Genomic DNA, 72089 nt, shown 5'->3' with positions numbered 1-72089 from the left:
GTTGAATATGATCGGCCAATTTTAAATGTGTTCTTGATTGTTTCAGGCAGATCAGACCTATAAGAACAAAGTGAATCTTAGAAACTGTTCATAAAATTAAAACTAAAAACTAAAAGTACTGAGTACAACTTCTGCATAAATAAAAATTATGTGCAGGAAGAGGCGAGGCAAAAAACAAAAACAAAACAGTGTCGGTGTAATCCCTCATTTGTCCAGGAGTGTTCCAGCATAGAAAAATCTTATGTCTGAAAAATGAAGTCACATGTTATCCAAAGTAAACGACCCATTTTCTTTCATTTTTTGTCAATTTTCAAGTTCAGTGCCTAGTTTTTTTATTTTGCTTATGTCAATATAATAATGTCAGTCCAGTCCTTGTGATCATTATGTGCAGTTTGTGTCTTCTATTTCTTCCCCGCTGCCAAAAGTACACTCCAAAGGTATCCATTTCTTATGTCCATGGCAGGAGTTTTAAGACCCAAAAAGTTCTGAAATCAAATGGGATGGCAAAATTAAATGACATTTCCATTTGCTAGATAAGAAAATGCGCTTTACACACAAAGAATATTAATTTTGATAAATAAATGAGCAAAAGCTGTCAGTGGCTTAGAATGAGTTGTAGCCTAGTGGTGGCTTTGAACACGGCTGTGCGCTCCAGTCCCAGTGCTCCAGTCTAGAGTCACAGCACTGGGTCTGTGTGTAGCTCTCTGACCCACATAGCGGGCGCTCTTCTCTTCTGGGGGTAGTCCCTGCTCTGCCCCATCTGGGAGCTAATACTCTTATATAACTCCAAATGAGCTGGCTGTGATCAGTTGCATAAGCCTGTTAAAGGATCATGAAGTCATTTGGAGCTCACCGCGCTGCGCTCCATGTTGTGTTCTCATTACGGGATAGTATTTAGGAAACTGCACTGGATGACATCACTGTGTTCAGCATCAGCATATACAGTACACACTCGTCCTGGGAGAGCTGCGACACATGGCAACCTCCCATGGTACAAACAAGCCGAATGGAGGAACTGAACTGTGAAAGCAGGTAATGGGCAACCCCAGTGATCTTCATTAGACACCGAACAGATACACCTGTGGAAAGTAACCAAGTACAAATAAAAAAGTACTTTCATATTATGCTGGATCAACTTTAATGAGCGTTTCCTGCGTGTTTGTGTAATCCTGTATTATCCTTCAAATTCCTGTTTTCACCTACCCCCTATCCCCGCCCAAATCCCTGTACTTAGTTGTGATTATGAGGGGGAAATCTGATATGTAGAGTTCTAAAATGTCACATAGCCACTTACAGTAAATGTATGTAAATGATAATCTGCAGCTCGTTACAGTGACGTCACTATGAAGAGGCGGGGCTTATCAGCTCTGCAGTTCTGAACAGGAAGTCACTGGACATATTTCTATTACTAAGCTGTTTTAGATCAATAGTGTGGTTTACAATGAACAGCCTACTAATGTTATAGTTCAATAATAAATGAAAAAAATATGTCTCCTCAAAGTAAAATGTTTAGGTATATGTACTTTACTTTTACCTTTCTATATCCAAGAGCAGGTACTGTACTTTCCACTCCACTACATTTTTGAACTGGACAGAAAAGATAGCCATTTTCTATGTGGTTTTAGGGTTTATTATTAGTAAGTTTACGGTGTCACGCGGCTAAATGAACACGCCCCCACCAAGCAAAACAAGAGTTACATATATAACTACGGTTCTATGAATCCTGGCTGACTGTCCGAAGGTGGCACTGAATACATGGATACTTCAGGCCTCATAGTGGAATGGACTGATAATGGAAATTGCATGATGATTAAAAGTGTTATGATGGTAATTAATTACAAAGAAAATTAGGCTTAGTCACAGAAACGAGACACGTCTGTCATTCTATATTAGGTCTGGAGATTAACCCAACCCCCAACCCACTTACAATGCTATTTCCATAATACTACAGTGGGTTGGTTGAGTGTATATATTATTTGTGTTTGTTGGTGTACAAATAACCGTCAAACACTCTCTAATTCATAATATGCCATTTGTTTTTGCAGTTTCTTGTTAATAGATGTTTGAATGTGACAGTAGCATCTTTAGGACTACAACATCCAACGACTATTTTTATTCTTCCACAGTATGAAGCCTCTTTCTACGACTATTTACTGATCCAGGGGCAGATTCTCTACCACCCCACCAGCCAAGTCATGCGTATTCAGGATGAGTGAAGTTTCTGGTTTAACCCTATTGGTCCGCACAAGACTGCCGGGCGTTTTTTCTACGGTCTCATTGGACACTCCAACTCTCAACGACCATCAAGACGAGCCGCAGCTAAACGCGAACGCGCCTACTACTTCAGAAAGGCCACGTGGTATGGGTGGATCCGACGTTGTCACACGGGGGACCTGGACACGGGGGACCCTTCAAAGGACAATGGAGCGGTGGCCCAAATGGTGTCATGCCCTCTGGTGTTCACAAATGGAGTTGTAATTGTTTTTGATTCATTTCTGCACCTTTCTGACCATGCAAACATTTGGAATGGTGTGTTGGTGGTGTGTTTGTAAGTGTGAATAGAACTTTTTGTGTATAAGTGTAGATCTCCAAACATATATCTGCATTTGTAATTTTTAAAGAGTTTGTTTTTGTGTTGTACAAAAATCATGATTTGGCGTGTCCACAATTTTGACTTGCCACAAAGTCACGTTAACATATAAGATGGTTATCAAGATGGTGTTTGTCACAATCACACCCATAACTTATGATAATGTCAGCTAAAAAATCAGAAAGTAAGTCACCAACTTAGTAATTAACAATACAATACAATGTATATTTTTTCATATTCTAGATGGGGCTTGTAAACACACTTTTATCTATATTATTTTTACTTAATTTTACCCATTTTTGTTACACTTTAAATGCATAGGAAAAAAAACCCTGAAGGATTTATTGGATCAGTTTGATGACAATATATATTTAAACAGTGGCATTTTAGTTGCCTTCTCAGGTCCAATATTAATACATACAATTAAAACATATTATATCTGAGATGGCAAAATGTGTTTTTAGAAGGTAACGTTCACGTTTGTAGCGTGTGGTCGCCGAGTTTCCCGAGCGTGCTTTTATTCTGAAGTCCTCGTGCCTTTCTTCCTGCGCGCTCGTGATCGTATCAGACTTGACGGCTGCTGTGGGGCAGTGACCGCACCGCAGAGAAGTGAAGTTGAGCATCCTTGCAGGTAACGTAACATATTTTTTTTTTTTTTAAATCCACCACGCAACCGTAGCCATTTGCTCCCCACCTCACCACGCGCACGCATTTGCCTCATCCCCGCGTAACGTCCACGCTTTCTTTACGCACACGTGTGAATATTCCGCCTTTTCCCACCCTGCCTTGTATTATTGCTCATTACACTGCTGAATTGGCGATTTCGCGTCCGAACGGAGCGCGTGAACTGGTGGAGACGTTTCGGTTCCGCGGAGGTTTTCGGTCGTACGCACGAGTGTCTGTTCGTCCACATGGTCCGGTCCGAGGGCTTGACCGTCTCCAAAGCGGGTTTCATTCATTGTCCTGGTGGAAGAGGAAGAGGAGGAGGAGGCTGAGGAGGCGGGGAGCTGCAGCAAGTGCGCCACGTTTGGATGAGCTCCGACGGGAAGCGAGCGAGCGCAAGACGCGGCGGTGCTTCCAAAAAACGATCGGGATTGTGACGTCACGCATCGTAGAATTTTCAGTTGAACGAATGATTAAACTGAACGTTCATTGAAAACTGTTTGAGCACTGTAGGTAAATAGATACATGTAGCTTTTTATTGCCTGTTTTGTTAACTTTTGTTGTTTTGGCTGATGTATCTCTATAGACCAGGCATGGCCAAACAAGGGCCCGGGGGCCAAATGCGGCCCTCAGACCAATTTTTGTTGGCCCTCCAGCTTCCTGCTATGTCTGCCCAAACGACAAAAAGTAGTCCTTTTTACTGTGAAATTGGATAAATTCAGGCATATTGATGTTATACCAACCTAATATTAATGTTCTAGGTCTAATTAAAGGTGTGGAGGCTCATCGCAATTACATCAAATGCAGAATTTCGAATGATTCACTTTGTCATTCAACAAATTCGACATTGTCAAGTTGTTTGTGGCCCTGTGTGTGCCCCATTTAAGTTTCAAAATGCAGCCCTTGGTGAAAAAAAGTTTGGACACCCCTGCTATAGACGTTTAGTGCACAGCAAACAGGGCGGGTTTTCTAATAATGTGTAATAATAATAGTAATGGACTTTTTTTTTGACGTTTCATGGTGTTGTGGGTTAGAGTTTTTTTTAAGAAATCACACCATTCTTTGGACTGAATTGGACTTGAATGTGGGACTTGTTGTGTCGTAATTTATTTACCGTATATCTTGTCATATTTTTGTCATATCTTGTCAATTTAATTTAATTTTGTCTTGTTTTGTTTTATCTTGCTTTGGTTGTGTTTTTTGTTCTGTGTTCATATATATATTTCGAAATTTTATACAATATTCTACATTTTAGCAGTAAGTGGTACAGTTGTTGAGTGAATGAACATTTCTCCCGTAAGATCTCAAAACACATATAAAATGTGAAAGAGCTCCTACAGTCTAACAACTTATATAAAAGATTACAACTCTAAATATTTCGTTTGGACATCTAAAAGAATAAAATAAAGCCAATAGCAGAACGCAGATGAGTTACACAGCACTGGCAACGCTCACACTTCTCACTGATACAGACTTTGGGACCGCACAAAGTTGAACAAATTACCCTTTTCTCCTTTAATGACATGTTTCTGATATTTCGGAGTCTGTGTGTTGAGGCAAATGTATTGTTGTGGGTAAGTGTAAGCCGTTAGCAAACAAGCTAGCGGAATTCGGAGCGGCACTAAATGTTTTTTGATTGATTTTTTGTCCGTGGAACTTTTTCTACACTCAAATTAACTGTGCAGAGATGATCTATGTTATTAGCTACTGACAGGGGGAGATAAAGGATATTTCAACTCAACACAACAATTAATTTCCTCGACCAACGTGCTATTTAAGGAGAAAAAGTATGCAGTTTTATCTGTTCTTCATTTCTACTGTTTAGCCAACTTGATTTTTCTTTATTTAGATCTCAGTTAAGATAAGATAAGATAATCCTTTATTGTCCCACATGGGGAAATTTCATTGGTGCAACGCAGGTAGATACAGAGGTAGATACAGAAGAACAGATCACTTATAGGAAGTCTGAAAAACACTTTCAGTAGAAGATCTCCTAATAAATAAATAAAAACTCCCATAGACAAATAAATAAATACCATTGCATGTGATCCCGACAGTAATTGCACATGAATATGTGTCACGACAGCACATAGATTGCACATGAATTTCACAGTAATTGCACATATGACAGAATTGCACATCAGTATTAGGTTAGGTCAGTATTGCGACGGGATAACGTGACGATCTCCGGGTAAGACGACTGTTCTCTGCAGTTTCATTAGTTCCTCCTTTGTGGAAACGCGGTACGGCGCCGGCCGGGGGGCGGGGCCGGAGCCGGGGGACTCAGAGCCAAGACACATCGCCACGACACGACGAAAACACTCAATCCAGCCGAATAAAGTCAAAACAAGTTAATTTAAAGCGATTCCAGTGCGTGTCCCGATCGTTCGTGAAGTTCCTCTTTCATATAAACGTGTATATAAACGTGTACCGACGACACGCCGTACTTTAGCGTGGCCGGAGGGCGCGGGGGGGGCTGGTGGGCTCGCTCGGAGCTAGCTCACGTCACAACAACACAACGAACGCAACGAAAAACGCTCAAATCCAGCCCGAAAAAAGTCAAAAACAGTTGAATTAAAAAACTATTCCAGCGCGTGTCCCTATCGTACAGTAAAATAGAAAAAATATACTAACTATATTTACAAAATATAGGAGATAAAGCACAATAAGTGTGAGAAAGAAGAGAGAGCGTTTACACCGGGCTGCCAGCTGTACCAGCGCCTTACACCAAATAATTATCAGAATTGTAGACTTTAATCTTTTATTGTAGCAGCTCTTTCACATTTGACAGTGTTTGGGTTTTTAGGGGGTAGGTTTGGCCACCCCTGTGCCACCCCTATGAAAAAAGTGTGGACACGCCCCTGCACTCACTCAGATGACATCCAAATGCTGTGATGTCATCTGCTTAACCTCTGTTTGTAACGCGGGTGCAATTTGATCAGCTGTAGGTGACGTTCTTGTTTTTAGGGTCTGAAGTTGGAAAAATGAAAGGGCAAAGCAGGAAGTGGGTGATGACAACAACGAGAACTTCACTGACTTTAAAATATGTACATGGTTAGGTCCGGGGCACTGTTTGAGCTGGAAGATTAACTGAATCAGAATGTTTGGTTTGGCCTTAGCGTGTCTTTATTGTTGAAATAAATTGCTTTAAATAGCTTAATTACGAGTAGCTATAGCCTCAACTGCCCTTACAGTGTCACCTCAGGTCTTGGAGATACAGTAGTTTGCTTTACTGATGTGAATATTGTTTTACGTTATTGTGCGCAGGTTTGAACATTTTAAAGACATTTTCATTCAGAAATCCATATTTCCATTATTTAGACCAGAGAATGGCCACATTGTGACTATGTAGACTTTGCCAGTTTGTTTTGTCACTTTTTCGCCAGATTATTTTACATTTGTGTAAATAATTACCCAGTTTTGGCACCTTTGGGCACATCAGAAATATTATACCCACATTTATAAACTGCAACTAATGATTATTTTAGTTGTCGTCTAGTCAGCTTTTAAAAAAAATGAATAGACCACGCGATTATTTCTAGAAACGATCGGTAGGAGTTTTTTCATGGCCGATGCCCAGAGATTGTTTGGAATCCAAAGAAACCAATGGCCAATAAACTGCCAATGTGCTTGGACTGATTTCAAATGGAGATTTTGATAATTTTCCACAAATTAGGTAATCAACCACAAACCTTTTACCACAAATCTAAGGGTGCAGTGTATTCCGGTTTTGTGCTGCTCCCAGTTCGCACTTGAGTGTTCAAATAAAGCTTTAGGCATCATTGCAGCTCTACTATTAACACAGAACTGAAACTCACTTGATAATCACATCCAAAGGCTGCGCTCGACTGAGGTCCATAGACATGACGAACACAAGTGTGCAACACAAACCAAAGGCAGTGCTGCGTGTGTAACTCCTTCCCGATGCTCGCACGCTCTGCACGCGCTCGCAGGGAATTCAACATGACATCATGCTTGTTTTTGTTGCGGCCACGGGGTCAGATCGGTCACAATATTACATAATCACTCCTGAGCTTTTAAATTGGTGGCTTGATTTGGAGTCACAGCTCTGTGGCCAAAAGGATAAGCCTCAGCGTCCCATGCTACAGTGGATTTTGGTTTCCTTTTTATTAAATGTCGAAGCAGAAAGACAAGGAGATGACCTCTTGTGCTAAACAGTCCCGTGTGTTGCTGTGACGGATCGCAGGGCATCTGAGGACAGCTGTGGCTCCGCAATTGCTTCAACAACAGCCGCTTTTTTCAGGCAGACTCGAGTAAAGCAAGAGCTGGAGCTTCAGCCACTGATTGTGTACATATGTAAAGTGCCATTAAACCAAAATGTGTTCACACGCCTTTTACATTCGGACATATTTGAAATCCAAAGATCTGAACAGCTCTTACAGTTCTCCTCAAACACTCCGTGTGGGCTGTTGTTAAGAGAAGCCTGTGTCTCTGGACTGATTTTACTGTTCTCCTTCATCTCATTCAATGCTACCAGACTAGATGTAATATTCCGCAGTTATTACAGCAAAAATCATGAGTTATGGTTTAATTTGTTTTCATGATATTAAGTATGCATTAGTCTCCAGTCTTCTATAGTCTGTCAGTTCATTTACCAAGACAAATGCTCCTGAACAGAGCAGTAATGTGATCATTGTCAGTATCAAATTATACTTCTACCAGCATTGTTTGTTTAGGTTATTGACAGCTCTATATCACCACACCCTCCTGTAACTTAATCATATTTTAGAAGGGAAGGGGAAAAACATTATTTAATACTTTTAAACATTATTTATTTAAGTGTAATTTTCATTCTTTTTTAAAACATTTACCAAATAATTTAAAGGAAACATATGCTTTTTTCAGGTACGTAGTATCAAACTATAACGTAATTTTTTAAATATTTTGTTCATTGCAAATGTCAATATTGCTCTAAAACATTAGTAATAGGAACAGGTAGTAATAGGAAAAGGTCTATTGACTTAGGGATGGTACAGAAATAGCTTTGTTTCCCAGATAAATACATGTTACTGATATTTTTTAAGTTACTATAATTGATATTATTATAAATGATCTGAGCACTGGAGCCTCAGTTGCAGGACAAAACAGGATTAACTGAAACATGCAGGAAGCAATCAAATACAATAAAACTTTGAGTAAACTAATAATAATAAACTAATATGAGGAAAACACTGTTGTAACAAGATTAAATGCTCATTAAAGCTGATAAATATATACATTTATTAAATTTGATATATTACCCTTTTTAGGATTTTTTTTTTATTGTATTAAAGACCTTCAAAAAGAGTAGTTGGAGGTTTATCACCTTATTCAATCACACCTCTATTTTACATTTGGCTAGAGTTTACGTTACATTTTGCTTGTCAGCGCTTTCAATTCCAAAAATGACTCAATTTAAGTATACGTTTGGAAATACCTGTTATAGCCTTAAACATTGCGATTTTGATAAAGTACAACAGTAGCAATTCCAATACAATCCTGTGAATTGTATGTGTATATTTGTGTTTGCTCAAAACTGGGGCTTGCCCTCAAAACCTTTATGTAGGATGAAAAGTTGACTTAAGTAACATCTTTAGTAATCTGTACTTTACCAAAGTACAGCGCTTTTACTTTGTTCTTTTGTTACTTTCCACCACTGCTAGGTTTATTATACATACAGTAATCACCAGTGTACTTGGACATCATGGTTATTGTTTCCTTAGTTCTCATGATGATTGTATTGTGACCTGAATAATCGCAATTAACAAAATAATCTTGACATCCCTAAAGGCAATTTTCCTCATTTTCCTCTTTTTTCCCTTTTACCCTATTTTATTAATTATAAGTCGCTCCGGAGTATGAGTCGCACCAGCTAAAAAATGCATAATAAAGAAGAAAAAACATATATAAGTCGCTCCGGAGTATAAGTCACCCCAGCCAAACTATGAAAATACGGTAGTTGTGATAGATCTAGTACCGTTGAGTGACTTTAGTCCGGGACTTGAGACTGCTTTTTGAGATGAAGTGTAGCGTTCACCTCAGAGCTGGCAGAGGAGAGCGTCACAGTGGCATTCATCGAAAAGGTCGGTGTAAAGTCTCTCCTCGCTGTTGTCAGTCCTGGAGGCGTCCTTGAAAGCAGCATGTGAGGCAGGCTCATCATCATCAGGGAGAAGTCAAAAGGTCATACTTTTGGTGGCGCTTTTGAATTTAGGCTTATTGGAGAGAATTTAACATTTCATTTTTTGTTTTGTTTTATTGGTTTGTTGCACTGCTGGTGGTTATGAAGGTTTATGTTGGTTTGTGATTACTCAAGCCAAAGTATAATAGACTAAAAATACAAATTGTGAGAATCATAGGCAATCATTTCAATTCAGTCTACACTCAAAAATAGTCAAATTACATGTAAAACGTCCTTTTATCTGATCTAAATTTTGGAGTATGGAGGGGTTGGCGCTTGGCGGTTGCGTCTGAGCTCTGACCAGCTGACCACTGCAGTGTGTCTTCAGCCAGACAGTTCATCCACCTTGCTCGTGAGAATTTGATGAGAAACAAGATTCAATCGTTTCTGCATCGGTCTGCATCTAATCCTCTGTAGTAAAAGCTTGTGATTATAGAGCAGAGTTTAGGCTGTTGAAGAAGTAATTGTGGGGTTGTTCCAATACAGATTCTGGTATCGGCAAAACCTCAGTGTTTTTTACTATATGTCACACAGAGAACTCTGACTGCCCTTGACAACCTGCTAATAAAAATAGCTATAATCATGCGTAACCAGACAGTTGACAAATATACATAAGAGACATCTCATTTATTATACTTTCACTTTAACACAGCGGACCAAAACATAGCCACGTCAGTCCACGATGGATAGACGTAGTTCATCTCTGCTGATCTGAGGTCGTTTTTGCGCTGCCACTTGTTAGCTTTTCGCTCCGGGTCCGATTGTGTGCGCCAGTCGCATTTTGGTGCAAGGCAAGTGTGGTGTGAAAGAGGCCGACCTCGAGCCGATTTGACCTACTTTCACTGCGCATGTCCACGGTGAGAGCAAAAGCACTTGGAATTGGCTCAAAAAGAGCTTGGGTCACATGTCTGCATGAACGGGCACTGCAGAGCAGCCGTTTCCGACCTGCGTCTGACGAGGCGAATCGGATCACCTTTACATCAGACACTTCTGACTCCGCCATCGGCACACGCCCACAGGTGAAATGAGACCAGCACGTACAGCACCAGGGAACTGAGTGTGTGCGTGAAGCCCGTTGTCATGGAGATAAGTGTGGCAGTCAGTTGATGCCTCCTTATGTGGCTCATGGTGTGGCGTTTGGGAGAACGAGGAGCGGTGCATGTGAACAGGAAGTTAACAGAACTAAATCAGGTGTTTACTGGGGCCGCGCCAGAGGGCACTCCAACATAAAACCTAAAATCGGTTGCCCAAACCGGTTGCCCTAACCTGGTGCCCAAACCGGGCACCCAAACCTTTTTCCCCGTAGAGCTGGGTTTCGATTCAAATTTCAAGAATTGATTCGATTCCGATTTTTACGTTTCAAAATCGATTTTTTTTCCGATTTTCTCAGATTCCATCCGATTTCGATTCGATCCGGGGGTTAATGTTATTAAAAATGAAAAATGTATTTGAACCGTTTCCTTCACTTCATGACTGTGTAGAGAAGCAACATATTAAAACTAGTATTATATCAATATTAAACAGCAAATCTTACAAGTATTGGTAGTTACTGATGGCTGGAAGACTGATGAAAAGGTTAAGGGTCAATCTACCTTCAAGAAAGATAATTCAGGACAATAAATGGAGGACGACATCTGCAACAGTGGATTCCTACTGGGACACTAACCAGTGCATTATTATTATGCTTGAAAATAATTAAGAATTCACCCAAAAGCGGTTGCTACCAAAAGCATTTTTATTTTAAAACTGCTCACACACTGCCAGTACTGAAACTGGAAGTATAAAATGTAAACGTTGAGCATTTTTCAATTTTTTTTTAAACTAAATAAAAAAAATAATAATAATAAAATATATATATATATATATATATATATATATATATATATATCTATATTTTTTTATTTTTTTATTTTTTTTATTTAGTGAATGTTTGTGAATTCTGTTCATTGGCAATGGCAATAAACCTTTTCTGATTCTGAAACAAAGTACTATTTACTCACGGTTTTGGATTGTGTTCACTTTAGCTCTTTGTGGTGCTGATGTGTGGTGCAGCCCCGTATCACCGGTTATGACATAATGTACATGTGCGGCGGTAGTAAAGGTAGAAGAGTGAATACCGGTATATGGGTATATACGTCAGATGTATTTCACCCACGCTCGTATAATTTCCTGTTTGCATCGCGTTTTGACTCATTGTGATTCGAATCAAAGACACAACAATTTTAATTCTTGAGTTACGTGCATTAAAGAAAAATGATTTAAATTGGACTAGGCCACTTATCCTGTTTTCCTGGCCAGCATTTGAATGAAGTGAGTGTCGTATAGACACTTTTTAAGTATCTTTAAATAAATCAAAATTGAGATTATAGCATTGTGACCATACTATTATTGATGGCTCCTCCCACCTAACACTAGCGGGAATAGGCTTCAGCAATTTTCAAAAGAGAGTAAGCAAAACAGGGAAATATACGTCAATATAATATATCAGAATATGTGTGCTTATTCATTTCAGTTCATCCAAGTTTATAGTATGTTACATGTGTTTCCAGGGGTGCTCCAAAGGCTCAGGAATTAAACCACTGATTGTGAGCCAGCAGTTTCAAATTAGGCGATGACCATTTTCAGTTTCCCACACGGACTACACGGGTCATGGCGCTGAGCTAGCATTGCTCCTACAGGAACACATCTCGCCTCAATGCAATATATCATGGAACTCTTTGTCCTTGTCTGGGACCTGGGAAATACCATTATTTTAACTCTAACTGACTCCAGCAGTAATAAATCATTGATCCTGGTGCAAAAGCTTGTTTATGAGACGTCACTTTCTCTGGGATCTTGGGCTCGCATGGATTCACAAGTCGTTAAACATTTACATAAAAGTACAACATTATATACATCATTTTGCGATCAGAAAAGTGCCCAAATGTAACAAACAGAGCTAATTAATTTTAAATAGAGGTATTCCACGCTTTCTCACAAATGAACAACTTTGAGAGGACAGACCGAGTTTTGCCGTCACAGTAAAGCTAACGGCAACAAGCATGCTAACGGCACACTTCCTGGTTGTTTCGGACACAATGAGCGCACAGTGGTCTCATTTTGACCCTTAGAGCTGCTTCTACAATAATACATTTTGCTCAAATCTGTTACAGTACCTACAAAATTGGAGTCTATTTTGTATATTTTGCAAGATTACATTACCAGAACGACCTTACTATAAAAATACTCAATATTGTAATTTTGTCTGTATTTGTATTGTTATCTTTATATATCTTTTGATATTATGCTGACAAAGATGATAAAACGAGGACAAGCGTTCAATTGGTCTGGCCCGCAGCAAAACAAATAATTTACCATGTTTAAGAATGAAAGAAAGACATTTTGTTTTTTCCTCCCCAAATGTGTTTATTTGCTTTTGTGTCTTTTTTTTTTCTTTTTCTTTTTTGCAAACATATCTCAGAATAACATTGACTCATTATCAATTATCAATAAATGTACAACTTACTACTGCGTGATACATTAGCATGTCAGGGCAACCTAGGTTTGTTCATCTCCCCTTTGTAATTCTCTTTGGGGCCAGTAGATGGAGCTCTCTAACTCAATACCTAACGCAGGAAAACGCCAGACTGAGAAAATGTCATGTGTGCTTTTAGTAGACACATTATTTTAAGTTCTAAGCATTCAACTGCATGAGGTAAGAACCTGCCGCTCGTTTTAGATCTGCAGAGATGACTACGTCCCTCCACCGCCAACTAGCATATGTGCTTTTGTTAAAAGTCAAACTCCCAGAGCTTCGACCGTGTTCATTTCCAGTGCGAAAAGAAAATATCTTGTGAGCAACGCAATTCCTCATGTCTGACAGTCAAATGGTTTTATGCTGTTTTTACTAGTGTTAATGCGCTAAATTACTACCGCCGCCGCCGCTCACACCTTATCAGTTCTTTGACCTGCTGTGGTCTGGGACAAGAGCGGATCGACAGGTTCAGTTGTTCAGCGCACTCCGAGTTCTTTGTCCATGTAAATGACTCGTTTGTGCAAAACTATGGATTGCTAGCAATGTTTATTAGAATTCAAACCCTAAATTAAACACCCCTGCAACTGAAATGTCTGAACTCATTGAACATGATAAAAGCAAAGTGGACCCAACAATGCGACTTTTGGCCCTAGAAACAAAGGCGATCTCCTAAGTCATCCATCAGAAGGACTTCTCTACCAAGAAACAGACGCTTAGTTCTCAGAAAAGGTGTTACGTGAACAGATTTGCTCCCAGGCCGAGACAACAGGAGCGGAAATGATCTCTCATACTTGTTAATGACAGGATATGCAGTCCACTGTGTTGTCCACTGTGTGCTTGGACCTTGTGCCAAAGATCCATGCGTTTGCCCATATGCACTGGAAAATGTGTTTGCTCAGACTGAAGTAGGATTTGAGAGTGTCATGGATGAGCTGTGGTGTGAAATGGCTTTGGTTTGCCTTTTGGAACACAATATAAATGATATGCTTTTGCATTAATGGCTGTTATTATTTAGGGATTTGTTGCCTATGATTACGATATCGACTCATCATTCAATAGATGAGAGATTTATCCCATGTAATTTTTTTCTTTGCAGTAGTGAGGAGAGTTTTGTTTATTTCTTTTGTATAATATAATTTTATTGAATATTGTTCAATATAGTTGACCCTAACGTTTGTCTTTCCGTGGGTGTCTGAGCCTGAGGTGAATGAGCCTTTGATTTAAACTGTAAATAATCTAAGTATACTATCTTTTTGAATGGTGAAAGATCCTCCAGGTGCAGAGAGAACACACAAACTCCACATACAAAGTCCCCATTGCTACTTCTTGCATGATTATGTTAGTAGGTAGTTCTTGGTTCCTTGTTGGAAAGACTAGGACGGCGTCAGTGAGCCTGGAGGTGAGCTGAGCGAAGTGCATGGGCTCCTGCTTCACGAGGCCCCTGTGGAGAGAGCAGCCTGTCAAACAGAAGGCCTGTCAGCTGCACCTCTCATTCACAAATCCTCCTTTTACCTCCACACACACGCTGCTCCTCTGTATACATGAAACACTATAATGCACTATAGTAATTGATGGCAATGACATTTGGGGGTGAATATCTTTATTACCATGCTTTATCACAAAAAACAGTCGATCCATGCAATCATCCAGAAACCCATCGAAACCTCCTATTGTTGTAGTTCTCTCTGTTGAAAGTGCATTATAACCTTTCTGCCTCCACCTGCTTGTCTCTGTGGGCAAATTTTATAAAAGTGAAATAGTGTTTTAAAGCAAAATATCATTAAAACAAGGAAATGTATTGTTAATATCCAACAATCTACTATACTTTTGTTTCCTCATCTAAAATCAAAAGTATCTAGTAATCAATGCTAAATCTGGTATTCTAGATAACCTTTTTTTGAATAATCTTGAGCTTTATCAGAACTATTAAAAGGAAAACTACAGTCTACATCATTGCGGTATCTAAATTGGTACCAAGTAATAACCTGTACCCACTAATCCTGATTGAAATTAACCCGCCAATTACGATGAATCCCTCGGAATTGGTGTAGGCTTGCAAAAAACTCTCCCTCGGTTGGGCCCTAATAATAGTATCTGCATGCACACAAATAGGCTTTTGTCATCGTTGTTGACAGATGTTCCTCCAAAAATCTCCAAAACCTTACCACCATCTGCTTTACAATTGGAACCAACTGCCCTTGTTATGCGGCGTGCCCACTCTGCATCGGTCCAGCCATGTTGACATTGCTGAAGGTCATTTAGTGTGCCACTGAACCACATGCTTTATATTACGTAACAGTAATGGAGTCTGGGGTTTGGTAGTATCGGTGCATGGACACGTATAGGTTTACAGTAGAAGAGTAGACGGTTCGAACACGATGCCCAGGTCTCATATGTTACATACAGAGGCCATTGATTAAATGTCTGTGCTGTATAGGGGAAGTAGGAGGGAGGGGTGTTACTGGTCATTGAAGGAATCCTGATGTACTCTGATGTTTTACGGTAATGAGATGATTATGGTGAACACATTTTCAGTGTTGTTCCCTCATCAAAAACATACCTGGAGTTGTATTTAGCTTCATTCACACTTCGTTTGTTGGATCCTGTTTAGTAAGTCCTTTTATAAATTAGTCGTTCTGAGCATTTCCGTCAAATTGTGTTCATTACAACTGTGTGCTTATACTGTATATTAGCATTAGCAACTTTTTAATCTAGCTGTTTTTGTCACAATTTGTCTTCCCGAATGTATAATTTCATAAAGCCGCTCACAAACTGAAGGAACAGTTACATGTTAGACCACTGGAATGAAAGAAAATTAAAGATTTCACTGTTGTTTGGTCACTGTCTCAATAATCATGAATAATAGTTGTTTTTCCTCACAATAATCGTAACACTAAAATATTATATCGTGACATCTTTAGTGTAAAGTGTGAGTTTAGTAAATACATTATTTTAAATTTTAAAACATGAGATGCCAATTAAAACAGATTTTTGGTCAACAGTAGGAATTCAAATCAATGTAAATTCATAAGCTGCAGGGGAAGTTCTATTGTCAAAGTGAACTAGTTCTGCTTTAAATGAACCGTACCGGCCCGTTTAAGAGGTCTAGTTTCCAAAGCGATCCAGCACGAGATGATTTGAGCTGAATTGATTGCGTGATACACCACTATATTTCCACGAATGCTAACTTACAGTATGCATTTAGTTTCAGTTTATTCATTTTTTGAGACTGGGCCAGTGCACAATATACATTGACCTTAACAGAAGAGATAATTTGTACCGGGTTGTAGCTCAAGTGCTAATTTCCACCTGACATCCCTTGGCAGGTCCCACTGAGGAGAGGAGCCTGTTGTACATGTGTTTAGTGGTAGGTGAAACCAGACAGAACCACCTAAGAATCTCTCTCTGTGAAGCGAGAGTGCTAACCGTTGCGCTACCGTACCGCCCGAATTTCAGCCAACATGCTGAGCAACATGCTCAGCTGTCTCCTGTTTAATGATGCACGGCCCTGGCGTCAAGAGCCAAAATATTATCTTTCCAGTGCATAATGCATCAAGCATCCAAACCCAAAGCATAACATAAAGAGAGATCAAAAGGCAGTGTAGAGGCTTTGCAGAGAAGTCAAATAAATGCAGGAAAAAACTGACAAAGCAGAAGTAGTTTCCTGTTTACTCTAGCTTTAGTCACATCTCACCGCGACACAAATTTGGAATTACTACACGTTTTTTTGTGAATTGCTGAGATCGACCTCAAGATTAAAAAGTATAATTCATGTTCAATTTAGATTTGGCAGGTTTTTACATCAGATGCTCTTACCAACCAGCCATTACTGAAAGTGAAGTAGGTAGTGTGTCTTACTCTGGGACACAACACCACCATCATGCATTCCAGTAAGTAAAAAAAAAAACATCGATGTATTACTATTACATTCTTTCAGTGGCGTCCGGTGACATTTATGGATGGGCAAATAGACCTGGGGTGAAGGGCGAACACCCAATTTACTGAGCTAAACTCGCATACCTTTTATGTGTGCTAAACGGATAAATAAGCTGATTTCATTGACTAATTAATTTGCAGCATTCTGTTGTTAAATGACTACCTTTATTTCTAAGTAAGATCTAATCATTAGAAATATGAACAGAGCCTTAGCTACAAACAAAAGATAGATTTTAAGTCTGTTTGTTGAAACTTGGCGCTGCTGTTGCTTCTCTTCTCCTCTGCACATGCTAAGTAAGGGCAAAACCTGCAAACATCCTTGATTCCCCCACAGGTTTATTCAGCGTGGTTTGAGCATAGATCCATCCATAGTTTGTCCTCAGCACATGTGCAGAGCTCTAAAAGAAGCTGCTGTCTGCTCTGGTTCTAAACGGGCCTCTGAACACGGCCGAAGACTGAGCCGCTGCGGAAGAAGAAGAACCATGCTTCCTGCAGCACTGCCCAGTGGCCTGTAGAAGCCAGTAAAATACACTGTGACCTCAGCCAAGCTTCAGCAGCAGAACAGAGAGTAAAACTGGCTATTTTTTATATATTTTAGAACAATTATATTGTTGAGACACATGCTATTTTTTGATTTTATTGGCCAATCACTGATTGCCTTGATTGCCCTGACACCACACCACTGTATTATTAACATATTCATTATTGGTATTTCCATTAAATTGGTCCAATCTTCACTAATATGGTTGCTTCTTGTTGCTTCTACATAAGATTTGAATTCCAGTGTTGTGTTATCATGTTGGCGCTGCAAGTATTTGAACAGGGAGCGCGTGGTGCCTGCCCAGAGTAACAGGAGTAACAGCAGCCTAGTTCGAGTATAGATTCGCAGGCTTTGGGACGGGCGCAGGCTTTTGGATAGGCGCAGGCTTTGGGACAGACGCAGGCTTTGGGACGGGCGCAGGCTTTGGGACGGGCGCAGGCTTTGGGACGGGCGCAGGCTTTGGGACGGGCGCAGGCTTTGGGACGGGCGCAGGCTTTGGGACGGGCGCAGGCTTTTGGATGGGCGCAGGCTTTGGGACGGGCGCAGGCTTTGGGACGGGCGCAGGCTTTGGGACGGGCGCAGGCTTTGGGACGGGCGCAGGCTTTGGGACGGGCGCAGGCTTTTGGATGGGCGCAGGCTTTGGGACAGACGCAGGCTTTGGGACAGACGCAGGCTTTGGGACAGACGCAGGCTTTGGGACAGACGCAGGCTTTGGGACAGACGCAGGCTTTGGGACAGACGCAGGCTTTGGGACAGACGCAGGCTTTGGGACAGACGGGCGCAGACTTTGGGACGGGCGCAGACTTTGGGACGGGGGCAGGCTTTGGCACAGGCCCATGCTCTGTCCTGTCTGTTGATCACTGTTGGTGAAACAAGAGAGCATATGGCTTCGCTCATTCTCCATTACATCACCTTAAGACCTCAGCAGATTGGTCCACGTCCACACGCCCTCCTGTTGCCAAATAGCCCCACATCGCTGCGGCTTCTAGGAACTGTACAGGCTCAAAAACATAATTGTGTGTATGTGTGTGGTTTGTTTTTGTGTAATTATTACTATTTTGTTTTTTATATTGATTATTTACGGAACATTCAGCCCCCACATATCACTCCTATACAATGTTAAGAAGAAGCACATTTATTTTAAATGTCATCCCAAAACAATAGTGGTTTCTTTATTATGGTCTTACCGTGTGATTTTTTTATTAGTATTTTTTTTTAATTGATTCTTATTTGAATGAGTATCTAGTTCAAATACCAATTAGGATCTTTTTGATGACCATAATATAGGTCAGAGGTGTCCAATCTTGTTCCCCTCGACAGCTTGAAACACACACAGGGCGGAGTGGACAATGAAGTGTGTTTGACCGCGCCACCACACCTTTAATAAGGCTTGGAACAGTGTTGAATCTGTATCACATCACAATGCTTGTTATGTAGTGTTTGATCTGCAGGACTTGTGTTACGTCACTGCTCGTGCTTAGGCTCAACACTTCAAGTCACTACTTTACATTTATGTTGAGTTAATCACACACACCAAAGTCAGTCAGACATGGCAAATTGAAACTTGATCTGTAGATTAATTAAGTGATATTCAAAAAAGGTATTACAAAGTTTTCATCATGTGACGTTTTCATATAAAAATAAGGCATTTTAATTGACAAATTTGCACATATTTGGGACCTTTAAATATAAAACTGAGTCAGATTTAAATGTATTTGATACTAAAACAAAATATACAAGGTTCACTGAACATTGGAGTAAATCCGCCTTAGAATTAAATATGAACAAACCCTTCTGTACATTTTGTCAAAAGTCCAAGATTGTGCAGTTTGGTGTGTGTAGGAGCTACTTTAAGGGCTGATCTTTGTGTCTCTCTGGGGGAAAACGTCCCAGAGAACTAAAATCTATGGATGCAAGTGGATTCAATGAAATAATAACACATGAACAGACTGAACATTCTTGTTTCCAACTGAAAGTTTACATAGAGCAAACTTGACCAAAAATGAAAATGGCAAACAATGACTTTAGCGTGTAGTGTCTCACCATAATAGTATAAATGTGATCGACCACGGGAAAAACCGCCACAAGTCGGCGTCAGTGAAACTGAGATAACACCCAAAAAAGGTTTTGTTTTTTTTCAAATGTGTGATTTTCGTTTTTTTTGCAGAATGTGCTAGTTGAAGTTATGAATGAGCCCCTGTGTGCTTCAGATAACACTATTGGTTGTCTTATTCTTCATTTTTTATCTTTTGCATTTGGTTCCAAAAAGCTAATGTGAAATGAATGTCAGAAATACACACCACGTCAGCAACCTCCATTAAGACTCAGTTGTGCTTAAAATACACATAATGCGGGAGGAATGATATGGTGCAGCCTGTAATTTACAAGCAAGGTTCTATTCAAATTTCTATTTTTGTGCAAATTAAATTGATTTTGTAATACAGTTGATAAGTAACAGTTGTGGAATAATGTGCATAATATGCCATGCAAATAGGGATGTCATGATATTAAGGTTAATTAATAATCGTGGTTATTGAGGTCACAATATGATCGTAAAGACTAAAACATTATAATCGTGACATTTTTAAGATAAGATAAGATGAGCCTTCATTTGTCCCACAATGGGGAAATTCCAGTGTTGCTACACAAAGTAAATAATAAAAAACAGAACATTTCTAAAAGACACTCTTGTAGAAAAGCTCTTATAAAAAAAAGCTCTTAAAAAAATGTATTCAATTTATTAAAAAGTGAAAATTTACTAAATTAGGACATTTTTAGTTCAGTTCAAAGAAATGTGTCGATTTTAAAAGCAAAATGAAGTAATTTCTGCTCAGTGATTTGTTATATTGCTGTTTATGTCAAACTAATCATTCTGGTTTGATGTCATAAATGTCAAGAAAACAAGAAGGATAGAAAATGTTGGATTTTATTGTTGTTTTGGTTGCGTTTTTAATAATCCCGAATAATTGTTAAAACGCAATGTTTATTCTCACAATATTCATACACTAAGATTTGAAATCGTGATATCCCTACAGGAAAGTCAGGCTGCAGGATGGATTGTAATCAAATCTAAATCGTAACTGAAATGGACACAAATAGAAAATGGCAAAAACTGCAGTTATATAACCATAAAAATATACAAACCTGTCCTGGATATCTCGTATTAGTTTAGCAGTTCATATCTTCGTCTTCTCTCAAAAGTTAATGTTCCTGGACGTGTGTATAATGTGTGTAAAAAGTTAATGTTCCTGGACGTGTGTATAATGTGTGTAAATCCAACTATTAATAAATAATCAAATCACAACATTTGCCGGGGAAAAAACGCCATTCGATTTTTTTTTTTTTAGCCAAAATCATTCAAGCCCTATATTCTAGTTACAATGACGGTTAACCCAAATATAAAAGTTGCGTTAACAGAGTGATGAACAGGCTTTTAGCTAGGATTTGAAAACACCCCGTCCAACCGGGGGCTTAAATTTTTTTCGCTCGCGCGCGAAGGCTATGGAAAGCCAATATGTGTATCAGGACCTTTTTTCGACGCTTTTACAAAATAAAGCAGCGCTTTTAACGCGGAGGCGACTACACGCGATCTAGAGCGGCGCCCGCACGCCTCTTATCATATTGACTTTCCATATTCTCGCGCAGCCTGCGCCTCTCGGCCGTGCAGATCACACTCTGCCACTTAGGAGCGGCGTATTGCGCCGTATTTTACATGGTATTTGGCAAACGTGGAGTTTCAGCATTTTCCAGACCACGGCTCGGCAGCCAATCAGAACCAAGCACAAAAACTTTGTTGACCAATCAGCGCGCAGCATGCAAATTTTCACTTGTAAACAGTGAGCTGTCATGGCGCGCACCATGATGGACTATCGTCAAACGCTTCCCGGGCCGATTTAATGATGATATTCCCTTTTCTAAAATGTATTAATAAAAATTACACCGTCCTTGCCCTCGAAAATGTCCGTTCACATGTCGAGATATCACGTCCAAAAAACAGGAAGACGGCCCTCTAGCTAAAAGCCTGGTGATGAGTGGAAATGTTAACACTTAGATCAAAGTTTCATTATATATAGATATTTAGCCGACCACTTTTTTAACGCGCAGTCTCAAAAACCTCTACTTTATTGTCACATCCCTGAATAGCTTATTATTATTTGCCTTCCACCATTTTGTGACAGCACATATAACCTATATTTATGCAGCACACATTTTGGGTTTGTAGTGGAAGTGCCGCCGACTGCACATTTCCTGTAAAGTTGTGTTTTTATGATATGTTTTTATAATACCGCCTTAAACACACAGGGGATGTATAAGGCCCTGTCTGTGCACATATACGTGAAATTAGCATGTTATTGGAACATTTGGTAGTAGTGTTTGAAGCGGAACCACCCGCCACAGCTGTGCCCCGTACGACATCTGTCAACATATGGCCGACACTCCGCGCGTCTTCCCGTTTGGACGCCCTTTTTATTTCTTTGATTTGAAAGTCCAATTGCTATTTTGCTCACGTTGCTGTTGGTGTCTGTGGCTGGACATCGGGTGGAGGTGAAAGGCCCCGCGGTCGTGCTCCCATGTCGAGAGAGATGCACACAAATATCAGTGTCAGAGGGTACATATACTAGAGCCCGCCGGGCCAGACAAGCTGCTATTTTTACCCCCTGCTGTGTCCCGTGGAGGAAGAGATCACAGGTCGCTCAGGTTTGTGCTAACTATCAAGGTTGTAATTAGGATCGTTTTATCATTTATTTTTTTAAGCAATACCAAGGCCCATTTTAAGGGACTCTGAATCATTACATCGTTTTTAAGTGTGTTATTTATCAAGAATTACTACATTTATGAGGTAAATTGATAAACAAGTTGCATGGCTGTTACATTTTTTTTGGTCAATTAATATGCAAGTTAATGCTGCTTAACCTATGCTTAACATAAATAACATCCAAACACCTGTCAAACATAAAGGAGTGTGAGTGTGATTCTACCGTTGTGCATGGTGACCCCTGAACTTTGACCCGGACTGCATCCAATAGCTTATGCTAAAGATGCTAACGTATTTAACGCGGCGGACTGCAACAAAAAGTGACGTTCTGGGCTTTCAAATGAGGTGTATGTTGTGGCTGTTGGCCCCTAGTTGTAATATATTAAACAGCAACAGTAAACCGTGGTCATAAACCCTTACTGTATATACGAGTTTTTGTTTTTTGCCGCAGAGTGTGTTAGATTTAAGTCTATTTCTCACAATCAACTATCGTCCTTAAATTTGGGTGATTTTTGAAAAACCCGCTTCTGTCCATACGTACCATCACACACGCTGTACTATATCTCGGGTCAGATTTCCTCCACGTGAGCAGTGACTCTATTGCTCCTGTGTGTGTTGACATTGGCAGCACAGTTCACCCTGCCACTTGATCTGTGCAGGACTCCGATGTGACAGACAGTTGATGGGTTTGTCGTAGCGTTACATAAACCACTCTTCCGTCACTCTCCACAGATCAATGTCTTGCTGTCGACCACCTCAGCGTAGCCACAACTTTCACTAGCCGGAACAGTGTCGTTACGCAATACAAGTTCAAACATTGCTTTAATAATCGTCACATTTGTGGAGTCATTTTTTTCGGTCACAGTTTGATACTATAAATGTGATGTTTGAGCGATTTTACTCGAAGAGCGAATAATCATACTATAGCCTATAACCTACCTATATCTAAACATGGTGCTAAATAATTGATGGCCCTTTCTAGTTCTGTACATTTTAAAATAGTTTTGATCCTTAGTTATTCAGCAATATTCTTATTTCAGTATCCGTCTAGAATGTCCATGTCGTTGCACCACTCTTTCAAGGGTGCAACGACACCAATCCGCCCCGAAGTGAACCAGCGGAGACGTGGCTTCAGTATCCTGAGCCGGCTTGTGTTTAGCTCCGTATGTAAAGCTGCGCACCTCTGGGATGTCCCCTCTAGCTCTCTCTCTCTCTCACACTGACAGGTGGCACGGAGCCCAGAAGCCTCGTCCCGTACACTGCGTTACTGTATACTGAACACAGCACTTCAGGACGAGCCAACGCTGTCCCCAGGGTGGTGCTGCTGCTGATTCTACAAGCACATGCCCACAGAGAGAGCACTAAAACGCTACTACTGTAAAACGAGTATATCACTTCATGGAAATATTGTAGAGGACTTCCACAATTTGATTATTTGTGCTCCAGCTTTTCTAATCGACATTGATCAGCGTTAGTCTTCAGCCTGTCCCAAGCCAGTAAAAGCATGTGGTTTGGAGGACTTAAAAAGACAAATTTGACATTATTTTCTGTATTTTATGCTCAGGAAATTAATAATAATTGCCATTTTTATTACTGTTTTAATTAGACAAAATGTAGATTAATTAATATTGAGAGGGAACTTTTTTTGCCTCATGGACCTGCCTTATGTTAATAGAAAAGCACTTGATACCTTTGCCTCTTTTGCTCTCTTTTGCTCTCTTTTGCTCTCTTTTCGCTCTCTTTTCGCTCTATTTCACTCTCTTTTGATGTGATCAATTGTATCTGATTGACCCTCGTGCTTATGTCATCATTATTTATTTAAGTCTTTGCAGTGGTCCCTTAGTTATCTGGGCTTACGGTACACTTCCGTAAGTAGGTTGGCCCGTCCAGCTCTGGCATCAGTTCAGCGTTTGCAGCACAGGGTTATATAACAGGGGAGAAAGCCTGTGTTCCAATTAGAGTCTCCGAGCACTAACACAACACTAACTGTACCGAGCCTGTGTGAGACAATGAATATTTATGCTTTTGTCACCCCTGCAACTACTTTTAATCTAGTTTGTCTTGTTACTTAAAGAAGAGGCATATATAGAAGGAATATGTGAGAGTTTACTGCGTCCCTTATTGGCCTGTGCATTTAATGAATACTAGTGATGTAATAATAATGTCATTATTATAAGGTTAAAGTGTACATTATTGTCCATGTAGGGAAACTTGTCTTGTCTGCATTTGACCCATCCTTGAGTGCTGCTGGGACAACCTTTGAGCCACCGGGAAACCTATTTCCAGATCTTCAGCCCGACTTGGTCAGGACTTAACCTGGCTAGCAAGATTTATTTGAGTTCACAAACTCTTGGGAATCTATCTTGTTAGGCTCTTGTTGTTGCGTTTGATTGCGATCGGCCCCCGAACCACCCGAGAATACGAGGTGTGAGCTGCCTTTCCATGCACGCTTACAGGAAGAAAAAAGAAGCAATGCGTGTGGAATAAACCCTACATGTGTGTGCGTTCACTCTGCACTCTCTTGATTGCCTGTTGTAAAGTTCATAATATAAATATCCAGCATGTTGGAAGCCTAGGATTTGAGGTGTTGAAGCTATGACCCGACAACAGAATCGCACTGACCCCACAGACATGAGAGTGCCACCACAAATAATCCCTTACGAGAAGCGCTGATGGGGCCACGCCTCCTCAAACTCATGACGAGGGGGCTAAAAATCCTCTAGTGTGTCCTGTATTGTAATCGAAGTAGAGCATGGTGGTTCCTGACCTTGTTCCCCGTTTCCCTTTCACAAGTGGGACGTGCCTACGGTTGTAATTGCCTTGTTGTTGTGCATTTGATATGTTCAAGTGATATCCCCAGAGGACTCCTTCCACACACAGGTCATTGCAAGTACAAGAATTTAGCAAGGCAATACAATACAAGCTAGTGGATGTAAGCTAGCAGGACATGTGTTTAGTTGGCTGGCGTCATCCACATGCAAACTAAAGACATGCTAGATACTAAGTGGGTCAGTAGATCACCCATTGGACCAGATTGGGCAGTGCTAAATTGACGTAACAGCAGTTCGGGCCATGCATTGTTGTGCGATTCTAATCCCATTCAGCAAAAAAAGGGCGGCAGCAATTGAGAGTAATTCTGACGTACATGTGTGTTCCAAATCAGAAGAACAAAGAGGTTATGATTTTTCATCCCATTTTGGTTTTGTCCTATTTTGTCCTATTTTTTGTCCATTTAAATCATAAAAGTGAGACGTACGTGTGACTGGAGACACAGACCTTACCTCACCTGTAGGGCTGGGTACCGTTTAACTTTTTTTCAATACCAGTACTTCAACGGTACCTGCTTTTTGATACTGGTTCCTGAACAAGTTTTGTAGAGTGTCAGTTAATGGCCAAAATTGTTATTGAGTTTAGTCACTAATAGAAATGATCTACCGTATTTTACGGGCTATACAGCGCTCCTGAATAAAAGCTGTGTGCACAATATTTATGAAGAAAATCTAACCGCAGGTGCCCACGTTGCAACATGAGATATTTACACACAAATAAATGCGGTAGTGATGCGTCTTTTAAATCGGGGGTCTCACGGTGCACCCGAAGTCCGTTAGGTCACCTAAGGAGGAGTTGGATTGTAATAAAACAGACAGCATTTTGAAGCTTAACAAACACATCATAGCTGTCCCTACTGTCCCCTCTGTCCCTACTGTCCCCTCTGTCCTTGATGACTGTGTGAGCTGTGTGAGACTCTGTCCTGAGCTTGTATTTATCGAGGGAGTGTTACGTTGTAACATGAGATATTTCCACAGAAATAATATGGTCCAGGAGTCCGGTCTTGCCAAGAAAGTTTCATTTCAATGCGGCAGTATCGCCGTATCTCGCATGTCCGCGCTCTGCGTGTTCTGCCACGTGTAGATTCACTTCCTCATTAAACTAATTTCTCTGAGTATGAGCCTGATTGTAATAAAACACTGCATTTTGAAACTTAAAACTATAGAAAACATGTGTTCCTTGGACAGTGCTTCCACTGACGTCTTCTTCTACAGTGTTTCAAATGCTCTCCCTTCCTGCTGGAGTGCCCCCTGGTGGCCGTTTGCCAGTTTATCTTTTACATATTTCACAGCAAAGTACAGTGTAATTAATAGGGGATGCTGGCTCTTGCCCCCATCTAAGGTCATGACGTCACATTCTAGAATCTGAAAACTACCAATAAACTAGTTTTTATTTATTTATTTATATAATTATGAAAAACTGTATATGTCACACACAATGCCAGTATTTATTTATTTTTTGTATCCATAAGCTTGATTAGTGAAATGGGGATGAGACTAGGGATTCAAACTCATCACGTTGGAACCTGCTTATGGCACCGAGTGACACAGTCATTGACTATTTGAATCATTGTTAATTTACACTGTCAAATGAAACACATTTTAAATACAGATAAGATAGAAGCTCTAATCGAAAAGTGTGCGTTCAAATACACACATACACGGTTTGAGTGGAAAGGTTGCTCATAAATTGAGCAGGCCGTAACAGTAGTCTAATCTACTGGAGACAAACACATGGATGAGTCTCTCCAAATCTGGTTTAGACAATACTTTTGATTTTGTCAATGTTTTTAGATGGTTAAAAGCTGATGTTATTGATTTTACGTTAAAGTTCAAGTCTGAGTCCATTATTACCCCCAGAGTTCTAACTTGCTAACTTGGTTTGTAGGTTTTACAGCGAGACTCTGGAGGTGACCGCTAACACTTTCTCTTTGGGGGCTAAAACAATGATTTCAGTCTTGTCTGAGTCCAGCTGGAGAAAGTTGTTTTGCATCCACACACTGATCTGTTGGATGCAGTGGCAGAGTGAATCCACTGGTCCTGCCGACAGTGAAACAGACAGTGAAAAAAAGATCTGAGTGTTGTCTGCATAATTGTGATAGGACACATTTTCGCTACGTATCAACTGACCTAACGGCAGCATGTAGAGGTCTAACAGAAGTGGTCCCAGGATTGATCCTTGGGGCACCCCACAGGTCAGGGACATGTGGTCTGAGACAGTTACCAATTTCAACGAAGTACTTCCTGTCTTCCAGATAGGACCTTAATCAATTTTGGGCAGTGCCAGTGATGCCCACCCAGTCGCAGTGTCAAAAACAGCACTCAGAGCTAACAGAATTAAGACTGAGGCTTTGCCCGTGTCAGTGTTCAGACGGATGTCATTTGTCACCTTGACAAGACCTCCTGGTTGTGTTGTACATTTACAGCAGTCTATTTCTGTGAAACATGTCTGTTGTGTGTTTGTTCTCTTCGTTTTGATGTCCAGCCTTCTCTCTAAACAAATCGATGTTCGGGGAGTGAATTCAATAACGATTTAAATAATGGTAAATATTTGTTTTCAAAATTAAGGAATATGGAGGATAATGGGGGGGGGGGGGGGGGGGGGGTTTGGCGCCAAATCTGAGTCTCTTTCCTTGTGGCGAGGACAGCCGAGTAGTTCATTCACATGTCAATCATAGGATGCACCTACTGCACAGGAGAGCAGCACGTTTGCGTGTGTCTAATAGCATGGATCTATCATAATATAGTTCCCTCAGTGTACAGGACAAAATGAAGACAGAGAAAGACAGGTTGAGCTGGCTCAGACGAGACGGAAATCTACGGAGACGAGAGATGCGATGCGATCCGTCACACTAATAAACAAACGCACATGTAGCAACGAGGCTGTTGTGTGCTTCCGCATGGGGGTGAGTTTGCATGCGCACTTCCGCTTGAGTTCTCAAATCGACGAAAAATCCTCCATTATTCCTTTAATTATTAATTTAGATAAGGGGTCCCCAAACACTGAGCCGGGGCCCAAAACCGGCCTGCGGGCCATCTGCTTCTAGGTCCTAGAGGTAAAAGTTTATATTAAAATTTACTTTATTTTAGTTTTATAGTCTATTGCTACATCCCTGTGTTTTACTAAGAAAATATAGAGCCAAGTAAACATCAAGTAACAGTAATAAGATAATTACTAAATATTTAGAACAAGGGTTTGTACACATTTACGCTGTTGTTACTGTCCCGGCCCCCTTCAACCGGTTCTTACGAGAGAAAAGGTTGGGGACCGCTGTTCTAGAGTATCATTCGTTTCAACTCTACATGTAGATTGTCTGTATTTCAACTGCATCTCCCCAATTTTTCTTCATGTATGATTTACATACACAACAAAGATGGCAAATTTCCTCCGAATAGATTTATTGGAAACGTATGATCTCAATCTGCTTGCTAGAACCTCAGGATTCTCCACGTGGAGTGACCAGTAATCAGAACATAGATACAGTGAGGAAATTCAGTTGGCTCTTACGGCGAATAAGTCAACTCATCTTGAAGACTGGAAGACTTGAAGACTGACTGGCTACCAAATAGTGCTGCGTGATATTGACAAAAATGTATATCTCAATAACAATATTCAGACAATATTTTAACAAAGCATCAGGAATTTGTCTATAAATGTCTTGGTTGAGGTATAAGACATGAAGGGACCATAAAATTAACCACAAAAGTGCAAAGACATCACTTTATACCTTTTATTTGGAAGATTACACTAGACGTTTATGTCTCTTTCTGAGGTCATTTTAATTAGAGACGAGACACTTGATGTTCTAATTGTGCTTATCTTCATAACGGCAGTTGAGGTATTGTCCATTTTTTAATATTCTGTATCTTCCACCTCTATTTCCTACACACCATGCCATCTTTTTGGTACACCGAAGCTTGCCCAATGACTCTCTTCCCTTTTCTTTTTTTTACCTTTTAGTCCCTTTACTTACTCACAAGGTCCATCTGTTCCCTTGCCTGGCTCAACACCATCGCGCCCTTAGCTTTCCCGCTTTCCGCTGGACGAGCTACTGACTTCACCGCCTGCATGGTATTCCCCACTGCCCCACATGTCTGCTCACACAACCAGCCCCGAATGCAAGAGAGCGAGTGGCGAGAGAGCGAGGCGAGAGTGAGTGGAGAGCGAGAGGAGGGGGAGTGAAAGTGATGTCAGCGCAACCTGGACTCCATTCACCGATGTGTGGACATTCACCAGGACTGCTCTTTACACGAAAAATCTCCCCCTTGTCGCGTTATTTCAAATTTTCCATCCCATTTCTGCGAACGTGTTGTAGCTCTTTCCTCACCTTCACTGGAAAATGAATCTTTTTTCTTTTTTCAAGCTAGCCTCTCCAGTAAAACACTGTCCCTTCCATCCAAACTGGAGAAGAAACAACAAGCTTACGTCAACTTCCCCACATACACACAAAAAGGAATTACTTTGACCAAGAGAGAAATGCTTTTTTGGTGCGTGTACTAGCGAAGTGTGTGCCCCCTCCCTCCAGATTCATCGGCAGCAGCGATACCTGTCTCTCCGAGTGTGTTCTCTTTTTTTTTTTCGTGCAATTGCCCCCACCACACACGCTCATTCATCCTTTTTCTCCTCTCATCCTCGCCTCCTTTCTCCATTCTCATTCACAAGCGCAGAAGACGTGAACGCTCTAGCACCTGCTCCTACACCAGGTAAAAAAAGAAAAAAAAATACAACCTTTCAGCGGTGGTTTCGAGGGGGGGATTTCTTGAATGAATCGGCGAAACGATTGAGGATTCGGGGAGCGAGGAAAGGACGATCGCGGTTCGCTGCAGAGACGGTTGCAGGTTGTGTGAATGAACGGAGAGGCACCGCGAGTTTGTCGGAAGGCTTTACGCTGCTCCTCGGTTGAATGGGTCGACTGTTGTAGCGCATGCAGGCTCGTACGCGTGGCTCCGGGCAGCGTGTGCGTATACGTATGTGTCGCCTCTGAAGGGTTCGCGAGCGAGCGTAACTATCGGGGTGCTCGGCTGACACGCACGGCTGCTAATGACACAACAGTCGGAGCCGTTCACAGCTGAGGCAGGGTCACTCAAGTTTACGGCGCGGCAGATTTGGAAATGGCTTGTGTTCAGGGCAGTTCGGATGTATTTGTTGAATGAGGGTTGCTCTGCTATGGTTGACTGATATGGCTGAAAATGTTTAAATGGTTTTGTTTGATTCGTCATGACACATTCATGACAGTTGAAATAAAATGTTATCTTATGCATGTCTTTTTAAATAGTTCACACGATTTATGCATTCGTTCTTGTTTTGGTATATCTTTTTCTTTTGTTTATTTTTTTTACAGCTACGATAAACTGGATTACATCATTGAAGCAATGAGTAGGAGAGTGCAGACCTCTGCCAAGGCGTTGGTTCCATGTTTCAATGTTTGAGAAAGAGAGATACAGTACGACTATATTGTCCCTGAGGGAAATTTGTTTCCTCAGACGTCGTGACAGTCTTTTACTGTTTCGCGGCATAAACAACCAGCACAATAGACAATTAACAAATAACATTTACATTAACCATGGGTAAGATGGCTGTTAGCGGGACGTTTTCTATTTCAGTGTCTGGTTCCTGTGGCCTGAAGGCAGGAGCTGGAAGAGTGGGAGAGTATGCTCAGTGTCCATGACGATTGTAGTGGCCAGTCAGTTAGACTCCTGAGATGTTTGGTGTTGGGGAGGGCCATGTGTGGGACTTTGAGGCGTTTGTTTCTGCTGGAAACTGACAGCATTGTGTAAAAGCAGGAGGAACAGTAAAGCATAGACTGGATGAGGCTCTTATACAGTAGGAGGTGGGGGAGAATGGAGAACATGAAATCTTTGTTGTATTTTTATGGATGTCTGCAATGTGGTGTTCAAATGACAAATTATTGTCCAGGCTGAGTCCAAAATATTCATGTTAAACAATCATTGCCCGACTGAAAATGGTCAAATGAAAATACAAACAACACGATTTTCACATTAAAAATAGAAAATCATATTCACCTTTTTCTATTTAGTCCCAAATTGTATTATGTGGTTATGTGGTGTTCTTTTTTTTGGCCATGTTAGTCCTTCAAAGGGTTTATAAAACAATGAGGCCTGTTTTTCAGATCTAGGACAAATGTTGATTTTAGAATGACATGGAATTCCTTTGTCCCTTATTCCAAGCCTTTATACACTTCGTATGCATCCTCTCTCTCCTTTCATAACTCTCATATGCTTTCAGTGTGTTTCAAGGATGCACAATAGTAGAGTCTTGTATTGATTGCGTCTTTTCTTTTTCTTTCTTTTGAGCCATGGACTGTTTCCAAAAAAGCGGAGCTAGGAGGAGAGAAGCACCTTTGCAGCCCGGCTCTCTCCCTCGCTCTGTAGTCAGTGAGGATGCAGGAAGATATATTTAGCCTTCCAGCTCTCCCTCCATCTGCTACCACATAGTTTAGGGCCGTTACCATAGGAACCACCGCTGGGTGCCCATTAGTGTGAGAAGAACAAATTGACAAGATTTTTAAAAAGCCATTTATACAGTATTATTTTTGTGCGCAGCGTTTCATATTTGTTTTATTATTACTGCCAATGAGGTTAGGTTTAGTCCTTTTTGAATTGATAGTCTCATGGTCACATTTTTAATACCGTATATATTATCCTAAACACTGTGATTTATTCTAATGATCTTAGAAGCTGAATTAGTTACTGTCTAATTGCTTTTAAAAAACAGATTATTACCGTACATGGGCGCGGTATTAATTCCAGTTAAAAATGCAAACAGCTGCCATGCTGAGCACTGGGAATTTACACCTCAAAGTGTGTTTTCAACAACATTCCTGTGAGCGCTCAGCGTCAGAATTCACAGACAGAAAAAATGTGATGTGTGGAAACAGGGCTAGTTTTTATTTGCAACTTGGATGTGCAAATGAACAGTGGAGCTGGTAACATATGAACAGAAACTTTTTAATTTATTTAACTTTTGTTTAACCAATGAAGTCCCACTAAGGTTATCAGACTGGGTTTAAGTTATTGAATGATAAGTCACTGATATGAATATGAATCAAAAACCCTTGGTTTCACTGATTTGGTGGTTTGACTTTCTGACGTGTCCTCGCTCGCCCCGCACTGGCTCTGTTCTAGCCGCCACTGCACTGATTGGTCAGAGTTGATCACGCAGTGCATGTTTGGGTGGCACTAGCCCATTTTTTTCACTGCTAAAAGTGACTCAAAACAACATCTGAAACACACATTTGCATAGTAATATTAAAAACTGTGACATTTAAAGGCAACATTAGTAAAGAGGAGCTTGAACTTCTCTCCATCAAAAGTAATCTGACTGATTTTTCATATTATGAGAATAATGACTCCATGATCATTGTCTTGAGTTATTGCATATTCTTCCAGAATTACATCAAAACTGGTTATCAGCATGTGATCAGTCACTTGGCCCCCATCCAGCAGCCTCTCTGTCTTCCACCAGAATGTGGGTGTACAAACCAGCTGGTCAGTGTGTGGGCAGCCATGTTTACTGTTTCAGTATGCTGGCACACAAAATACTGGGAGTTCTCTTCACCATCTCCACCAAGTTCCCTTATGCATTTTACATCCATGAACTTGTAATGAATTGCAGACGTACATCCTTCATTCTATTAGACCTAATCAGAGTTGGAAAACAGAGCAGTAATACCTACTATCCCTCAACGAGATGCAATAAGCTTTGTGCTAAAAAGATTATGGCGTTATCAGACAACAAAATGTCACAAATTATGCTAATTACAGTATACCAAGACTGTCTCTGGATTCACATGCTGCAGTCATTCATGTGATGACCAACAAACGTTTACTGTAAAAAGTTGGCTTGTGATGAGTTTCATTATTTTGAGACTGAAAATGACCTCAATATTACGTTCCAAATGTCTCAATTTAAAAAAGAAAATTGTCCAGATGACTCCCTTTTCTACCTTTTTAACTATTTTGGTCATAATTATTAACGTTTGACACTTATTGAACGCTCTGTAATGCTAACTTTTGATGTTAGTGTTAAGTTCAAGGTCAGCTGAAAAGGATAGAATAAGTTTGATATTGAATTGTTGCACTTTGTGGTTTGAATGCACTGCCTGTTAAAAATATTACACAAATGGACCCATAACCATGAACTGTTAAAGCAGATGGTTATGTCACATTGAAAGGCAGCGGTTATGAAACATTCCAGCTATAAATAATCTATAGTTGAAAATAAAGTGTCCTCGGTTGCTTCTATTGCTTACACTGACACGATTTTTCTTTGTTTCCACAGGTCTGCAGAGAAGGGTGAAAACCGTGTCAACTGAAAGAAAGCAAATTGAACCACTGACTATGATGGGGTACTTCGAGACACTTCGAGACACAATTTTTTTCAACAGCACAACATGATAATAATTTTGTCCTGCTCACTATACTTGTGCCACTAATGTAATATTCCCTAAAAGCAAGTTTAAAATAGCTGAAGTCACCAGTTCATGTTTTGGTTCAAACTTTGAAGCCTGGTCCAGGCAGACGCTTCCTACGTGTCTCCCTGAGGCTGTCCGTACATTTTATGGAGGCCTTGAGTAGTAGTCTGACAACCGGGGAGCAGTCCGGAGGTCAAGAACATAGTGAAGAAGTTTCTCACCATCAGCTAACTCAATCCCCATCTGCAAACACTATCTCCAAACAACAACAAAGCGACTCCTCTAAAGGTTCTCATGGCGCACCCCAGCAGTCCAAACAGTCTAAAAGACCGCTATCTGAACGCAAACGTCTCAGGGCTCAGCGACAGAGTATTGACTCAGACACTATCCCCGAACACAATCAGAAGGAAACCAAGACAGTTTCTGAAAACTCACCTGGTGGCAACCCATCCAAAGCAGAAACCCAAGAGGGTACCCCCAAACAGAAACGGGAGCGTAAACCCCAGAAACCCGGTAAATATGTATGTACATATTGTGGTCGTGCCTGCGCAAAACCTAGTGTCCTACAGAAGCATATTCGATCGCACACAGGAGAACGGCCCTACCCCTGCCCCCCATGTGGATTCTCCTTTAAGACTAAGAGTAACCTTTACAAACACCGCAAATCACATACCCACAGAGTAAAGGCAGGGCTTGCTCTGGGGGATGCTCGACCCTCAGAGGAACAAATCACAGAGTCAGAAGATGAAGCCAGACATCCACCATCTGCTTCATCTATTCCATCAGTCAAAATTCTTGAAACAAACCAGGTCAAAGATACTACTGCAATGGATAATTCCTATGCTGTAAAAAAGAGACTGGCCATGCGCCTTAGTAGAGGAAGAGTAGAGACTCCCAAAAATTCAACTGATGACAATAACCTGTCTCTGATATTAGGCAGTAAAGAGAGCACTGAATCAGGCTACTTCTCTCGTTCTGAAAGCACTGAACAGGACCCCTATCCAAACACAAGTGCCAAAAGCTACGCAGAAATCATCCTTGGCAAATATGGACGTCTTGGACACCTACAGAGAATGTCTCGTCAGAATAACCAGCAGTCCCCTAGTGAGGAAGACAAAAGTGTGTCATTCACAGTGCCCAAGAAGCAAGTCATAGACCACATCACAAAACTAATTACCATTAATGAGGCTGTAGTAGACACCAGTAAAATTGACAGTGTAAAGCCAAGGAGATTTTCATTGTCTCGAAAGAATTCTGACCCTCAAAAGAGTTCCCCTCCAAAAGAACCTCTTCTTGAGGCCACCAATCCTGCAGAGTTACTTAATAAGAGCAGTGGGTCAATCACCATGGGTGTTCCTTGTGAGAAATTCCAACACCATTCATCCAATGTGCAACTACCTGGTCAAACATCTGCCCCTCTGTTAAGAAGCCACTCAATGCCAACTGGAGCTTCTTCTACTAATGTTTCTTCTATGGGTGCAAATAAATTCCGTCTTAGCCAATCCTTTGATGAAAGACAACCTTCTGAAACTCCAGTACCTCGCCGGTATGGAATGCTGAGAAGGCAACCAGCCATTGATGGTGAGTCTGAAGGATGTCACTCGTTTTTCAGTGACTGCCTGACCACTGTGCCTGACCATAAGCAGAGTCAACCCCAGCCCTATGAATGTGAGACCTGTAACACAGGCTGCAAGAATTGGGAAGGTTATAAAAAACATAAACAAACCGTTTGTTTACTGCATCGTCCCAGAAATGAGGTGGTCATCAGTCAGATGGAATGCTCACAGATAATTACTCAATCAGCCAGACCAGGGGCATTAGCGCTGCGCAAGAGAAGGAAAGCCGAGAGCTTTGAGCTTGAAGACCCTGCATCTCCTACAGCTGTTTCTTCTGGTCCCTCTTCAGGACAGTGTAACTTTACAAGCAATGTAGGCCATGAGATCCCCAAAAGACCAACACAAACCTGCTCTGTGATTCAACATACAAGTTCATTCGAAAAGCAAGAATCTATATCTGACTGTCAAAGCACTGAACCAACGAATGACCCTCCAAATCTCAGAGATCCAGATATTTTACAGAAGCAACTGGAACTGTCAGGAAAAGTCATGAGTCGAAAACTAGTATGTCAACACAGTGTTCAAGTGCCCGAGATACTAGTCACAGAGGACTCACGCACAAACCTCGACAATTTACCTGAAGTAACTTCAACAGCTGCAAAACCGTTAGAAAGGTCTGAGGAGTTCCAGTGGCCACAGAGAAGCTCATCACTTGCCCAACTTCCTATTGAAAAACTTCCTCCAAAGAAGAAACGTTTGAGGTTGGCCGAGGCTGCCCAATCTTCAGGAGAGTCCAGTTTTGAGTCCATTTCCCTACCGCACAGTCCCAGTCAGGATAGTAGTGCATCATATGCTTCTAGTCGATCCACATCATTTGAGGAGTCTAATAGACTTGAGTCAGAAACCTTAACATCACCTTCATTAAGAAGGTCAAGAGCTCTTCATATGTTAACAGTGCCTGGGATCCATCCACATCGAGAGATGAGGCGCTCAGCCTCTGAGCAAGCACCTCATGATCCACAACCACAGAATGTTACAATGTCAGAGACCCGCAGTAAGTCTTTTGACTACAGCAGTCTATCCCCGGAACGATCTGCACTTGGTTGGAGAGAGAGGCGAAAATGTCTTTTAATTAGACACACTGCTGTGAAAGATCCAGATGAAGAGGATCCATCCTCATCTGCCCATAATTCAGAGAAAGTAATTTTCAGCCCTCTAACAAGCTCTGTGTTCTGTGGCAAGTCTCCTGACTCAGCCTTACAGGGAGAAACAATCTCACAATACTCCAAAAGCATAGAGATTGTCCATCAGTGGAAGCAACAAAATGTGCAGTTAAAACATAGTTCAGAACAACTTAATAAAGTAGGAGGTTTTGATAATCCTCTTAAAGAAGAGGCCTTAAAAGTGTGTACAGATCCACTCCCTGCTCCGACCCCAAACCCTACTTCTACACACGGACTATCTGGAGCAGCCAGAGCCCACTATCTGCCCGTGTCTACAGGACTCAAGCTGCAGATCCCCTCAGGTCCTCGCTACAGCCACAGCCACATGCAGCACTCCAGTGCTCCACAGATTGTGTCTAGTGTGGAGCGTGTGCGGCCCATCACCTCCACAGCAGTAGTGGTGCGTTTCCAGGCCCAGACTCTCACCCCTGCCTGTGCCATCTACACCACTCTGTCTCAGTCCACCTCCCCCAGACCTTTAGATGCGCTAGATGCAGCAATATCACACACTAGAAATCAGTCTGCTGTTAAATGTCTAGACTATAGAAGAGCAAGTCCTGAGCACACAGCTTGGTCTGGAGAGCTGAGAGCCTCGAGTTCTGGAGGTAATAAACGCATGCTCTCTCCTTCAAACAGCATTGAACTGTCTCCAGAGTCACAACAGCAACAGAAAAGAGTGAAAGAGGATGAAGCTCATAACATTCAAGAACTCAAACCAGAACCTCCGTCATGCCAAACCAGTGAGTTTCCCCCAGTCTCACAGGTCGAATCATCTTACCCTACTTTGTTGTCCAGCACCTGTAACAGCTGGTGCTATTTGAACTACGTTAAACCAAACCCTGCAGCACATGATGAACAGAAGCCTTCAGTGTATTCGTCATGGTCCACGGGTGGATATGACCCTAACCCACCTGGGCTGTCTAGCAAGACAGCCCTGTCCTTGCTGCACTGTAAACAAAGGCTCAGCCCAACCATCTACACCACCTCCTCCATGTCTGCTCGAACAGATGAGGCAAAGAAAGAACAGCGACCTAGATCCCCAGAGGTAGTTAGACATTTTACTTGTATTTTACTCTATGATCTGTTTTTTTATAAACAATATTTTTTTTTTCTCGAAATTTAGATTAACCTCAAGACAACTGGTATATGCAACAGCAATGAACATCAGTCAGTTACGACAGACAATTCAGACAAACCAGTCGAGGAGAAGAAGATGGTAGAGGAAACATGGATGGCTAAAACAAGGTAAATACAAAATTGTCATCAAACTTCCCTCAAATTATGTTCATAAAAGGATATAATAATGATAGTTGCAGGTACAGCTATATTCTCATTGGCTTTTTCTGTTCAAAATGGAGAGAAATAGGTCTGTGTCAAATGTAATTTTCAATGACAAACTTAATTTTGGGGCCTCATTCAAATGTTCAAGGGGGTGTTGCAGAGCTGGTGTATAACATAGTGCGATATATTACATATTGTGTTAAGCTTGCTATTTTGAACTAAATGTATATTTATGCCTTAATATACACTATTGTACATCAGAGATGCGTAAGTTTAATACTTTTAAAGATGCCTCTTTTGTTAACGGGCTTGCCACCCTCACTTTTGACAATATATAAAAAAATTAAAGAATGCCAATTTTCAAGCATTCAAGCATTCGAGGGTGAAAAAAATAGTATGAGGTGTAATATTTTGCGAGAATCTTTTTTTTATATACAAAGCACTACAATCAGTAATAAACAACAGCATTTTGAAGCCATGAGGCGGGATCAGCTTGGGCCATTCTGATGCTAATCAAGTAGGAGGATCTGCAGTCAGCTGATATAATTTATATGGCCAGTTACAGGGCTGTTAGGGGAACAAAGAAGATTGGTTTCAGGTGCGACTTAAAACAGTGTCAACAAATAGATAAACAGGACAGGTTATCATCATGAAGTTCCGCCCGGTGGGTGGGGCTTATGCAGCCGAGATTAGGATAAATATCTGAGTTCTCAGACTTTTTGATGAAAGCCTAAATGTGTCCAGATGATGGTTACTGTATTGTTGTTGTTGTTGTTGTTGTGTCGTTATCGTGCTGTGGCATCGTTATCGTGTATTATTGTTGTGTTTTTGTATTGCTATTGTATCATTTCATCGTTATCGCGTTGTTAGTGTCGTTATCATGTTATCATTATTGTATTGTTATCGATGCAATCGAAAAATAAATTATACTGTATATTCAGATCATCTGCATCACCCGCCTTTAATCATGTTACAGTTTCACTCACTGAAGCAGTTGTAGATGTGGAAGACAATATGGTTAGAATACATCGTAATAAATAAATACAGACAAGGCATATAAGGTAGATTCATTAATGGCATTACTTTTCACATAACACGAGTCAGATCTGTGGCGAGACGAGAATCAAAGTGTGATACAGATCAGAAATAAACGGTGTGGAAAGGAAGGTGCTGCTGGGGCGCCATCTTCGTGACTCTTTTTGGTTCGGGAGTGTATGTGTGAACAAACTCTTGTGGTGACTCATTTTGACACTTCTCACAGCCTTCCCTTAAGGACTGAGTCATCCCTCGCTCGCTCTCTCCATCCGTCTGCTCAGTCTGTCTCCACGCTCAGACAGTCAGTGGCGGGAGGCTACTGAAACGGGGCCAGTTCCTTTGCTTTGACATTCAAATATCACAGAACGGGACATTACAAAACAAGTGTGGGTTACTTAAGCATCCACCCACTGTCCAAAAGTAAACTGCCCATTGTGAATGAAAGCATGACTGAAAAGCTTTCTGCTACTAATGATGGGAGGACATTTGAAATCAACAAACACGGAATGACTGGTCGTGTGTGTCATGGTGCGTACTCTTATATTGTTTGCAAAAACAAAAACACATTTGTTTTCTGCGTTTGACCCGTCATTCGATGCCACTGGGAATCAGGAGCAGTGCAGAGAGTCAAAACATATATTTCCATCGAGGGAGGACACAGAATTCAACCCATATCCATCCATTCATCTTCTTAGCAGCAGTCTGAGCAGGCCCAGACTTCCCATCACCTCAGATACTTTGTCTAGCCCTGGCGGGATTTTGATGCGTTCTTCCCTGGGCCTCCTCCCCGAGGGACATGCCTGGAACACCTCCCCAGGGAGGCGTCCAGGAGGCTCCGGAACAGATTCCGGAGCCAACCCAACCCAACTCCTGATATTTCAAATACTATATTTTGACATAAAGGTCACTTCTCAATGGCACCTGTCGTTCTGCTCAATATTTGGGTAATTAATAAATCCATACATAATTTTATTGTTAATTCCCCATATTTTAGATGGTTGAACAGAGAGTTCGCAAGAGCCACATAAGCAATATTTGATGTCAGTACAAGTGCTCAAAGTACAGTGAATGTGAAGGTTGCAACATGAATTTGGACTTCTATCTGTGTGATTATTTAGCAATTCATATTCCAGAAGTTAGTGCTCCTAAAATTTCCATTATGAACTGTATCTTGATTCTAAAACATAAATGGAAAATCTGAAAACCACATAATCTGTCAAAAATACTGCAATGCATATTTTTACAAAGTCATTTAGCTCCAATATATAGTAGCACTTTTTGGTTTCCCCAGTGCGCTAAACTTGTCTAACGTCTTCTATAAGTTGACGTGTTTATGATCTCTGGTGAGTTTGCCCAGCCACACACCCTGTAATGGAAATAGAAGAAAAAACAGATTAGAATCAGATCGATTGTTTGCCGTACGACCATGTTTTCATTTTCTGTGTTTTTTGGCGGTTATTTGGAGCAGCAGCTGGTCTGGGTCCGGGTTTCCCTCCCTCTAGGATGTGTTTTTATTGGCCCGGCCTCGGCAAACCCCAGGACCATGGGCCACATGCTAGGCTCCCCTGTTTGGACTGGTAAAGGGGCTCGGAGGTAGCGCAGAAGGAGGAGGGCGGGGGTCCACTTTTGACTTATGAAAGCTGCTCTGTTCAGGATAAAGTGGGTGCCTTGCTGAGGGGCCCTTGAGTGTAAATGGAGGCCCAGCTGCCACAGTGTGAGCTCACAGTCCTGCAGCGGAGGCCAAACAGACCGTCTTGTAGCAGTAGATAAACAGTGCCTCTTAAAAAGCTGCTCACAGGTGCTAAAGGACCCTCAGGCTGTCGCTCAACTTTTGGAGCACATCCATTACAGCCATAGTTGTTTTTTTTTGTTTTTTTTAACTTTGTTCAAACATTGTTTCTTCTTCAAAAACACACCTCGAGTTGTATTTAGCGTCATTCAAACTTGTTTGATGATACCTGTAGTAAATTCTCTGGCTCTGCAACTCAGAAAACACTTTGTTCCAAATGTTGAAATAAACCAAACAATACCAATTCCCCAGATTTGTGACGTCAAGCTACAAGATCTTCTGTGCTGTTTAAGTTCATAAATCATCACCAGACTTGTTCTGAGCATTTTATACTGTCAAATCACATTCATTACTGCTGTCTGGGACAGGGAACGCTAGGTTTGCTTATCTTCCCTATGTAATTCCCTCTGTAGCCAGTGGATGGAGCTCTTACTCAGTTCATGAGTCATGTGTGCCTTTTGTAGACCAATTTTTGATACTTCAGGTGCCAAAGCAAAGGTGTAACAGCATGTTTAAAGGGGACATTACGCTTTTTTCAGATACTTAGTATTGAACTAAAAGTAGATCATCATTTTACATTTTGTTCATTGTAAACTGCAGTATTGCTCTAAAACAGCTTGGTACTAGAAACAGGGTAATAGGTCAAATAAGTCCATTGACTTCCTGTCCAAAACTGCTGAACTGATAAGCCCCGCCTCTCTGTAGTGACATTTCACTGAAACAAGCAGCAGATTTTTCTCTGGGACTTTTCTAAGTTCAAAATCAGCCTTCAAAGTAGCTCCTACACTCACCAAACTGCACAATTTTGGACCAAACAAGATTTTGACAGATATTTTTGAAGGATTTGTTCAGATCTGATTCTAAACCTGATTTATTGTTACAAGTTTTAACTAAAAAAAATTGTGGCAGAATTTTTATTTTAGTTTTTCAATCTAATGAAGCAAGAAATGTATTTATGTCCCACATTTTGGTAATTTTTACACATAAAATGCCATGATGAAAAACGTGTTATGCATTTTATTTATGTTAATTGATACCGCTAAATCAAATATTTTTCCTATTCCCCTGCATTGTCTGGCCTTAACCCTTTGCTCTTTGCTGTGTACAGATCAGATGAGACGTGCACTGGAGCAGGGGAGAGTCAGGTCAACCATAAGGACTGCAGTGTGCTGCCAGAGAGCCCCCAAGACTGTGCACAGGCCCCCCCGCCACACAGCACTCAGCCCAGTGCAGCGGTCAAAGCAGAAGGTGAGCAGTGCAAATCAGACCAGTTTGATCATCTGGGTCTTCTATCAAATAAAAGTTGAGATTCTGTCATTTGTAATTATTGTTAGTGATCAGTTTGGGGCTTTTTAATGCAGACATCCACTGCCAACATAGGGTTTGGAGCTCAGACTTTGGAGCGTAAAATTTGACTTTTTTATGCTAAATTGCAATGATTTCAAGTCTGTAATTTAAACATTCAAACATTTATATTTGTTTTTAAAGCTCCACTGTGTAACTATTTAGCCTAAATAGATTTAGTAGACTAAAGTAGAAGCATTTAGTGGGGGATGTTTCTATTGCACAAAAAATGTATAAACGCAGTTTTTTACTCTGAGCAAGCTTGCATGTCCACAAACCTGACCCGTACTTGCCCTGGATGAGCCTCCTCCTGCTGTCTCCATGGAAATGTTGTTCCTTCGGCTGTAATATTCCACAGTATGGCATAAAACCCTCTATCTCCATGAAGAAAGGAGTTTAGAACTTTATATTCCATGTCACAGTGTCACGATAATATGATGAAGTAACATTTCATAAAAAAGTGTTTGATCAATTTGAGTGAGAAAAAAATATGAGAATTTATTGGGTCATTTCACCTAGACTTATTTAAATATTTTTTAAATTGAGCCAAAAATCTGTTGTCTTATAGAAAGCCACAGGAAACACACATCACTGACGGCAGCTGAACAAACCTCTTTCTCAGGTGACACAAATACAGGTAGGCTACTTTTATTTCATATTTCTAAGCATGGTAAATGTGACCATTTATGTTTATGTTAGAACTAGACCAATGTATCGGGCCAGTATTTTAGCATATCAGCTGTCAACCCTCAATCTCCAGTTTAGGTCGATATTTTTATTTTGGGCTGACCACTTGACTAAACGAAAGACATGTAGGCCTATAAGACCCTATAATGCCCCTGCCCTGTTTAGTCAGAGGAACCCCCTCGCGCTCGCCTTCACACAACGCCTCAGATTGTCAGATTTCTTTCTGATCCAGCTGTGGTTTGCATGTCATTTTAAATTATTTTAACAGTCCAGAATCCTATAACATATGTATATGTATGACATGGAATATTTAAATACTCATTACACTAATTGTGGGAAGGAAGACAAGATTGTATTTATGTTTTGACCTCAATTGTACTTATTTTATAAACCTGCACATAAAACTATGATGCATAAAAAGCTCAAACAAACAAAAAATACATGAACAATTAAACTCATTTTCTATGATTTATTCTGAATTTTGATTTCTGTTTATTAATTAAGTATTGTATTATTGCTGCTAGGGCTGGGTAAAAAAAACGATTTAATCGATTTTGGATCGATATCATTAAAATGTTGCAATATCGATTCATAAGGCATGAGATCGATTTTCCCCCCATGAAGTTAACCCCAGTAGTCTTGTGCGTGGCGCAGCAGTGGCGCGTTTACGTCCGCTTGTCAAGCGTGCAAGACGCAGGTAAAACTCGGCTCAGCGAGCTGTCCCAACTCAAGTCTGACGTCTGGAACCATTTCGGATTTAAAAAAACTAAGGACAAAGAGCCGGATAAAACCAAAGTGGTTTGTAGAAATACTACAAACCTCACTTGATAATGTATCACACTACGCTAACGTTAGCTTCCGACAACAAGCCGCTCGTCCGGGGAAAAACAAATGAAACTGAGGGAATCACTAACATTACCAGCTGATTCTCCGCTGGTCATAAAGATAACCGAGGCCATCGCAACTTTTGTCTGCAAAGATTTAGGCCCGTACTCGGTAGTGCAAAACGAACGCTTCAAGCGGCTTGTTCATGCGCTAGATCCACACTACGTTATGGTGCAACGTAAACATCTGACAGAAAATTATCCTGTGTGTGTGAAAATACGCCATCCTAACAACAATGCAGAATCTGCAGAGAGTCGGCATAACACTTGGACATCACGGTCAACGCAGTCGTACCTGAGAGTGACCTGACGAGCCACCGCTAATAATATGGGCGTGTCTACAGAGCCGCGGCGCGCGGCCGAAACTGCCATGTTATTTTGAGCCGGCCGCGCGCCGCGGCTCCTGACCCAAAGACCCAGCAGTCGTGACGGACAACGCTGCAAATAATGGATCGTGCAGTGGAGATAATGCAGCTGATGCACGTTGAACACACTGAACTGAGCCCCACAAGCAGGTCTAAAAACGACTTTATGTTTCAAAATTGCACTTTTGAGACTTGAGACAGTTTTGTTTACAGCTGAAGTTTAAACTGTCCAATTTACAAGTTTGCACTTAAAACCTGTTTATGGTGAAAAGAAAAAATAAAGTGCATTTGTATTTTGTAACACGATTGAGCCATTTTCATTATTTAAGAGCAGATTGAATTGAATCGAATCGAATCGTGATTAATCGATTCAGGACTTTATTAATCATAATCGAATCGATTTAGGGAATTGGCCATGATACCCAGCCCTAATTGCTGCCACTGCGTCCAATACCTCTGAATACCGTTGTATACCTCTGAAAATGAATGAAACATATTTCTAAACAAAGTCATTATACTTGAACTTGTGTTAACAAAAGGTTCCTGGTCTGACTGAAAAGTCCCTAATACTAGGCCCCTGTTGTTAGTTCCTACTCAGTGTGACCATGCATCAAATGGGGACTGCAATTCTAAAAAAGTACCAAGAACCAAAAAAGGTTTCTACCCTGTGCAAACCCCTAATGTTTTATAGGTGTTTTCCGGTCATTTCTATCAATCCTTGTGTGATCCGACAGACACTCACTTCAAATGGTTAACTTGATGAGAGCACACTGCTATAAACATCTGGTAAAATATACCTTAATCCACCATTTCTTTTCAGATAGGGATTTTTCTCCTGCTTAAATTCTACACATCTGTCTTCAAACAGGTGAACATTCATTTGAAACAAAACAAAAACAAAGAGGTTGAATTTTCTTTACTCGACAGGCCAAATATTTTCTTAGGTGGTACTTTAATTATAACTTTGAGACCTGTTAGATTAATAAAAAATCTGAAATGACAAATTTACTTCACTTTCCTAAACTGTCTCACGAAACGTTTCCTGCAAATGTTGCCTTTCAGTTCCCTGTCCTCCTGATCCTCCAAAACCTCTCCATAACAACACAAACGTCCAGGGCATCGACACGGACAAACCCGCACAACCAGACACTTCCATCACCAAAGACAGTGACACCCGGTGTGACGAAGAGAAGGGACCCTCCACCGCCTCTGCCCTCACACCCAACCCCGCCCCCTCAGACAGCACCCAAAGAACCTGGGCCAGCGTCAGGAGGGCTCTGTTCGCCCGCCGACGCGTCCAACCCACCGGCCTCTGCACACCGCCCGGAGGCTCCCCACAACCTCCGGAAAAAGAACCGTCGTCTCCGCCCCGATCCCCCGTCTGCGTCTCTGTGCCCACGTCGGCCTGCTCCTCGCCAGGTTGTCTTGTGAGCACGTCGTCAGAGGCGTCGGAGAATCCCATGTGCCTTCTCACCACAAGAGTAACCCAGTCACCAAAAGCAGGCTCCTCTGGGTCCCAGAGCTCCCAGGCAAATGCACGAGACGTTCTGGACTGTGCAGCGCAATCAAAGGTCAGTCCGGTGAGTAACGCCCAATGTCTGTGTGTTTTTTAGGAAGAAGTGTTTGTAGTGATGGGTAGTAATGAGATACATGAACAAATTTACTTGAGCAATAATCCATCCATCCATCTTCTGCCGCTTTATCCGGGGCCGGGTCGCGGGGGCAGCAGTCTGAGCAGGGACTCCCAGACTTCCTTCTCCCCAGCCACTTCCTCTAACTCCTCCGGGGGGATCCCGAGGCGTTCCCAGGCCAGCCGAGAGACATAGTCTCTCCAGCGTGTCCTGGGTCTTCCCCGGGGCCTCTTCCCGGTGGGACATGCCTGAAACACCTCCCCAGGGAGGCGCCCAGGAGGCATCCGGAACAGATGCCCGAGCCACCTCAGCTGGCTCCTCTCGACGTGGAGGAGCAGCGGCTCTACTCCGAGCTCCCCCCGTGTGGCCGAGCTCCTCACCTTATCTCTAAGGGAGCGCCCAGCCACACGGCGGAGGAAACTCATTTCGAACGCTTGTATCCGCGATCTTGTTCTTTCGGTCACTACCCAAAGCTCATGACCATAGGTGAGGGTAGGAACGTAGACCGACCGGTAAATAGAGAGCTTTGCCTTTCGACTCAGCTCCCTCTTTACCACAACGGTCCGATGCAGCGACTGCATCACTGCAGCCGCTGCACCGATCCGCCTGTCGATCTCACGCTCCATCCTTCCCTCACTCGTGAACAAGACCCCGAGATACTTGAACTCCTCCACTTGGGGCAAGGACACCCCACCCACCTGGAGAAGGCAAGCCACCTTTTTCCGGTCGAGAACCATGGCCTCGGATTTGGAAGTGCTGATTCTCATCCCAGCCCGCTTCACACTCGGCTGCAAACCGTCCCAGTGCATGTTGCAGGTCCGGGTTTGATGGAGCCATCAGGACAACATCGTCTGCAAACAGCAGAGATGAGATCCTGTGGTCCCCAAACCGGACACCCTCCGACCCCTGACTGCGCCTAGAAATTCTGTCCATAAAAATTATAAACAGAACCGGTGACAAAGGGCAGCCCTGACGGAGTCCAACATGCACTGGGAACAGGTCTGACTTACTGCCAGTAATGCGAACACAGCTCCTGCTCCGGTCATACAGGGACCGGACAGCCCTGAGCAAAGGGCCCCGGACCCCGTACTCCCGGAGCACCCCCCAAAGGACACCCCGAGGGACACGATCGAAAGCCTTCTCCAGATCCACAAAGCACATGTGGACTGGTTGGGCATTGAGCAATTATCAGAAAGTCAAATCATAATCCAATCAAACTATCACTATTTATCTCTAATAACTATTTATAAAGCACTTTTCATACATTAAGTGTGCTTTAGAGTGCATTATACACATTTTTACATTCCCTTCCACCCAATTATCCCTCAAGCTGCTCATAAAACCAAAAAAAGCCCTCACACGCACACACTGGTACGCACACCCACCATAAAACACATGATTACAGATGAACCAGTTTAGGATTCGCCATCAGAGGAGCCTTCTGCACCAGGAACAGTTACTCACAGCCACAGGACATAGACCCAGTGCCCAGAGGAGAGATGAGACAGACACTAAACCTGGAATTGTTGGGATTGGTTTAAGGATTAAAAAGTATAACTCACATACATTTTAGATTCAGTTATGTTTGTGTGACACGGTGAGAGCCACAGGTTGGCGGTGCGATCGCAGCTGCCTCACTGAATAATGCCATTGTGTCCTTGGGCAAGACACTTAACCCGCCTCGCCCCCAGTGTGTGCGTACACTGGTGTGTGAATGTGGGTGTGAATTGGTGAGTGGTTCTTTGATGTTCCAGGCAGGGTTCCAGGCAGAGGGTCAACTCTCCACAGATCTGACCTGTAACATGGCCTGGTGGTCACCTGCATGTCTCCATAGATATAAAAAACTTCTCTATTGATATAGAGAAGTTTAACACCTCACACCACTTTAAATACAGTATAACTATATTTATTGCACACATTTATTTTTTAGGATTATTACAAAAATGAATAATTACATAAATAAAATTGTGCTCTCAATATTAGAGCCCTGTCATTAATTTCCTCATTCTAATATACGTAAATTATGCATCAAATACAAATTTGATTTGGTTCCAACATGTGACTTTATCCATCGCCCACACCTCTGAATACCTGGTAAAGCTAATCTTGTGTGTCGCGGCTCAATCCCAGTTAGTCAACAAGCAGAACAAATATAGCTACGTCGGCGCATATGAAGCTATTTAGTTATTGGAAAAAGAAGCAAAGGCAGCTCTCTTGTTTAACACGACTCAAACTGTGGATGCAGCGCGCTCCCAGACCCAAAATCATGCAGCCAAATAGACACAACATGTTTTTCCTGGGCAGCCGCTGATAAAACCGAGAAGCCGGCGGATTGTTAAATATAAATATACTGGGGACTGGGACCACATGTTGGGGGAAAAAAATGTCGGTGAGTATCTCTGTGGTTATGTCATGGCGTAACCAGAGCACTTCCTCCTTCCACCAATATTAGTCCTAAGGGTGCGTTAATCTGCCTCTGTCTGCAGCCATTGTTTTTTGATCTAAAATGACTTTTCCGAGCATTTAACCATGTTCAAACATTGTTCCTTCATCAAAAACATAGCTGTAGTTGTATTTAGCTTCTTTCACACTTCATTAAACCTGTTTAGTAAGACCTTTCCCTCTGAGCCACAAAAAATACAAATTTCCCAGTTGATGTCAAATGTAGAGCTCTGAGATCTTCTTTGCCACTTTTAAGTCCATAAATCATCACCAGACTCGTTCTGAGGATTTGTGCCTCAAATCACATTAATTTCAACTTCATTGTTTCTTGAGCATGGTGGGTAAGCTAGGTTTGTTGATTTCTACGTTTTAATTCCCTCTGCTGCCAGAAGATGGAGCCTCAATTCCTAATTGGGAAACGCCTGACTGACATTAAGTAATGTGTGCTTTTTTTAGACACATTCTTTAAAAAAAAAAGAACAAAAAGTTACAAGAGCATGTTTAAAGGCAATAACGGAACAAATTCTATAATATTTGTTCAATATTTTCTAGACAAATTTAAGTTTGATATTATACAAAAATAATAAACCCATTGGTTCAGTAAGTACACTAAAGTTAAACTAGGAGCATCAATCAAGAGTTTAAAAAAATAGGTTTCAGTGCAATTTCATGACTCATATTCTATTATTAAAAATAAAAACACATTGTTGTTGTTTTTTTATGTTTGTATCAAAAGAACTCAGGAGCTATGTTGTCGGGGGGGGTTCAAGCCCCTGGTAGGGTCTCCCAAGACAAACAGGTCCGAGGTGACCAGTCGGACCAAGAGCAGTTCAGAGGCCTCTTATGAATAGACTAATATCAAGGCCAGTTATGTCGCCTGGATTGGCGTTACAGGGGCCCCATCCTGGAGCCAGGCCTGGGGTGGGTGCTTGACGGCGTATACAGTATGCCACTTGCAAAAGCCCAGTTCTGAAGTCCAATTGAAGTCAAAATAACCTTTGTTTTATACACAGGGAGTTCAGGGGTTAAGGTTGGCACTGAATCTCCTCATGTACAGTGCAGTTATTTTGGTCAAAAGCTCAGAGCAGTGATTGATGGTGACCTCCAAGATGAATGTTCCTGCTCTTACACAAGTCACTTCTGTTCTTGTGGCAGATGAATAACAGCAGTGGAAAAAAATAACCTTTCATAACTCAAGGTGACTGGATTTGATTTCTTCTTTTAAAAATCAAGGCGCTCTTGTTCTGAAGATTTTTCTTTGTTACTTTTTTTTAAATTGTCCTTATTTTTTTGAATTTTCAAACAAACCGCAGAACATAGAAGAAGAGACAGCAGAAAATATATATAGTATATAAAATAAACAACACAAGACATCTAATGAAATCACGGCACATCTTGAACTTTATGTAGTGCTTTCCTGTAATGGTTTTAAATAGTTGAAAATAAATCAACTAAAGGCACCTTACCCGATTATTACTTCTTAAAAATACGTATATTTGTTCATTAATATGACGCTGTGCTGAGTGTATCTATAGAGATGCTTGTCAGGCTTATAAAGCACATGTGAAGCTTGGCCACCATTATAAAGAACATATGACTTGTTTAAAGTGCATAATGACAGTAGAGACTACACATTTCACTAAAATGAAGTCCCCAGTTTGACCATTTTTGTTTTTTAATTGTACTTCCTGGTTGGACATGAGCACAAATATGACATAGGTAGAGGTCATTCCACAACTGTTAGCAACCACACTGTTAAAAAGAACCCAAATCCATATAAACAGTTATGATTTGACACACAATAATACCATATAACACCTTTATTTTGTTGAAAGATGGTTTGAACTGTCAAAAAAGTGTCAGTCAATTGCACGTCGCACATTGATGACATCACAGAGGGATTCTGCTTTAGAACTCAGCACTACTTCCTGTAAATTTAAACCTTTATTTTTATGAAATGTCTTAACAAACTGCAACTTAACGGAAGTAAAACTATGATGAATATTTACCACAAGTGTATCCTACTAAACTAAGTCAGAATTAGAACCTGTCATATGGACTTTAACCATTTCTGATTTGTATCTTTCTTCCAGTCTCCTCGAGAGCTGGCCGTTCCCCACGCAGCCCCCCATCCCTCTCGAGGCCGTCCAGCCCCCAACCTGCTGAGTCACCTCCCTCTGCACTCCCAGCGCACCGCCCGCTCACCCAGCCTGCTCATCCCCATCGGAGGCATCCACATGATCCAGTCCCGGCCCTCCTCCTCCTCGTCCTCCTCCTCCTTTCGGCTGCGCAGCTCCACGGGGACCGGCGCCCTCTGCAAACTGATTGATACCCCCCTGCTCGCGCAACACCCTCCATCACCACCGTCCACTCCCCCTGCGGAGAATCCCCCCACATCGACGGAGATCCAAAAGGTGAACTGTCTTTGAACCCGTCCAGTTCAAACACTGAGTCGAGCTTTTATCGTCTCCCAAAACAAAAAAAGGGGGATTCAAAACACACACACACTTAAGGCCAAATGATGTCTCCTTCTGACGACAAGCGAAGGCGGACTTTAAAGGGATAGTGCAAATCATAAAATGACTTTAAGGACGTAGAGCACTTCTGAATGATTATGTAAGTATATAAATAATATATGAAGACACTTTGTTATATGCAGTACTTTTTGTAAATCTTTTTTTACCCTATTGTTCGATGTCATTGGTGTTAATTTATTTACGTGCTATTATGCAATTCTGTACTATATGCAAAAAAGCAGCTGGAATGAAAATCGCTATTAGCCCTATTTGAACAGCGCTGATATACTATTGCTGTGTTATTGTACTGTATACCCGGAAATGGATATAAGAAAGGTTACAAATATTTATTCCCAACACCAGTATTTGAAAGTGCAATTTTGAACGTGGAGATTGTGGTTTCTATGTCATATTTGTCGTTTTGTTGTGTCATCGTTTTGTGTTGGCAGGAAACAGGGTTACCATCGCCGACTTTTTCTAACACGTTTTATCATCACTCATCACTGCAAACTGCAACATTTTGGAGTTTTTATGTGCACAGTTAGTAGCTTTTGGTACGTTTGGGTTCCACATACTTCAGATAGTACATGTATTTTTGTGTTGGCGGTTTTCTAAATGACGCAATCACTTTTCATGTCATTTTCATGTCGGTCAATAAATATCTCATTTTTACAGATTTATATTAAAACTGTGTTGGTGTGTTTTTTAATGGAATGTTTTTGGTGCATATTCCACGGGCCGGTGTCGTTGTAAACTGAAGCTGTGGGGCAGTCAAATGTCCCTCATTTGTCCTGAGTGGTCCACGTTTGAAAAATAGTTTCTTTGGACATAAAATTCAAGATGTTTGGACTGCCATCCGGAAGTCATTTTCAATCTGAAGGTGCTTCACCGAGAAGCTAGAGTTTATATTGCTCTGAGCTTGATTAGTCATGCCCTAAGAGAGACGTTAAGACCCAAAGACAAAGCCGTTTTGAAAAGTTATAAATACCTAGCTCTTCAGACCAGGACCTTTTTACCAGATTGAAATATACATTCAAATGGCAGTTGAAACTTCAATTTTTTTTTAAAAACAATGACTTTAAACCTTTTCTACTATTGTAACTCAAACTTTCTTTTTCTTTCTCTATAATATAACACAAAACAAAACGAACAACACCAAGAATGAACAGACAAAAAGAAAAAAGACTAAAAAACTGAACTCTGGCTTGTGTCCGCTTATGTATTTGTCCTATTTGTCCACTTTAAAATGTATGGCAAAAGTACATTTTGTCCAAAGTTATTTCAGTCCAGTTCTGGATAGTTGGTTCTTGTCATTTCCTTGTTATTGCTGTAGCCAGAATCTGATTTTGAAAAGTACATTTCACAGCTCCATCTATTGTATATATTGTTGGGGTTTCACATCCGAGATGCATGTTTTTTAGTTCTTTTAAAACTATTTAAAGTCACAACCTGGCGTGGACCAGCTGACCAGAAGCAGACGTGAGAAAGAACACAAACATGTATTTGTACTGTATTTTAGGGCTGGCACCATCTGCTAGTCACTGCTTGCAAGTCCATACTGGCACAGATATAAATAGGATTGATCTTTGAATAATCTTATTTTCAGCCTGTAAACCATTTTCTTGTCATTCTTCCTCACTAAATATCCCAACATTATTCCATTTCAAAATAGCAAAAATAAACCTAAAACTTGTGATGACCTAAATGGAATGTGCACTCTCCCTGGGCCCCAGCGCTCTGCATGGGAAACTGTGAGCTAACCTGATCTAATTACTCCGGCTTCACATTAAATTACAGCTGTCACAATTTAAGAACCAAAAATAATAATGAATATTCAGTAGCCGTCGTATGCTCCACCAGATGTGTCAACTCGCACTGGATGGAAAGAACTGGAGACGCAGTGGAGGGGCGGAGGGACGTGCAGGTCCTCGAGCTACTGGGTACTCGGGCTGCTGGGTACTCGGGCTGCCGGGTACTCTGGCTACTGGGTACTTGAGCTGTTGGGTACTCGGGCTGCCGGGTACTCGGGCTGTTGGTTTTACTCAGGAAAGAAAATGTGCAGGGGGACATTTTTTTTTAAGTGCATAGGACAGGTTTTCATGTGTGTGGGATAGTCCTGGTGGTATAGAAAGTATAAATACTCGTTTGACAAGTTGACAACCAAAATAATTGTTAGTCAGCTAGTGTTTGGAGCTTCAGAAAACGTGTACAGTAATGCCACAAATCTACAAAATACAAAGCTGACACTTGTATTTTTTTCCATGCAAAAACGTTTTGTATGCACCTAAAAGCACAGACCTGAGATTTAAGGTCTGGATAACGAAAGGGATAAAGATTTTCTACCAGGTTTTAAAAGATCAGACTCTTTATTGCCACTGTCAGGGAACAACATTCACAAACGAGGAGCTTGCTTTGGTGTTAAGATGCAACACACAACAATGAATAATCTGGTTCAGGATGTTCTGGTCCGGATGGACTGTAGCCTCCTACCTGAGGGGAGTGGCCTCCTGCCTGAGGGGAGTGGCCTCCTGCCTGAGGGGAGTGGCCTCCTGCCTGAGGGGAGTGGCTCAAATAGTCCGTGTCCAGGGTGAGAAGGGTCGGCTGTGATCCGACCTGTTCGTCCCAGAGCCCTGGAGACGTACAGGTTCTGCAGAGGAAGTCTGCACAGGAAGTCTGCAGCCGATCACCTTCTCAGCAGAGCGCACACTACGCTGTAGTCTCTGTTTGTCCCTGGCTGTGGCTCCAGCGTACCACACGGTGATGGAGACAGTAAACATTTTGTTTACTGGAGTAATTCTGGGTTTGCACTATTTTAGACCTGGGTTGGTCTTGGTTTAGTCCTTGTTTAATTCTGCTTTAGACCTGTATTGGTTCTGGGTTAGACCTGGTTGGTCCTTGTCCAGTCCTAGTTTAACTCTGGTTCAGTACCGGTTGGGCAATTTTCCAAAGCAATTTTTGTATGCTATTTCTCACCAAAATCTAATATATCAATTACAGTTACGGTACAGTGTTGAGGACCCCAAATCGTAGTTACAGTAGTGCTGTGTTGTGCACCTCTGACCCAGAAAATAGCCCTGCTGTAAACGAATACATTCTAAATTCCAAAATGGAGGTAAAGTGAAGTGGAAGAAGATAATATGATTTCATTGGATAAACTGGGATTAACCTCAGATTATCACAAAATATGCGAAAGAGAGAAAAACACTCAGATACTGTACATGTGAGTGATATCAGAGTCAGGTGTAAACACATTTAACAATTTTGATTTTTAGGTTTTACAGGACTAATAATTTATTTATTTTTTCATTTTAACTACTACATCTTTTACCACTAATAACACTTATTGTGATGCTCAAATATGATGTTGAGGTTGTAAAATATCATTCTTTGTCATAGAAAAGCAAACTAACTGACATTTCTACCATAATTATTGCTTATTGTTGCTCTAAAGACTTAAAATCATTCGTGTTTCGATCTGATGTTTTTTATACCCCTGCCTTTGTTCCTCACCGTGCACAGACTGACCACTGGGGGGCAGAATACAGCAGCCTAAAATTCCATCCAAATCGGTTCTAAAAGGATGACATCATACTTGGTGAATAGAAAATCCTGGCTAGAACGAAGTGGCACAACAACAAGGTCTAATCTGATTGTGAGGATAAACATGACAGCTGCCTGCACGTTTCCATGGTTACAGCCTGCCATAAACTGTAGATAAAAGTGGAGAAATGAAAAACAGTGATGAGTATCTGTAAAGTAGCTGTTAACGGACACCTTCAGAACATGGAGGTGGTGTAATCGGACAAGACTTGTCACACTGATCAAACTGATATGAATTTACAAAAAGTTCACTACAAAATCGACAAAATAGTCTAAAGAAAAAACAATATTGATGGCAATTTTATTTAAGCTGTACCACTGGGATCGACATAGTAAGTTAAAATTGAATAGTTCTAATTTTCAAATAGGCCAATACAATTACCGACAATTCATTTACTGTAGGAGGGGGACTTGCAGGGCCGGCCCAAGCCTTCAGGGGGCCCTAAGCGAAAACATATTTGGGGGCCCCTCATCACGTCATCAGAATCAGTTTTATTGCCATTGTCAGTGAACAATTCACATATGGGAACTTTCTTCAACGCAAACAAAGCGCACCAAAACTCCAGGGCATCTGTTTGCCAGTTAGTTTATTCTCAACACCTCACAAGCTCAAATATTGATAACTTAAATCCCACAATGCAACTTGGTATTCCGCTGACATCACCTCTACTCCCTGTACAAATAACACACGTCCCAGATATGTTTTTGGGCGTATTTGTGGGCGTTAAGGGTCTACAGCCAGATTAGCAGTTTAAATTAATGAACAGGGGCCAGGAGAAAGTGACAAAAGCCAGTTATTAATACATTAGTGTACTTAATTACTCAATACAATATTGGCTATGAAAAATAATTATGGTCAAATTGATTCATTTTAACTGAAAATGTAAAAGTAATAGTTATCCTTACTAATTTATCTTTTACTGCTCCCAACTGTTCCTTCTTGCCAAAGTGACAAAACAAGTTATATTAAATTAAACAAATGGCATAAGCATTGCTTGATTAACAATTAACACTGATAAAACAGTGCAAACATGTTATTCCCAGAGTATGAACAGAACTAGAAGTGAAGGTCCAAACCTAGCTATAGTGAAGAGACTGCGTTTCTGCAACTTTGCCACTTTTATATAAAAATATATAGTATTATTCTATAACAGATGTAATTTGAATGTGTCTGGTTATGTTTCACTATCAATTTATCATAATTTATAACAAATAGTCTAATGATGCTTTTTAAATAAATTGAAAAGTTTTATTGCTCTATCAAAAGTTAATTACAATATAAATGTTTGTTCTGATCAAAACATCACACACTGGACTCCTGCATGAAACAATGCTGCGATGTGATTGGCTGATGGACCTTACGTGCATAAACCTTTACGTTCCTCTTATTCCACGTTAAGAAGTCAAAGTAAAACAGACATCACGAGTCACGATTGATCTCACACATGGTGATGTGAGAGAGAGGGGACGCACACTCAAACCTGCTCATCTCTAACTGAGGCTGCACAGGGGCCCGGGACAGGGGCCCGGGACAGGGGCCCGGGACAGGGGCCCGGGACAGGGGCCGCACACTGTTCACTCCAAAGTCTCACATCAGAGGTTCCGGACGAGACGGCGCTCGTCCGGACCGGATCTCCGCCTCTTAGTGACCGGGGCATAGACGCCCCTCCCCGGCCTCACCTGTAGCTCACACTCCCGGGCTGGTGTAAATGTTAAGCTTATTATCTTTCATTCAGACATATTATTATGCGCGGGGCAGAGCTCTCGTCGCCTCCAGCCTGAGCGAACTAACGTGACAGAATCGTGTTGTTTCAAACAGCAGCATTAACCGTCTCTTTGTAAGAGAAGTTCAATACCTGGAGAGTGTTGTTGAGTTTGCAGTTTCTTTACATCGTCAAGAAGTTTCTTCTTTCGTTTTTCGGCATCGGGGGGATATATTCCTCTGGACATGAGGACCACGCAGGGACCACGTTGTGTTGTGTTTATGTTTTGCTCTCGAGCTCCTCGTGCACAATGAAGTTGCCCAATCAGCGCAGGTTTGGTGTCTCGGTTGCCAGATTGTCATTACAAATAAATGCGGTTTGTGCGTTATATGTTACCGCTGTGTGCGCTGCCGCGCCAGCAGCGCTACTACACTAGTGGCGCACGCTGCGCTTGCACTTCGCTTAAGACGGGTTGCCAGACTGGGGGCCCTATTAACGCCTCGGGGCCCTACGCGGCTGCTTAGTTCGCTTATAGGCTGGGCCGGCCCTGGGGACTTGATACATTGAACCACCCATTAAATCATTTTTATTGGGATTATTAATTGAAAGAACTTATGAGGCATTTAATAGCATTTAACACTTGGTTATTTAAAACAGTTTAATAATATTTTTATATTTTTTTAATGGCTTATTACCATTTCTAAGGTCTTTTAAGGCATCCACAAATGCTGGTGATTCTCTAAGTGCGTATAATCAAATATCTAGTGCTTATTAATGCTAATAATTTACAAAGGAACCTTATTTTAAAAACAGTGGCCAAGTGGTTGGGTAACAGCACACGTATGCAGGGTTCCTATTGCAGCCGGCCACAGTGTCATGAGTTAGAGTCCCGACAATTACTGCATGTCCTCCCTTCTCTCATCCCCATTTCACACTCTCCTCTCCTGTCTAATAAAGCCTTTGAGCAAAACATATTAAAAAAAGAAAAAGATCATGTTGTTCGCATGGATGAATGCTTTTGGGATTATTTTTTTTAAACTGATACTTGATACTGGTGTTTCAAATGGGCTCTAAAGGACAAACGGAGCTGACAGAGGTGGATCTGTCCAATCTGCTGCCGGTGAAGGTGTTCACAAAACGATGGCCCTGACACATCTAAAATAAATGACTGTTAATTAGTATTGATTTGCACAATAGGGTCAATAACCACAATCAATATTGATTTATCGATACTTGGAAATCCCATTCTAGGTTATTTTGCAAGCTATAAAACATTTAGATATTTTTATTTCCTATTTTTTCCTAAATGCATCTGATATTCCAACCTAAGCTATATTTAACATTTAACTGAATGAATTAGCTGATGAATGAAACAATATAAAGTACAAAGCAAGACACAAGCAAGTTTCAGCCAGTGCACTAACAGTATCGGCAAAAATAATCTATTTTAGAGATTTGGTATCCTAGCAACGTTCTCCAAGCCCGTTCTTCATAAGAGAGATTGCAAGTCTCCCGTCTAATACAAGTCTAAAGCAGGAGTCCACAAAGAGTAAAACTGATTTGAAGTGCTCAGTGATTACACAGTGATCCTTTCAAGAGATTACCATCAGAGCAGACAGAATCCTTCATTTGTTCATAACCTTTTACAAATAAGAGGTTGAATTTACCTGATAACACTGTTTGGCACAAAAAATGACATATTATGCTTTTCACAGATATTTACGTAATTAACAATGACAGATGTAGATTATTATTTTACATTTTGTTCATTGTAGGCTGCTTAAGAATAAAAATGACATGACTTTGCTTTAAAACCGCAGCAAGTTTTTATTGTTGAGAAGTGGCTATTTTGAACCCTATATGTATGACCTGGAGCCTGAATTCTTAGAGCAGGGGGGTCAAACTCATTTTGGGTCGCGGGCCATAACTATAAAAAGTATAAGAAATAAATAAAGGACTTTCTTTACATTTTCAGTAAAAAAAAAAGAAGAAAAGAAGCAAATATGATTATATTTAAGATTTTACCAAATATTTGTCAATTTCGGTGACATTGATAATTTCACTTCCTGGTTTGACATTGCCAGCAAATATGACACAGGTGGAGGTACTTCCGCAACTGTTACCTAGCAACTATACTGCCTGATAACATGATCTTCTGGTTAACCTGTATGAAACTGTGTAAGTTGTGTGCAAATTTGATCTGCATTTTTGATGGAAAGGAGCTTTTTGATGACATCATAGGTAGAACATAGCCTTACTTCCTGTGATATTTTTTTCATCAAATTATCTTCACAAAATGTAGTTGATGATTGTTAATCATTGGAGGTGGACCAGGCCTCAACCACCTACTCCCACCCAAGAATCTCGGAGCAAACGGAGCCCCCATCCTGAGTCTCTACACAGCCAACTCTAATTGAGCCATCATCGCTCCATTATTGCTCCATCATCGCTCCATAATCGCTCCATCGCTACATTATCACTCCATAATCGCTCCATCATTGATTATCATCACTCTTTCATCGCTCCATCATTGCTCCATCATCGCTCTATCATCACTATATCAATAAACATTCTCTCATATTGCATTGTTGTGGTGTGGTCCTTGCTAGTGAAGTGCAACTTGACTGATGAAAAACTATGATAATTATTTACCACAGTAACTATCCCAAACAACGTCATAATATGTAAAACATGACAAGTTGTCCTATGGGCTTTAAATCTCATAAAAAAGTGTTTTTTCCATCTTGTGTTTCCTTTAAGTTAAACACTAAGCTGATTTACTCTGCTGGTGTATGTTGTTGTGTTGATTGTTCTGGGTCTTTGCTTTCATGGTTTCTGGCTTGAAACATTTGGATGATTCAGAGGATTTAGTTTTAAAATGTAAATATTCTCATTACAAAAGAATGATCCTCCATGCCATTCAGCTGAGAAAAACCATTTTTTTAATATAAATTTGAATGTATTATTTAGCTATTAAAGTGTTTAGTTTCCTTAAAAGGTACTGAAATGTGCCGACATGTCATACACATCCTGAAAGAACAGGAAACTCATTTGTCAAGATGAGTGAGTCATTGCATTGGATTTCGATGAAACTCGATGGAGGTGAAGTAAACGCCCCGTCCCATGTGAGGAAAAAAGATTCACCAAAAACGTCAATACCTGCATCATACCTCTAGACGTAGTTTGGGTTTGGCCTCTTGTGTGATCACTTTCTAAATGACACAGAAAAAAAAGAAAAACATGAAATGATTATAAATGGCGACTGATTTATTTTTGGTTGTTTAATATATCAGGCCAATGCTTCCAAATTCAAAGCAAACAAAAGAGGGGACCAGTCACATCCCTGTCTCACTCCTTGTTCTGCTTCCACACAGAAAGAGAGAGGGAGAGGAAAGTTTCTATAGTCAGGAACATTTCTAGAGTCAGTAACTTTATTTTGGGTTTGTTTTTTGGGCCACTCAATTTCTTCTTTTATTTTGTATTTATGTTCATTGTTTTTTATAATATAAAATGAAGAAGACATGTTTTATCCAAAAACCTATTCAACGGAATCAATCTGTTTGTTGTAATTTCCTTTCTATTTCTTGTACGTCTTTATATTTCACAAGTAAAAGTGTAATATCAAAAAGTACTGAAGTATCTTACATTTACAACATACAAATTAAAGGACAAACATTATACAAAATTTGACCAGGACTAAAGCCAGAACTAAGCCATAATTAAGCCAAGTCTAAAGCAGAATTAAACATGGACTAAACCAGGACCAAAACACAACTAAATCAGTTAATAAGAGAACTTATATTTTTCATTATTTGAAAGATTTGGAGGGTGTGATCTGGCCCGCGGTCCCGCAGTTGAATAGACCTGCCCTACATAGATCAATAAAGTATATCTTAGTCCTAAAGTTAGGTCAAAGTCATAAACTGGAGTAAACCCACCACAGGGAGAACATGCCAAACTCTGTGCAACAAAACAACACATTTGCCTTTGTTGCATAAGCGCTGTGATGCCCTACAGTGTGTCATTGTGTCGCATGTGTTTGAACCTCATGTCAGTGGAATGCTTCGTGACAATAGTATCACGGTTCCCCTATTTGTTTGTCATCTTCCCTCACATTCCTCCGTCGCCCGCGGCAGCTTCACCTGGAATTGTCCCCCGCCGCGATAAGACGCACTCCTCCCCCTCCTCCACTGACTAACCGTCGTGTCCCTCTGCTTCTTGTCTCGAGGAAACCAGACCAGGGAAAAAGTCAGTCTCCCCCCACAGGACAAATATTTGCTCTAGCTTTTTCTTTTTTCCAGACAAAAAAACTTGGGCAGATTCCAGTGCTTCTGTTCTCTGATATGGCCGTGGTATTTCCCCTTCAAAGACGTTTAAACCTTTATCATTGTAATAAGCGCAGTCTGTTTTTTCCTCTGCTTGTTTCGGTGTCTCTCCATCGCGCTGCTTTCCGTCGTCACATTCCTCGAAGTTTCCACACTTACCTAAACAATCAGACACCTTCCTGTTTTGAATATGGGATTTTATTGAAGAGCCATATAAGGGAGGGAGAAGATTTTGATGGTGGATAGGGCTGCATGATTTAAACGTACGACATCTGATCCCTATGGCGTGTTATAGGTTGCGATCGCATGGCATCACAACCTTTACGGAATCCCTACATTTGGAGACATTTACTGTTTAACCGTCAGATTTGTTGACCTGGTTTATAGTTCATATCTCTGTAATTACTGGGCATATTAACATGAAACAAAAACTTACACAAAGTTCAATGTTTTCTTTGTCAGCATATATAAAGAAACGCAAAATATTTTTTTTCTCAATGACCTCAGAAACTAATAAGGATCAGTGTGACTACAGTGTGTCATTGTTCTTTTTTGACAGTTTGATGTCTTTTATAAAGGGTCTTTAAGAGTCAGTTCACGATTAGTCGCTTAATCATCAAGTTTTCTTCTTCTTTTTAAAGAAAATAGCTTTTATGAATTTTAAACTGTGCATTTTCATGCTGTATTGTGTTTGAACTTTGAAATAAGCGTGTGATGTGGAGCAACAAACTTTGTCCTTGACTTGATCAATAACGTTTCATGCATCTGTTACGATATATTATATTAATAAGGCTTTTTCAACAATGTTCAGCATAAATTTAGCAATACATTTTCTTGTGTCAGAGTGGGTTCCCTCTGTGTTTCCCCCTTTTTTACCCGTGTTATTTGCCTAGTGGTGGAAGAAGGACTCAATTTGGTTATTTAAAGGTGGTATGGACGATTTTTTTCAGCAAATTTTTTATCATATTTCCTCGTGGCGTGGATAAATCATTTGTCCTGCCACGTATCAATCATAAAACGCACCTATCGCTCACCTGCAGCCGCGTCAGGCTCGTACCCACGTTTCCGCGTGCCTAAGCGCATGGATCTATCATAATATAGTTCCCTCAGTGTACGGGGCAAAATGAAGACGGAGAAAGACAGTTCGAGCTGACGCAGAAGTGGACAGAAATCTACGGGAGACGAGCGATGTGATGCGCTCCATTGCGATAATAAACAAACGCACATGTGTGTTGTATCAGTCCACACGGGGGAGTGGCATGTGCACTTCCGCCTGCGTTCTCAAATCGCCGAAAAATCGTCCATACCGCCTTTAAGTAAAAGTACAGTTAAAGGAGCAAAAAAAATGTTACTTTAGCAGTAAAAAGTTTTTCACACAGATTTTGAGAACGGCTAGAGCAAGAAATATAGTAAATTTTGATGAAGCTTTGTGCTTTTGTGTCTTTAGTCAATACATTTCTTGATTGTTCTGGTGAATTTTATAAATAACCTTTAGTCAATGTTATCATGAATGTGCTAAAAATGATAAAAAAAAATACTTTTAAGTTCAGTTTGAAAATAATTTGCAGCAGAAAGTACAGATATTGCTCTAAAATGTAGTGAAGCAAAAGTGAAATGGATAAAAAAAAAAACTGAAAAAATAAATAAATCCAATACAAAAAGCTAAACATTATTGCATTGGTTTTACGTTTGCTTCGTTCCACTGCTACATTTGGCCCCATAAACCTGCACGTGACACATTCATGACTGGAAACTGATTATGATTGTAACCAAAATGTGAACAAAAAATACACAATTTGAAAAAGTTGCAGCAACTGATCCCATTATTTCGTCCACAGCTATAACAAACGTCCCGCGCTCACATAACTAACATATCTCATTGCACATGTGGCTATAGTGATAGTCTGTTGTGCGTGGAAGTGTGTGGGCTGACAGTGCAGTGACCTCAGCTTCCTGTGGGGGGTGCTGACAGCTCGTGAGGCCCAGGCGTCATGAGGAGGAAGAGGAGGAAGAGGCAGATGTCGAGTCCACTCACTGTGCCGCCACCACGACCGCACGCCGATGGAAAAAGAAATGAGCGCAGAGTTTAGCCAGTTTGACCTCGACATGTTCCGCGGTAAAGGTCGCTGAGGTCGTCGGCGTCCGGAGCGTAACAGCAGTGGAACAGCAGTGACGCAGTTAGAGCGGCGTTATGGAGACCAGTTGCATTGTACATTTTTAACCATTAATGAATTGTAATGTATTAGAACTGCTAGTAACATTTCTAGCTATCGCTACTTTTTATATTTTTTACCATCTTAAAAACGTGAAAATAGAACTATTTAATTTAGCGGTCCACATGCATCGCTCACTTTCACAATGCCTTCTGAACATCTTAATTATTTACCCATTTTATTTATAAAAGTAGTACCGCTAGTAGTTGTCTCAATAACAAATAATGTGGGCTAGCCTCCGACATGCATGTGGGCGTATAGTGATTAGACGACAGAAATGCGACAGAGCTCTTCCCATGACATCACAAATCTGCGAAATGTGTGTTTTCTGAGACTCAGAGGGAGCCTAGTGTCATGAAACTAGTGTGAATGAAGGTAAATACAACCCCAGCTATGTGATGAGAGAACAATGTTAGAACATGGTGAAAAGTTCAAAAAAGTAAATTTGGCAAAATATGTGCCCTTTAAATATACCGGTACAATTCACTTGAAAGGGCTGTAACTGTTTTGAAACATAAAAAACAGAACTAGTTCATGTACATGTTTTTATGCATGTAATAAAGTAAAATCTGTTTTGCTGCAGCTACAGATATAAAAGTATCTATTCAGGTGAACATGAGGCCATACCACTTTCTGCTGTATCTAAATATAAAGCGTGTTATTCTTGCAGGAAGTGCGTCGTTAGCACGCTAATGTTTGTTAGCTTTACCCGGGACGACAAAACTCACTCTGGCCTCAGACTCGTGAAAAGTGCTAATAAACTCATCACAGTGAATATTTAGGATGGGAACGTAATAGGTAAGTGAGAGATCCATGTGGAGGTGTACAGAGTTTGAACTAGTTCTGTTTTGTCACATTTCAAAACAGTAAAAATCAGGTACTGGCCCTTTAAGGCTGTACCGATTCACAAGTGAAATGAACCAGTGGAAACAAGCCGAGAGGTCACCTTTTACTGCCAGGGCTCTGAGTGCTCTTTGGGTAATGTCCAGTCACAGTGTCGGCTAATAAAGACAATGATAAAGACAACTCATAAACAGGCTTTATTTTCATTCAGTGTAAACAGAACAACATTTTGTTGCATTTGAGCTCCACAAAGAATTCATAGACAGCAGCATATTGTGCTTGATCAATTCTTAAACTGTTTCTTAATTAGGGGGGAATAAAGCAATTTGGAATCAACAAAATCTAAACAGCGAAAACATGATTTAATACTGTACTTGTCGAGCTATAGAGTACTCCTGAATAAAAGCAGCAAAGAAAATAGAACTTATTCATATAAGGGAATATGTCAATAAGCAAAGTAGTGATGTCCACTGACGTCTTCTTCTACAGCGTGCTTGCACTTTCTGCTAGAGTGCCCCTGGTGGCCGTTAGCCAGTAAAATCTATAAATTAGACGCACCGTTGTAATGACCGCAGGGTTCATAGCATGTTCAAAAAGCCCGTTAGTAAATACTTTTTATGTCATGTATTACAAGAAAAAAAGATCATTTGAATTTCAAGCTGCAATCAAGGAAAGTGAATCAAGTGAGTTCACTTGATTTAATGTTTTGAGTTTCTAAACAGCGTCCAGATGACAAAACTTGAATTCATATTTAGCATTTGACATTTCTACTATGGATGAAACTAGGTTCCACCGAATGACACAAAAATGCCAGTAAATACTTTTAATGAATAACTTCAGTGAATCAGTAATGACACACGTGTGGAATGAGAGGCTTTTCCTTGTAAGAACAAAACTAAACCTTCACCATGAGAGGAAGATGACACAATTTTAGCCTTAATTGGCAAAAAACAACACAACCGCAGTGCTTTGAGAAGCTATACGTTTAAATGTTTAACTTTGCATTACTGCTACTGCACACTCTGCATCTGTAGGTGTCGCTCTGCCCTCAGAAAGATGTTTAAAACTGTCTCTGCTGTCTCTAATGTCAATATCAGGTATTATCTGTTTTTAGTTACTTCAGATATGCTCTCAACATAGATTCACTGAATCATGAAAAAAGCAACAGTATGTGACTTTCTGGAAATAGATATGTTTGATTAATGCCATACTGTGAAATATGATATTATTAAGTGCTTAAGATAAGATAAGATAATCCTTTAATATCCACACAAGGGGAAATGTCATTGTTACAACGCAGTAGAAACAGGAGGAAAGGACATACTCTTAATAGAACTCTTCTCTTTCTCTAAAACAAAAAAACTCTTACTGTAAGGATGCTTGTTTTAATGTTTGAAGTGCAATAAAATAATGACTTGACACTTTGACACAAACATGGGCGATTATGCTAAATGACTATGGAAAAAAATTTAAGGAATGTGACTAGAAGAATCCCCCATCCATCTCTCTCTCTCTCTCTCTCTCTCTCTCTCTCTCTCTCTCTCTCTCTCTGTCTCTCTGTCTCTCTGTCTCTCTCTGTCTCTCTCTCTCCGAGGTCCATTCATTCCATTCAGCTGAGTCACTGCACTTGGTCCAGCAGGGGGCACTCTTCTACACTCTCAGTGTCGTCCAGGTGCCACGTCTGTACAGCACTTATTGTGTAACTTCTCTCTCTCTCACACACACACACACACACACACACACACAGAGGGAGGGCCCCACACAGTGATGATGATGATGATGATGATGTCACCTCAGGACGCAGCTATAAGAACACGCTCTGCTCCAGGACCACAACACAAACACACCTGTCGCTCCAGACGCACGGATAGAACACTTCAGTGAGACGTTTTTGGGCAATTTAGTAAAAATTTTTTTATTTTTTTATTTAACTTTTGTACAGCATTTAAATTCATGCCCAATTTGAAGAAGAAAATGACTCGATTCATCTGCCAGACAATGTTCATCATCATCATTGTGGCTCTGCATGAAGGTGAGTTATTATTATTATTTTAAATGTTCTTTGTTGAAATGTCTAGCCTTAAAGATGTATTTGATCTTCAGAAAAAGTATTATTAGTGGTACAAATATAAAGTATCTCTTGATTTTTTTACAAACAATTACTACCAATTAAAGCATTAATTACTGCTGAAAATAAATTAGTGACATGATAAAAGAGACAAAAATACTGCATCTAAAATTGCATTGGTTTATGATTAGCAAATAGCGAAACATTGGAAAGTTTCAACTGTCTGGTTTTGGGGACATAATCTTGCAAAGTGAGATTCCAAAATGTATAACTTATATATAAGTAAATGCATTCCTACCAAACTCTAATTCTATTTGATGCTTTTGATGAAACATGAAATATGTGAAAGAAATGTGCAATGACAGCTCCTTTAAATGTTTGTGAACAAAAACATTTTAAATTACAGAATGGAGTAAACGTTTCAGTGGAATTGATTTCAGTGGCAAAAGTTGGATTGACCTCAGAATACAACAAAATATGAAAAATCCATGTGTTTTAGTCAAAGTAAAAGCCTCAAACATGTGTCACATCAGAGTCTGCTTTAAACACATTGGATGGTTAGTTATTGGTTTTGGAAATTATGATTCATATCAAAAAGAAGATTTATAGAATATACGTACACAAATGCCGAGCCCACAATAGTTTTCCATTTCATCTACAGACATATTACACATTTTATACCACAAATTACACTTTTTGTGATGCTATTTATTTGTTCAATTCCTACCAAAAAAATAATATAAAAGCTGATTTTTTTTAACTTTTAAGACGTAAAATCATTGGCATTTAGACCTGACATCAGTTAATCATTGAAACAGTGTTTGTGTTATTTTATGGCCCACTTCACTTTTGCCTCCAGTCACCAACATTCTGTCATTTTGAACATTCTTGGAGTCTATAACATCATTACTCATAAGTTCCTATTACTGCGAGTTCCATAACAGTGCTGTTTCTGCTTCAACACACTCATTTGACATAACATTGTTCACCTACAGTTCAAACCGCCTCGTTATTAAACACTCCTGACCTAAATCTTCCAGCGCATTATTTACTTTAGATAAATCAAACGCTCTTTATTGCTGGCTAATCGCTTCCATTCAAACTTTGTGGCTTCCGTAAATATTTAATCAGGTTTTTCCTCAGAAATCCATCCAATCTGCCGTCACATTGTGTGGTCGTTTAAACCGTGAACCTCTTGTGTGTGCGGTGCAGGTGGGGGGATGCCCTTCTCCGGCCCGAGCCCCCCGTTGTCGATATCGTCATCGTCATCGTCGTCGGGTCTGAGCCAGAAGCACTCGCGGGTCAAACGCTGCTCCTGTAACAGCTGGGAGGACAAGGAGTGCATTTACTTCTGCCACCTGGACATCATCTGGGTCAACACGCCAAGGTGAGCATATTGTGACTGAAAAACTGAAGCGTACGAGTCTTTAGACGATGTCAGTAACAAAGCAATTGACTTTTTGTTTTTAAGGATCAGTACTTTACTTGAGTTGTATTCTAGTGAAGTACTTGTTACTTTGACTCTACTGCATCTGAAAGAGAAATATAATACTATCTAGTTTATACTCCACTATATTTAAAACATACATATAGACTTTCTACTCCACTATATTTCTAAAAAGGTATGTTTAATTCTGGTTTAGACCTGGTTTGATTCTGGATTAGTTCTGGTTTAGTAGTGGTTTAATCCTAGTTCAGTTCTGGAATACAGTTTGTGTTAGTTTCAGGCACTTATAAGACGTGACTTGGATGAGCGGTGAAACATATTCACTCTTAAGGCGAGATACTACAAAAGTCTTCCTTTTTAGGGGGACACAATTTGCCCCTAAAGATGTTTTAATATTTCATTTAATCCACTTAAGTGTATTGGTCACCATGGGACATTGGAAAGATGTATCAAAATGCATTTTCCTCCCACTGAGAGATAAAGATTGGCCCTTAAAGTAGAACTCATTCTATGTCTGAGGAGTTTTAACTCCAACAAATGAGACAAAATGTAAATGTGTATGCCCATAGAACCAGATGTTCACTTAAACACAAAATAAGACATAAAAAACTCCTTCTGTAAAAATGTTTTGTATCTATAATAAACAAAATTAAGCAAAAATCAACTTTTTCACATTTTGATGTCACATACATGTGCATTTTTTTTTTCTTTTGAAAAAATATAAAAACAAAACATGCTGAAAAACTAAATTTTTCTTCTTACATTCATGTTAGTTAATTACACAAGTTTCAAAATGAAGTTTAAATGGATGTTTTTTCCCCATTCACCTGCAGTGTCTCGCCTTAACACAGAACATGTTTCTGTTGCTTAAGTCAGTTCACACTTGTTTGGTCTCGTCTGGAGCTCAGTTTAGTTCTGATTCTGGATGGGGACTTGCTTTGGTCCAGTTCTAGTCTTGGTTTGGTCCAGGTCTTTACCCTTAATGACCATGCTCAACTCACCCATACTTTCTTTCCTTTTTGATCACAATCTGGACCTAACCCTTCTCTTGTCTGTCTGAAAAACACCTAACACCGACTTCCTCTTCCATTTGACAGTAAGCTCCTGCCGTACGGCCTGGGAAGCCCCGTGTCTCGCCGCCGCCGCTCGCCGCAGCGCTGCCAGTGCGCCAACGCCTACGACCACGCCTGCTCCGCCTTCTGCCACAACAGGTGAGCACTCCCTCCTCGCCGCGGACGAGTTGTCATTCCGTCGTCGGCCATGCGTGCTCGTCTCTGCCACGTTCAAGGTGTTTATGTAGATGTAATGTTCAGAGATGATGAGGGATTTGATGGTGGGAATAGGGGACACAGGCCTTTTTCACGCAACAGCCCATATTTTTTTGAAGAATTAGCTTGTTTGCTATTTTTAGATCGCGGAACGTCTGAGTCTTGACTGTCAAAGTGTGAATCATTCCCAGTTTAGATGTTATCACAGTCATGTCTGGAATATTGTTTAAAAATGCTTAAGAAAACAAGTTGAAGAATAAAATAAAAATTCCCCTTAAGTATCTGTCTGCGTTCCAATGTTCTGTAAATTTGTCTATTAAAAAGAAAAAATTGTGAAAGTAAATCGTTTGTGAATGGCCAATGTAACGTCCAGTGAAAAGAGTCCAAAAGTATCCATCTATCGTTTCTAGTGTTGGAGTTTTACGTCCGAGATACAAAGTCGTAAAGTCAAATATAATTTCAGTCCAGTATTTACCCTTTTTTACATTTCCTGATGATGTTTTCTCCTCCACAGCTCTGAAAATAACACATCCAACCTGCATCAGGACTCTACAAGATTATCAAAGAACAAGCTTCTGCAATCTCTCAGGTGAGGAATGTGCAAGCTGCAGAACACGTGCACATTTGGGGCAAAAGATGAAAGATAGACATAATTATGTCCGAGCAACAAAAGTAAAAGATAATTTTTACTGGGACACATTTATGGATATTTATTGCCTGAACACGTGCTAATGTGAGAACACAGTGTAATCAGATTGAAATCATTATGTCGAAACATAATGATTTAAAAACAAAGACTGCCATAGCTTTTTGTACAATTTTCTACACCTTTTAGTCTGAAAGTGTGTTTTATTTGCTGATTTATTGCTCTGGCTGATTAATTCTGAGCAAACAGCTGACTAAGAATGATTCAGGCTTAGTAACTCTTAATTAAACTCCAAACCCATGTCTAAATCACTCCTAATAATCTATTCATGAATGCATGTTTGTTAAGGCTAATAACAGTGCTGTTGTTCTAAAGTGTTTCAAGTTTCTATGACAACATTTAATGCATTTCAATCATGTTTCAAACTCTCATGTGTCTTACTTCTGTCCGTGTTTCTCTCCAACAGATCAGTGGTCAAGTCCAACACCAAGAAGTTACCGTCTGCAGACCACCACACAGAGGTCCTGCAGCCACAGAGTTCAACAATACGCTAAGAGGATACGATAAGGCTCATGAACACAATCCTCACTGCTGCACGCCGACCACAAGGTTTATGTGGCTCAAGAAGCTCAAGAGGAAGGAGCGAGGAAGGAGCGAGGAAGGAGCGAGGAAGGAGCGAGGAAGGAGCGAGGAAGGAGCGAGGAAGGAGCGAGGAAGGAGCGAGGAACGAAGGAAGATGTTTTGCAACCCGGCTGTGCACAGACTCCCAATTTGTCTTCATTGTCTTTGGAATTACAGAGACCTTTGGAGATCCTGTTTTTTTTCTTCAATATGGACACTAAAAAGTAATTGAAGAGTTTATTTGCAAAAACAGACACACGTTGTTTGGTCAAAGATGACTATTTAGTTTTTTTCTGGGAGTGTTTTAAGAGTTTCAATCCACAAAACATATTATTCTTTCTCTCCATCTCTTCTTGAGTAAATCCCCTCAAATATATATTTTTTTAATGTTTTTTAATTTATCCAAAAAGAGGAGGAAAAAGAAAACATTTTTGCTAAATCAATGTAAATTTAACTCTTCATTCTTACTCTATTTAAAGTGTTGAATCATACTCTAACACATTCTAAAGTATATTTAGGGGCTGCACACGCTTCCACAGAGGAGGCCTGAGCACACAAACGCTGTGTGCACATCAACGCTCAGTTGTAGTGGGTGAATTCTTCTCTGTATCAGAGTGCATCGTTCTGCTTAACATTTGGGCTGTATCAGGTAAAGTGGCAGCTTCTTCAGACCCTGAAGAAGACTCTTTAAAATGCTCTGTCATCAGAATGTTCCACATTTCAGAATTGAGGCATAATGAAGTAAACAATATCACATTTTCAATTTCCCGTCAGATCTAAATGCTAATAATTTTAAGTCTTTTGGAAAATAACATTCAAAATTTCCAGGGCAGGCAAATTACAATGTTGCCTTCACCAAGTGTCTTTTATGATCTCCTATTAAAGGGATAATACTTCACTTTTTAGTGAGCTGTATCTCCACAAACAAACTTTCTATTTCCATGGAATCAAGCTGTTGACTTTCCACCTCCAACAAAGAGCTTTGACTCCATTTTGATTTGTCATATTTCATGACATTCTGAGGTTTATCCCAGTTTCTCCACTGAAAATGTCCTCGCCACTTCTGCCTCCATCCTGAGATTTGGAATGCTTTGTTTACAGACTTAAAGGGTCTACACCGTGCCATGATTGGACTTTTGATCTGTTTGTGTAACACTTTATTCATGTCCATTTATTCTCGCTCTGTATCGGTGACATTCCAGCTCCAGAGCTCCATTGTGCTGCGATTGTTTGTTGGTGCTGATGTTTTGGTTGAAGATAAGCCAGCGGGTTTGAATGAGCGCAGCGTGCCACAGAACACAATGGTATCTTTAATTTGTCAGTAATTGTCCTCCGAGTGTCCGTCTGTCCCAAAGGAGCGCAACAACAGGAAATGTAAGCCTACATTCCTGCTCTGATCCCATTATTTTATACGATGAATAGATTGCTGTCATTTATTTATTGTCTAATTTATTAATATTGACTATATTTATAACAGTGCGAATGTGGCACAAGTGTGTATATGGAAATAAAATATAAGTGAATGCAAACTCTTTTGGACTTTGACTTTGTTGTGTTATGAAACATCGTGCTATTCATTAGTTTCCAAACTTTAGTTATTTTATTTTCTCTGTTGCACTGCTCATAATCATCTGACACATGTCTGATCTTGTTAAAGATATTATAGCTATTAATAAACTATTCAACTACCAAGCAAAGTTCAGCTTTACTGGATCCAGGTTAACTGAAGTCATAAATATGAGCAATCGTGAAGACGTCACATTCGACTGTGCGACACACCACACAGCTGCAGAGCTATGAACCGTCAAATCCACAGATTTAATGTCGCTGTGGTTTTCTCAATTGTGGTTGTGGGCAAAGACAATGATGACGCTGGAATTCCCTCCAGTGTCAGTGGAATATGACGGCGGCCACAGCCTCACATCAGCCTCTATCACCACAGTCAACAATACTGATAGAAGATAAAACTCATTCAAACTTACAAACATAACAGCGATACCCAGTGTAAATTGGGTGTGATAAAGGTTTGAAAGAAGCTGCGGTCTCTCATCTAATGAGTGGTGCAGCAGGCTCTGCTCCAGTTAAAACTGGCAGTCTAAGTATTGTCCTCATTGGTCAGCATGTTTTAGCCTATTGCAGGTTTTCTTAATATAATAATTAGTTATGTGAGCTCTGGTAAGGGACAAATGTCCTTTGCATCGTTTGTTTCAGGAGGAGTGAGTGTAAAAAGTAGAAATGTGTTCGAGAGATGCACCACGAATTACAAATGAACATTGTCATAAGAATCAGATCACAATAAAACATTTTCTGAATCAGCCAAGCCCCGCCTCACAGTTCAGTGTCTGTGTGTCTTCAGTATTTGGTTGTTTTGCTGCAGAAGTGTGGAAGTCATATCTTACACAAACAGGGAGAGGACATGCTGACTACGACAGCAGAAGCACTACACAGAACTAACACTAACCACAGATATAAAGCATGGATTCAACAAGGTTTGACATAAGCAGGTGAAAAGGAAAACATCTTATATTCGTGCAATTTACACGTTAAATTCAAATATTTACAAAAACTTCAATAAATCAGGTGTAGAATTAGTTATCAACAAATTCTCTGTGATCTGCCAAAATGGTGTTAAAGCAAAAATTGTAAAGTTTGGTGTGTGTGCAGGTGCTACTTTTGCCGACAGGGCTGTAGATGACACAGCCTGGCCCTCCACTTCATCTTGCAGCATCTGGACTCCCCGGGAACCTATGCCAGGATCCTGTTTGTGGACTTCAGCTCTGCATTCAACACCATCGTCCCTGCTCTGCTCCAGGACAAGCTCTCCCAGCTCAACGTGCCTGACTCCACCTGCAGGTGGATCACTGATCAGAACAGGAGCTCCACAAGGCTGTGTAGTGTCTCCTCTGCTCTTCTTCCTGTACACAAACTGCTGCACCTCCAGGCAAAAAAAAAAGATCAGGTTTGTGGATGACGGTGTCAACACCAGGTGGTACACCTCCATCTAGACTCTAGAGGGAGGTGTACCTCCTGGTGTTCTGGTGCAGTGGTAACAACCTGGAGCTCTAAGGATCGTGGACTTCAGGAAAGTCACAGCACTCTAGCCCCCCTTCACCCTGACAGACTCCCAACATCATCTTCAAGTGTCCCATCAGGACGGCGGT

General features: G+C 40.8%; 2 protein-coding genes across 2 annotated transcripts; both read left to right on the top strand.

Annotated features, from left to right (window-relative positions):
• Positions 1-33509: 33509 nt before the first annotated feature.
• Positions 33510-50882, top strand: hivep3a (HIVEP zinc finger 3a). Its single transcript, XM_072448397.1, has 8 exons — positions 33510-37265; positions 37344-37465; positions 41434-41573; positions 42238-42306; positions 43054-43154; positions 43302-43419; positions 44668-45185; positions 49772-50882. The coding sequence occupies exons 1-8, from the start codon at positions 33588-33590 to the stop codon at positions 50105-50107; spliced, it is 5082 nt and encodes a 1693-aa protein (XP_072304498.1). The 5' UTR covers positions 33510-33587; the 3' UTR covers positions 50108-50882.
• Positions 50883-64839: 13957 nt separating this feature from the next.
• On the top strand, positions 64840-69202 carry edn2 (endothelin 2). Its single transcript, XM_072447095.1, has 5 exons — positions 64840-64910; positions 66159-66333; positions 67491-67604; positions 68176-68250; positions 68774-69202. The coding sequence occupies exons 1-5, from the start codon at positions 64853-64855 to the stop codon at positions 68859-68861; spliced, it is 510 nt and encodes a 169-aa protein (XP_072303196.1). The 5' UTR covers positions 64840-64852; the 3' UTR covers positions 68862-69202.
• Positions 69203-72089: the final 2887 nt, after the last annotated feature.

Source organism: Eucyclogobius newberryi, unplaced genomic scaffold (genome assembly GCF_026437365.1).
Source record: "Eucyclogobius newberryi isolate DKJ021-1_F unplaced genomic scaffold, fEucNew1.0.hap1 SCAF_16, whole genome shotgun sequence".
Lineage (NCBI taxonomy): Eukaryota > Metazoa > Chordata > Actinopteri > Gobiiformes > Gobiidae > Eucyclogobius > Eucyclogobius newberryi.
This window is presented reverse-complemented; position numbering and strand designations above follow the sequence as displayed.

What these genes read in the sequence shown, in the direction of transcription:
- hivep3a (XM_072448397.1), top strand. Translation starts at nt 33,588, where the DNA reads ATGGAGGCCTTGAGTAGTAGTCTGACAACCGGGGAGCAGTCCGGAGGT. An exon ending in AGCGACCTAGATCCCCAGAG is followed by an intron (nt 37,266 to 37,343) that starts GTAGTTAGACAT and finishes CTCGAAATTTAG; the next exon opens with ATTAACCTCAAGACAACTGG. An exon ending in CTCAGGTGACACAAATACAG is followed by an intron (nt 42,307 to 43,053) that starts GTAGGCTACTTT and finishes TGCAAGACGCAG; the next exon opens with GTAAAACTCGGCTCAGCGAG.
- edn2 (XM_072447095.1), top strand. Translation starts at nt 64,853, where the DNA reads ATGACTCGATTCATCTGCCAGACAATGTTCATCATCATCATTGTGGCT. An exon ending in CATTGTGGCTCTGCATGAAG is followed by an intron (nt 64,911 to 66,158) that starts GTGAGTTATTAT and finishes TGTGCGGTGCAG; the next exon opens with GTGGGGGGATGCCCTTCTCC. An exon ending in AAGCTTCTGCAATCTCTCAG is followed by an intron (nt 68,251 to 68,773) that starts GTGAGGAATGTG and finishes TCTCTCCAACAG; the next exon opens with ATCAGTGGTCAAGTCCAACA.